This window comes from Pempheris klunzingeri, chromosome 10, assembly GCF_042242105.1.
Source record: "Pempheris klunzingeri isolate RE-2024b chromosome 10, fPemKlu1.hap1, whole genome shotgun sequence".
Taxonomy (NCBI): Eukaryota; Metazoa; Chordata; class Actinopteri; order Acropomatiformes; family Pempheridae; genus Pempheris; species Pempheris klunzingeri.
In genome coordinates, this window is record NC_092021.1 from 27,743,157 (window position 1) to 27,811,033 (window position 67,877).

Here is a 67,877-nt window from a genome sequence, read left to right on the forward strand (position 1 = left end):
CTCGGCCTCCTCATCCTCTCAGATGTTCTCTTGTGTTCCAGATGAGGAAGAGGTTGGTGTCCGTCAGAGACAAGCCGTCCTTCGTTCTCAGCCTACCGAGGAAGACGGTCAGGCGGGTCGGACTGAGTCCGCAGAGATGTCCCGGCCGCCCCCCCGGACCGTTCACTGTCTGCCAGGCCGACATCAAACAGTACGACTTCCACAGCTCAGAGGACGAGGACGGACCCCCCCCACCACTGGTAAGCATGTCTGCAGTCTGAGAAGGACTGATGTGGAATGACGTGATCTGATGTGGACTGACGTGATCTGATGTGGACTGATGTGGACTGACGTGATCTGATGTGGACTGATGTGGACTGACGTGATCTGATGTGGACTGACGTGATCTGATGTGGACTGACGTGATCTGATGTGGACTGACGTGATCTGATGTGGACTGACGTGATCTGATGTGGACTGATGTGGACTGACATGATCTGATGTGGACTGATGTGGACTGACGTGATCTGATGTGGACTGACGTGATCTGATGTGGACTGACGTGATCTGATGTGGACTGACGTGATCTGATGTGGACTGACGTGATCTGATGTGGACTGACGTGATCTGATGTGGACTGATGTGGACTGACATGATCTGATGTGGACTGATGTGGACTGACGTGATCTGATGTGGACTGACGTGATCTGATGTGGACTGACGTGATCTGATGTGGACTGACGTGGAATGACGTGATCTGATGTGGACTGACGTGATCTGATGTGGACTGATGTGGACTGACGTGATCTGATGTGGACTGATGTGGACTGACGTGATCTGATGTGGACTGACGTGATCTGATGTGGACTGACGTGGACTGACGTGATCTGATGTGGACTGACGTGATCTGATGTGGACTGATGTGGACTGACGTGATCTAATGTGGACTGATGTGGACTGACGTGATCTGATGTGGACTGACGTGATCTAATGTGGACTGATGTGGACTGACGTGATCTGATGTGGACTGACGTGATCGGATGTGGACTGACGTGATCTAATGTGGACTGATGTGGACTGACGTGATCTGATGTGGACTGACGTGATCTGATGTGGACTGACGTGATCTGATGTGGACTGACGTGATCGGATGTGGACTGACGTGATCTGATGTGGACTGACGTGATCTGATGTGGACTGACGTGATCTGATGTGGACTGATGTGGACTGACGTGATCTAATGTGGACTGATGTGGACTGACGTGATCTAATGTGGACTGACGTGATCTGATGTGGACTGACGTGATCTGATGTGGACTGATGTGGACTGACGTGATCTAATGTGGACTGATGTGGACTGACGTGATCTGATGTGATCTGATGTGGACTGACGTGATCTGATGTGGACTGACGTGATCTGATGTGGACTGATGTGATCTGATGCGGACTGACGTGACCTAATGTGGACTGATGTCGTCCAATGTGGACTGATGTGGTCTGATGTGGTCTCTCTGATCCTGCGTTTGTCTGTGTCCCCTCAGTTTCCTCCGTCGTCCCCTGATGAAGAAATTCATCCTGATGGAGTTTTTGTCTTCAGGAGGAAACCTGGATGTCAATATCTGTCTGTGAGTCCTCCTCAGACCTGGACCTGGTTTATGGACCTGGACCTGAACCATGCCTCCTGGTAGCTGATTGGACTGTCCTAACGACCCGCCATTAACAGGTGTGTTTGTTTTTGCAGCCTGGAGCGCAGCAGACGGGTGGAGTCAATCGTCTGGAGCCTCAGCGTCACTTCCTGACTGAACTGACTCTGCCTCCTCATTGGACGGGGGTCAGCCGCCGCAGGATAGGACGAGGGGGCAGGTAAGCACCAGAAGCAGAACGTAGAGAACACTGATCGTACACGGAGACCATGGAGAACACTGATCGTACACGGAGACCATGGAGAACACTGATCGTACACGGAGACCATGGAGAACACTGATCGTACACGGAGACCATGGAGAACACTGATCGTACACGGGGAACGCAGAAAACTATTCAATTCAATTCATTTTATTTGTATAGCCCAATATCACAACAGAGTCTCACAGTGCTTTACAAAGTTCACTGAAATAAACAAGTGTAAGCGAACAAACAATCTAATAAAGAGTCCAGCAGTTGATGAGGCCATTGGATCGGTCCGATGGATCGGTCCGGTGGATCGGTCCGATGGATTGGTCCGATGGATCGGACCGAAGCCAGTGAAGAGAAGCCAGTACAGGAGAAAGATGGTCTCTTCTCTTAGTTCTGGTCAGAACAGGAGCAGCAGCGTTCTGGACCAGCTGGAGAGTCTTTAAGGACTTATTGGGGCAGCCTGATAATAAGGAACAGAAATAATCCAACCTGGAAGTGACTCATGTGTGGACTAGTGTTTCTGCATCATCTCCAGACAGGATGGACCTGGTTTTAACAACATTAGTAGATGGAAGGCAGTTCTAGAAATCTGTTTAATGTGGAGTTAAAGGACAAATCCTGATCAATAAGACTCCCAGATTCCTCCCAGTGGAGCTGGAGGCCACAGTGATGCTGTCCAGAGCAGTTATGTTGGTAGAAAAGGTGTTTAGAGCAGAATAACTTCAGTTTAGTCTGAGTTTAGCAGCAGAAAGTTGATGCTCATCCAGGACTTTATGTCCAAAAACACTGATCATACACGGAGAACGTAGAGAACACTGATTATACACGGAGAATGTAGAGAACACTGATTATACACGAGGGTCTGACTGTCCCCCATGTCTCTCTCATCAGGTTCCTTCTAGACCGAGCCTCCTTGGGTCTGGATCCAGTTCTGAAGCAGCTAGACTCGTTATCACATCCTGTCTGCAGGACCTGGACCAGCACCTGGACCTGGACTCACCCCCCCAGTGACCCAGTAATACTGGATCAGAAGGTCCCCCCACCCTCAGGAACCAGCTGCCCCTCCCTGACTGAAATCCTGAACAGCATCCAGGCGCTGAGGAGATTCTACTACAGACCCAGACCGGTTCAGTGCCAGAGGGAGGGGGGCAGACGGCCCCCAGGGTCCTCTGTGGAGGACAGCAGACCTACCTGTCGTCTGTCACATGACCATGACTCTGGATCAGGTGAGTTCTGATCCAGTCTGATCTGGTCCTGATCCGGTCTGATTTGGTCCTGACGTTGTCATCATCACTGCTGTTTTTTTTCATCACACTTCACCTCTGTCCAGTCACAGTCCGCTAGAGTCCACTAGAATCCAGAGGAGTCCAGTAGAGTCCACTAGAATCCAGTAGAATCCAGCGGAGTCCAGAGGAGTCCAAAGGAATCCAGTAGAATCCACTAGAATCCAGTAGAGTCCAGTAGAGTCCACTAGAATCCGGTAGAGTCCTGTAGAGTCGAGCGGAGTCCAGAGGAGTCCAGCGTGCTATGCTTTCCTGCAGGGGGAGTCAGTGACTGAACAGCCCCCCCACCGCCATACATGACGTTAGCGTGTTGTCTGTGTGCCAGCAGGGGGCATCACAGAGGAGCAGTACCACAGTCACCAGCAGCAGCTGGTCCAGATGCTGCAGAGCAACAGGAGCACACTCAGAGGCCACGCTGCACAGGTAACATACATGTGCTGTATAACATGTATCATAGATAACAGACTCAGACAGACTGACCCCTCATGTGTTTAAGTCAACATACACTAACATACAACAGGTAAACACACAAAACATCAACACACAGCAGACAAATAACACACACACACACACACACACACACACACACAGTCTTTGTGTTTAGAAATAATTTTCATATTCCTGTTAGAGCTGTAGCTGCTGTCTGTCTCTCTGTCTCTCTCTCTCTCTGTCTGTCTCTCCCACCTGACATGGACCCTGACAGAAAGCCGCCCACATCTGAGCCTGGTTCTGTTCAAGGTTCCTCCCGTTAAAGGGGAGTTCTTCCTCCACTGGGTTCTAATCTAATCTCTGAGCTGCTCTGTGGGGATTCTTGAATCCTTCCTGTTGAATTCCTGAATGTTTGTTCTCTGAATGAGAACAGTTCTGACCCTAACCCTGGAGCTGGAGAGATGAAGACTGACTGACTGATAAATCTGATCTGTGATGTGTTCTAGTTGGTATTTGGATCGGTTGTTTGTGTCTGTGCTGTCTACATCTCTGAGTAACAACCTGCTCTCTCACGATGTCTCTCGATGTCTCTCGATGTCTCCTGGTTTCTCCTGGTCTGGTCCATAGTCCATGAGATCCAGTGAGTCCAGTTCGAAGACTCTGGACTCGGCCAGCGCTCAGTTTGCAGCCTCAGCAGTGATCAGCGCTCCTCCTCATGGACTCATCGACCGTGAGAGCAAATCCTACAAGACCAGAGGAGTCCACCATCCGTCAGGTGAGCCCCCTTCCTGACAGAGCCCCCACCTGTCAGAGCCCCTTCCTGACAGAGCCCCCACCTGTCAGAGCCCCCACCTGTCAGAGCCCCTTCCTGTCAGAGCCCCCACCTGACAGAGCCCCCACCTGACAGAGCCCCCACCTGTCAGAGCCCCCACCTGTCAGAGCCCCCACCTGTCAGAGCCCCTTCCTGTCAGAGCCCCTTCCTGTCAGAGCCCCCACCTGTCAGAGCCCCTTCCTGACAGAGCCCCCACCTGTCAGAGCCCCTTCCTGACAGAGCCCCCACCTGTCAGAGCCCCTTCCTGTCAGAGCCCCCACCTGACAGAGCCCCCACCTGACAGAGCCCCCACCTGTCAGAGCCCCCACCTGTCAGAGCCCCCACCTGTCAGAGCCCCCACCTGTCAGAGCCCCTTCCTGTCAGAGCCCCCACCTGTCAGAGCCCCTTCCTGTCAGAGCCCCCACCTGTCAGAGCCCCTTCCTGTCAGAGCCCCTTCCTGTCAGAGCCCCCACCTGTCAGAGCCCCCACCTGCAGCAGCACAGTCGAGGTTTTTACTGATCATTGTCCAAGAACGTCATTGTTCCATAAGTCTGACGGTTCAATAACCTTCACATGATGATAATGAAAACCTTCATTGATACAGAATGTGATGAAAATGCTTCCTCCTCCTCTTCTTCCTCTTCCTCCTCCTCCTCTTCTTCCTCTTCCTCTTCTTCTTCCTCCTCCTCTTCTTCCTCTTCCTCTTCTTCTTCCTCCTCCTCTTCTTCCTCTTCTTCCTCCTCCTCTTCTTCCTCTTCCTCTTCCTCTTCCTCTTCCTCTTCCTCTTCCTCTTCCTCTTCTTCTTCCTCCTCCTCCTCCTCCTCAGGTCCCTCCAGGCCTCCGTACTCCTCCTTGCCACTCAACAGGTCAGGGCTTTCAGATTGGGGGGCACTGTCCTCCTCCCCCCCTCAGTCCCTCCCCAACCAGAGAGGCCAGGTGGGAGCCATTGCCCCCGCCCACCCCCACACTGCTCAACCCTCCGCGCCCCCAATGTCTGCCCTAAAGCTCGCCACCATCGCCGCCAGCCTCGATCGAGTGCCCAAAGTCTCCACTGCCAGGTAGACACCCCCCCACACACCTGTCCAGGTAGCTACCCCACACACATACCTTTACAGGTAACCCCCCACACACACACACACACACCCCCACACACCTGTCCAGGTAACATAACCTGCTCCAGGACTGGCTGAAGATGACCTGATTACCGTTTTGGAGCATTGCAGGAAGTGATGTCATGATGATGTCACCGCTGATGGTTACCTGTGGTTTTCCGACAGAGACGCTCATGAGGCGGAGAGACGTGTGAACGGGCTGTCAGAGACGGTGCTGCCCATGGAGGTCACATGACATCCCATCATGCCGTGCTCCTCGTCTGTGTGACCAGTGAATGTGACACGCCGTGACCTCCTGAGGGCGGCGGTGGCAGAACATTTTCTTCATCTTCTTCTTCTTCTTGTACAGTTCGTCTTTGATGAAAAATAATTTGTTTCATCATTTTAGTTTCTGAAGCATCATCATCATCATCATGTGACTGCAGAATCAATGCTGATTGGTTAACAATAAGCCAGTATCTTTGCTCTGATTGGTTATTTATTGCTCTTTGTTTACGTTTTGTATTTCTTTGAGTCTGTTTTTGTTCCCAAAGATGAAGAATTGATTCAGTATGTGGACTGAAATCTGTTTCTGTGACCTGGAACCTTTTTAAATGTCTGTTAAAGAATCTGCTGACGGTCGTCTGATCATTTAGAAACCTCAACATGAAAATATGCATTCATAGATCTACCACAGATCTACCACAGATCTACTACAGATAATAATAATAATAATAATAATACATTTTATTTATAGGCGCCTTTCAAGGCACTCAAGGACACCGTACAACACAGTTAAAAACAAACAGTGAAAAAGCAAGTTAAAAAGTCAAAAAATTAAAAAAACCAAGGGGTGGGAGATCTGCAGAGTGATGTTACAGTGAGTAGGCTTGTTTAAACAGGTGGGTTTTGAGGTGAGATTTGAAGATGGTCAAAGTATTGATGTTCCTGATGTCTGGTGGGAGGGAGTTCCAGAGGCGGGGGGCAGAGCGGCTGAAGGCTCTGGACCCCATGGTGGTCATACGGGCAGGAGGGATCGTGAGGTTGATGGAGGATGATGATCTGAGAGTCCGGCTGGGTGATCTACTAGAGATCTACCACACATCTACCACAGAGCTACTACAGATCTACAACAGAGCTACCACAGAGCTACCACAGATCTACAACAGAGCTACCACAGAGCTACCACAGATCTACCACAGAGCTACTACAGATCTACCACAGATCTACTACAGAGCTACTACAGATCTACCACAGAGCTACTACAGAGCTACGGCAGATCTACTACAGATCTACCACAGATCTACCACAGATCTACTACAGAGCTACCACAGATCTACTACAGATCTACTACAGATCTACCACAGATCTACTACAGAGCTACCACAGATCTACTACAGATCTACTACAGATCTACCACAGATCTACTACAGAGCTACAGCAGATCTACCACAGATCTACTACAGATCTACCACAGATCTACCACAGATCTACTACAGATCTACTACAGAGCTACCACAGATCTACCACAGATCTACTACAGATCTACTACAGAGCTACGGCAGATCTACTACAGATCTACCACAGAGCTACCACAGATCTACCACAGATCTACTACAGATCTACCACAGATCTACCACAGATCTACTACAGAGCTACCACAGATCTACCACAGATCTACTACAGATCTACCACAGATCTACCACAGATCTACTACAGAGCTACGGCAGATCTACTACAGATCTACTACAGAGCTACCACAGATCTACTACAGATCTACAGATCAGATGTGTTACAGTGTGTTTGAGGTGAGATGCTGAGGCGTCAGACGGACGGTGGAATATTTTTTTTACTTTGTTCACTTTTCAGTCTGGTGATAATAAAAACTGGCTTCCAGTCAAATCTAGAATAGAGTTTAAAATCCTTCTCCTCACCTCCAAAGCTCTTAATGTTCAGGCTCCATCATCTCTTAAAGAGCTCATAGTACCGTACTACCCCACTAGAGCACTGTGCTCCCAGACTGCAGGTCTACTGGTGGTTCCTAAAGTCCTCTAAGGTAGTGATGGAGCCAGAGCTTTCAGCTATCAGGCTCCTCTTCCAGTTCATGGCAGGCTCAGGCCTTGGACCAGCCTCTAGTTATGCTGCTATAGGCTCAGACTGCCACTGTTCCTGTGGATCCTGGTCCTGGTTCTCCTGCTGTGGTTCTCTGGTTCCTGTGGATCCTGGTCCTGGTGCTGTGGTTCTCTGGTTCCTGTGGATCCTGGTCCTGGTCCTGGTCCTGGTCCTGGTGCTGTGGTTCTCAGGTTCCTGTGGATCCTGGTCCTGGTTCTCCTGCTGTGGTTCTCTGGTTCCTGTGGTTCCTGGTCTTGGTCCTGGTGCTGTGGCTCTCAGGTTCCTGGGGATCCTGGTCCTGGTTCTCCTGCTGTGGTTCTCTGGTTCCTGTGGGTCCTGGTCCTGGTTCTCCTGCTGTGGTTCTCTGGTTCCTGTGGATCCTGGTCCTGGTTCTCCTGCTGTGGTTCTCAGGTTCCTGTGGATCCTGGTCCTGGTTCTCCTGCTTCAGATCATCAGCCACAGACACTTTGTACTGATATTAGTCCTGTTATTATTATTCACAGATGAACTGTTGTCATGTTTTTACCTGCTACCATATTGATCAGTGTCAGTCATATTGATCAGTATTAGTCATACACCCCCCCCAACACAGACCCTGACAGAAAGCCCCCCCCCCCCCCCCCCCCCCCCCCCCCCTCTGAGCCTGGTTCTGTTCCAGGTTGCTTCCTGTTAAAGGGGAGTTCTTCTTGCTCATGTTTGGATTCTTGAATCTTTGGCCTCTGAATCAAAGAGTTTGTTCTGAGTGCTCTTTCTGGAAACAGTCTGAGGAAACACTTATGAATTGGCGTGATATAAATACTGATTGATTGATTGATTGATTGATTGATTGAAATCATCATGAAGCCTTTTTTCTAAACAGGCAGACTGATCATATACATATATATATATATATATATATATATATATGTATATATATATACACACACACTACTCACTAAAAGTCAGGGATGTTCAGCTTTCAGGTGAAATCTCAGGATGAACCTAAAATGCATTCTAACCTTTCCAGGTGAACTTAATGTGACCTTCTCTAAACCTTTGAATGCACATGTCCAACTGTTCAGTGTCTCAGTACTTTCTGCACCAGCTGCTGTTCTCTAACAAGAAGCTTAACAGCAACATTCACCACAGGTTTGATCCATGAATCCACCAATACATTTCCTGCTTCAGTTAGAATTGGTATTTAAACAGTCCTCCTCATCCTGCTGTTCACATTCTGACATCATGAGACCAAGACGACACCTAACAGTTGATCAGCAGCACCTCAACACTGGAGGCTTCAAACAGGAAGTCCTCAGACGGAGGTGTTCACTGAGCTTAGAGGGTCACAGAGTGTCATCAGGAGGTTGGAACAGTGATACAGAGACTGGAAGAGTCACAGAAAGGAGAGGAGTGGACGTCCTTTGGCCACGTCCCAATTTATTGAGACACTGAACATGTTTTGTTGTGGTTTACCCACCACTGTTGGTAGATTTTCTTTTGATAAATAGTTTAAGGTGAGGCTGATGAGTCAGGCTCCATGTTGGGGAGGGAAAAACTAGCAGAGCCATTTTCAGAGGGGTCCGTTGACCTCTGAGCTCCAGATCCTCAGAGTGTAGAGTAACAAAGTTAGTGGAGGTCTATAGTGTGTGTGTGTGTTAGTTAGTCAGTGTGTCAGTGTGTAGTGGAGGTCTATAGTGTGTGTGTGTTAGTTAGTCAGTGTGTCAGTGTGTAGTGGAGGTCTATAGTGTGTGTGTGTTAGTTAGTCAGTGTGTCAGTGTGTAGTGGAGGTCTATAGTGTGTGTGTGTTAGTTAGTCAGTGTGTCAGTGTGTAGTGGAGGTCTATAGTGTGTGTGTGCTAGTTAGTCAGTGTGTCAGTGTGTAGTGGAGGTCTATGGTGTGTGTGTGTGCTAGTTAGTCAGTGTGTTAGTGTGTAGTGGAGGTCTATAGTGTGTGTGTGTTAGTTAGTCAGTGTGTAGTGGAGGTCTATAGTGTGTGTGTGCTAGTTAGTCAGTGTGTCAGTGTGTAGTGGAGGTCTATAGTGTGTGTGTGCTAGTTAGTCAGTGTGTCAGTGTGTAGTGGAGGTCTATAGTGTGTGTGTGTGTGTGCTAGTTAGTCAGTGTGTCAGTGTGTAGTGGAGGTCTATAGTGTTCCTGTTGTTCTGGATCAACATGTTCTCTGTCTTTCTTTAGTCTCCTCTGATGAACAACATGTCTGAAGTCTTTTCTCACTCATTCTGCTTTAGTGACTTCTGGAACCTTCTAGCTGAGGTTGGACACATTTTAGGGACATGTCTTCTCTTCTTCCTCCTTCTGTACTTTACAAAGTACTACTACAGAGTAGTACTACAAAGTACTACAGCTGATTCGGTCTGTGGGTTCAGCTGAATCTAAAACCTCACACAGGAGAAAAACTTTTATTTTGAAAGGGTGGAGTTTCCCCTCACCTCCACTGGGAGGATGGACTCCATGTCCCAGAGTTCCCTGCGGTTCGGTGGTCCAAGGTGGACCCGTGTGAGGTGGGAGTGTTCAGTCAGTCAGCATCCTGAGACGCACTGAGACCAGGACCAGGTTCCAGGAGCCGCTCTGTCCTCTGTCCGCTGGGAGACGACTGATTCCGGGCGGACCTCACTGCCAGCTGCCGCCTCTCCATTCCGGTGCTCCCGTCCGTCGCTGGTCTTTGTCCCTCAGTGAGTCCGGGCGGTGTCGGTGATGGTGGACGCGGCGGAGTGCGGGGTGAAAGTGATGTGTCGCTTCAGGCCGCTGAACGACGCGGAGCGGAGCCGCGGAGACAAATTCATCCCCAAATTCAACGGAGAGGACACGGTGGTGCTGGCGGTGAGTCCCCGACACACAGACCGACGGCGCCGCTAAACACGGCGCTCCTCCCGGCACACCCTCCGTCTGTCCGTCCGTAACAATGGAAAGACAGCGGAGACCGGATCAGTCCGGATCATCTCAGAGATGATGGTCTCACGGTCCGCTATTCATTGATCCATCTGTTCATTCACTCATTTATTCACTCATTTATTCATTTATTCACTCATTCACTCACTAATTTATTCATTTATTCACTCACTCATTCATTCACTCATTTATTCACTCATTCACTCATTTATTCACTCATTTATTCATTTATTCACTCATTCATTCATTTATTCACTCACTCATTCATTTATTCACTCATTTATTCATTTATTCACTCATTCATTTATTCACTCATTCATTCATTTATTCACTCACTCATTCATTTATTCACTCATTTATTCATTTATTCACTCATTTATTCACTCATTTATTCATTTATTCACTCACTCATTCATTTATTCACTCATTTATTCATTTATTCACTCATTTATTCACTCATTCACTCATTTATTCACTCATTTATTCATTTATTCACTCATTCACTCACTAATTTATTCATTTATTCACTCACTCATTCATTCACTCATTTATTCACTCATTCACTCATTTATTCACTCATTTATTCATTTATTCACTCATTCATTCATTTATTCACTCACTCATTCATTTATTCACTCACTTATTCATTTATTCACTCATTTATTCACTCATTCATTCATTCACTCACTCATTCATTTATTCACTCATTTATTCATTTATTCACTAATTTATTCATTTATTCACTCACTCATTCATTCACTCATTTATTCACTCATTCATTCATTTATTCACTCACTCCCTGTTGGTCCAGACGGAGGTCTTTGTTACTAATCAGCTTCTGTCAGTTTCTTCTTCATCACATTCATCAGCTGATGAGTGAGTGAGTTTCCACTTGGTTTCCATGGAGACCAACAGTGTGAAAACACCTGATTGGACTGTTGGACGGGGTCAGGGTTCAGGTTCGGGTCAGCACACATCAGTCCGCCAGACACGGGACTGTCACCATGGAGACGGTGTCGCGTGTCAAACCAAACTAATGATGATGATGAAGATGAAGATGTGTGGAACCTTTTACAGCAGAGAAACGACATCAGGACATGAAATGAGCTAGAAAGAGAAAAACAGAATGCTTTGGCAGCAGAAAACATTTAAGGGGCCGGAGTTTCTTTTTAGGAACTACGTGTTTCAGGAAGAGATGAAGCTGAAAACATCTGGTAAGGTGCTGAAGTGGAACCTGAAGTGGAACCTGAAGTGGAACCTGAAGTGGAACCTGCGTAGCGTCGGCCTCTTTGAACTGTTGAGCCGCAGGAGGCTACAGAGTCCAAGAGGTCTGAACCACGACAGACTGTTCTCTTCTCTGTCAGATGGAGCTTTAAGACTCCTAAAGCTCACTTGAAGTGAAGCCACTAAAAGCAGCTGAAGTGGAAGCAGTTGAAGCAGCTGAAGTGGAAGCAGCTGAAGTGAAAGCAGCTGAAATGGAAGCAGCTGAAATGGAAGCAGCTGAAGTGGAAGCAGCTGAAATGGAAGCAGCTGAAGTGGAAGCAGCTGAAGTGGAATCAGCTGAAATGGAAGCAGCTGAAGTGGAAGCAGCTGAAGTGAAAGCAGCTGAAGTGGAAGCAGCTGAAATGGAAGCAGTGAAAGCAGCTCAAGTGGAAGCAGTGAAAGCAGCTCAAGTGGAAGCAGTGAAAGCAGCTGAAGTGAAAGCAGCTGAAATGGAAGCAGTGAAAGCAGCTGAAGTGAAAGCAGCTGAAATGGAAGCAGTGAAAGCAGCTGAAGTGAAAGCAGCTGAAACGGAAGCAGTGAAAGCAGCTGAAGTGAAAGCAGCTGAAACGGAAGCAGTGAAAGCAGCTGAAGTGAAAGCAGCTGAAACGGAAGCAGTGAAAGCAGCTGAAGTGGAAGCAGTGCAGGATGCAGAGAGTTCATGTCACCGGAAGGTTAAACGTGTTTAACAGGATGAAGGTGAGGATGATGAAGAAGAGTGGTGATGAACACACTCCAGTTTGTCCTCAAACACAAACGTTGTCTCCGTCCTGACTCGGTCACGTGACTCGGTCCCAGTTTCTAGGTCAAATCTAACGAGGAGAGTTCAGTGAGTCTGTGATAATGAGACGCTCTGTGCTGCAAAGCCTTATGGGAAATAGTAGAGACCAGAGTGTGTGTGTGTATAATCATCTTTCTCTCCTCTGATTTGTTCCGTCTTCTCCCAGTGGGATGCGGTTACCATGACGACAGACATCAGAAACCAGCAGACAATGTTCCTTCACTCTTTTTCTCTTTTCAGACATGAGCTGATCAAAGCGATCAGTTTCAGATAATCAATAATAAAGCTATTGATAATTATAGAGCCCTGACTCCAGCAGGTTCTCAGGTGATCTGTGGCTTCTTGACAAGAACTGAAGTGAAGTAAATCTGAATTGCCGGCGTATGAGATGGAGGGGAGACTGGCCCTGGTCTTGGTCTTAGTCCTGGTCTTAGTTTTGGTCTTAGTCCTGGTCCTGGTCTTAGTCTTGGTCCTGGTCTTGGTCCTGGTCTTGGTCCTGGTCTTGGTCTTGGTCTTAGTCCTGGTTCTGGTCCTGGTCTTAGTCCTGGTCTTGGTCCTGGTCCTGGTCCTGGTCTTGGTCCTGGTCTTAGTCCTGGTCTTGGTCTTAGTCCTGGTCTCAGTCCTGGTCTTAGTCCTGGTTCTGGTCTTAGTCCTGGTCTTAGTCCTGGTCTTGGTCTTGGTCCTGGTCTTAGTCTTAGTCCTGGTCTTAGTTTTTATCTTAGTCCTGGTCCTGGTCTTGGTCCTGGTCTTAGTCCTGGTCCTGGTCTTAGTCTTGGTCCTGGTCTTGGTCCTGGTTTTGGTCCTGGTCTTGGTCTTGGTCTTAGTCCTGGTTCTGGTCCTGGTCTTAGTCCTGGTCTTGGTCCTGGTCCTGGTCCTGGTCCTGGTCTTGGTCCTGGTCCTGGTCTTAGTCCTGGTCTTGGTCTTAGTCCTGGTCTCAGTCCTGGTCTTAGTCCTGGTTCTGGTCTTAGTCCTGGTCTTAGTCCTGGTCTTGGTCTTGGTCCTGGTCTTAGTCTTAGTCCTGGTCTTAGTTTTTATCTTAGTCCTGGTCCTGGTCTTGGTCCTGGTCTTAGTCCTGGTCTCAGTCCTGGTCTTAGTCCTGGTCTTGGTCCTGGACCTGGACCTGGTCTTGGTCCTGGTCTTAGTCCTGGTCTTGATCTTAGTCCTGGTCCTGGACTTGATCCTTGTCTTGGTCCTGGTCCTGGTCTTGGTCCTGGTCTTAGTCCTGGTCTTGATCTTAGTCCTGGTCCTGGACTTGATCCTTGTCCTGGTCCTGGTTCTGGTTCTGGTCTTGGTCCTGATCTTGGTCCTGGTCTTGGTCCTGGTCTTAGTCCTGGTTCTGGTCCTGGTTTTAGTCCTGGTCTTGGTCTTGGTCCTGGTCTTAGTCTTAGTCCTGGTCTTAGTTTTGATCTTAGTCCTGGTCCTGGTCTTGGTCCTGGTCTTAGTCCTGGTCTTGGTCCTGGACCTGGTCTTGGTCCTGGTCTTAGTCCTGGTCTTGATCTTAGTCCTGGTCCTGGACTTGATCCTTGTCTTGGTCCTGGTCCTGGTTCTGGTTCTGGTTCTGGTCTTGGTCCTGATCTTGGTCCTGGTCTTGATCCTGGTCTTGGTCCTGGTCTTAGTCCTGGTTCTGGTTCTGGTTCTGGTCTTGGTCCTGATCTTGGTCCTGATCTTGATCCTGGTCTTGGTCCTGATCTTGGTCCTGATCTTGATCCTGGTCTTGGTCCTAGTCTTAGTCTTTAGAATAGAAGAATAGAAGAATAGAAAAATATAAATATAGGTGAAAAAGAACATTTTTTTAGAAACAGCACAACACAGTAAACGAACATTCCTGTTTCACATTCTTTGGTTGTATTTTTTAGTGTTGATTGTACTGTTCAGGGTTTGGCTGTATTATTATTATTATTATTATTCAGGGCAATGACAGCTCTGGGGTAGAAACTGTTCTTTAGTCTGTTGGTGCTAGACTTTATTGCCCTGAGACGCCTCCCTGAGGGAAGGAGTTGGAAGAGGTGGTGTCCGGGGTGTGAGGAGTCCCTGATGATGATGCGGGCTCTCCTGAGGCAGCGGGTGCTGTAGATCTCCTCCATAGATGGAAGAGGGCAGCCAGTCAGTCTCTGGGCGGTGACCCTCTGGAGCTGCTTCCTCTCTGCCGCAGTGCAGCTGGAGAACCACAGCGAGATGCCGTGGCTCAGCACCGACTCCACCGAGCGGCGGTAGAAGGACACCAAGAGCTCAGTTCTTAAGTTGTTCTTCCTGAGAATCCTCAGGAAGTAGAGTCTCTGCTGTGCCTTCTTCAGAATCGCTGTGGAGTTTGCAGTCCAGGTCAGGTCTTCACCGATGTAGGTGCCCAGGAACCTGAAGTCCGGCACCATCTCCACCCTGTCCCCGTTTATTGTGATGGGCTGAATGTCCGGTTTACACCTCCTGAAGTCGACAATCAGTTCCTTTGACTCGGAGGTGTTCAGAATGAGGTTGTTGGTGGTGCACCAGACTGACAGTCGCTCCACCTCCACCCTATACGCTGTCTCGTCTCCTCCAGAGATGAGACCCACCATATGTTATCAGACTGGATGAGTTGCACAGACCTCTACTTTAATCAGCTGCACCACCAGAACCAGAAGCAACACCGGAACCAGCATCAATCAGGACCAGTTACCAGCTGTATCCAGTCTGTTTAGTTTATTGATCAGCTGAAGCTTTTCTCCATTTCTGATTCAGTTTCTGAACAAAGTGAATCTCGTTGGTTTGTGGATAAACGGAAGTTTGGAAAATAAGAGAATAGAAATCAAATCTTAAATGAAAAGAGTAAATAAAATGAAGTGATCAATAATGAAAAGACTAGAGAAAATAAACGGAGTGATGAAGAAAGAGGTAAAAATATAAAGGGTAAAAATAAGAGTCCTGATGTGCTCGTCTGTGTGACGCTGATAAAACCATCAGACTGTCCTCAGATCAGCTAAATGTCAGCACGGTAGAAACGGCAGCAGAAACACCTGATGTGATGCTACTGCCACTGCATCACTGCACACTGTCGGCAACAAATAAACCAAATCTGCAGGTTCCAGTTTAGAGAACTATTATCGATATAAATGTGGGTTTTAAAGTCTCCTCCTGTTTGAGAAGCTTTAGAAAACAACAGTCCGCGGAGGGAATCTCCGCCTTCATGTCGTCACTTTGACTGTGATGAACTATTGTTTGAACATTCGTATTCGCTAAAGGGAAAGCAGATGCAGATATGACAAATATTATATACAGTCATGGAAAAAATTATTAGACCACCCTTGTTTTCTTAAATTTCTTGTTCATTTTAATGCCTGGTACCACTAAAGGTACATTTGTTTGGACAAATATAATGATAACAAAAATAGCTCATAAGAGTTTAATTTAAGAACTGATATCTAGCCATTTTCCATGGTTTTCTTGATAATAACCAAAATCACTTAAGTTCTTACATCAATAGCTATCGCAGTGTACTGCCAAAAACAGTGCTTTTAGGCATTCCATGTTTTCTTTTCTGTCTGTTAGTCACATGATACACACAGGAGTTAGTACTTGATTGCATAACCATTGTTTTTGATGACTGCAGCCATGCGTCTTGGCATGCTCTCCACCAGCTTCTGACATTATTCTGCTGTCACAGCAGCCCATTCCTGTTGCAAAAATTCAAACAAATTTGCTTTGTTTTTGGGCTTGTGGTTCCATTTTGAGTTTGATGATGTTCCAAAGGTTTTCAATTGGATTTAGATCTGGTGATTGAGCAGGCCAAGGCATGGTTCGAATGTTCTGGTTCTCCATCCAGGCTTTAACTGACCTTGCCGTGTGGCAAGGGGCATCGTCTTGTTGGAAAATCCAGTCATTCGAGGCAGGAAAGAGTTTACCAGCTGATGGAAGAAGACTGTTTTCAAGAGTAGCCCTGTACGTGACCTGGTTCATTCGGCCTTCACACAATTGCATTTGCCCTGTTCCACCCATACTGAAACAACCCCAGATCATCACGATCCACCCCCATGTTTTACTGTAGGGGCAAGACAGTCTGGTTTATAGGCTTCTCCAGGCCCACTCCAGCCAACTTTTTCCAAGTTGGCTGGAGTGGGCATCAACTCAGCATTGGATTCATCACTGAAGAGAACCTTAGCCCAATCATCAACAGTCCAATCCTTGTGATCCCTAGCAAAGAGTAACCGGGCCTTCCTCTGCCTTTTGTTGATGAAGGGCTTCTTCGGTGCCCTGTGTGACTTCAGACCAGCTTCAAGAAGTCGGTTTTGAACTGTCCTTGCTGAACAAGTCACATTTCTCGACAGTGCCCACTCATTTTTAAGGTCCCTAGAGGTCTGACGACGATTCCTGACACAGGAACGGATGAGTGCACGGTCCTCTCGTGCGGTAGAAAGACGTTTCCTGCCTCGACCAGCTAGCAATTTGGTAGTACCATGTTCGGCTTGCTTTTTCTTGGTGTAATGAACGGCTGTCTTGGAGATCTTCAGTTTTTTGGCTACCTGTCTCTCACTCATGCCAATTTCCAGCAGTGCCAAGATGGCTGCCTTTGTGGCTTCACATAATTCTTTTGTTTTAGGCATTATGTGAGAGCTGACAACTTCTGAGTTGTGCTACGGCTTGAATGTAAGCAGGAAACCACTCTAGGCCTTTGCACGTGCAGTGCTGCTTATGACATGAAATGGCCTCTTATATACCCTGGGAATACAATTAAGCTTAAGCATGTCAAATAGGACATAAAGTATTATGGAATCAGCTGCATTTTTTGTCGTGTTCACTGTATTCTTCAGGTAATATACCTTTAGTGGTACCAGGCATTAAAATGAACAAGAAATTGAAGAAAACAAGGGTGGTCTAATAATTTTTTCCATGACTGTGTTTATAATAACGTTTCACTGAGAGGAAACAATGAGTTTAATCAGAGGGAGACTGATATTTACAACCTCAAAGCCACTTGGATGGAGGCTGAAAACAGAATTTTATTTTGACGACGTATTTCCTGTGTTTCAGGGGAAGCCGTACGTGTTTGACAAAGTCCTTCCTCCAAACACCGAACAGGTTCAGGTGTACGACACCTGTGCCAGACAGATTGTTAAAGGTCAGTCCGCCTCGTTAGTAACTCTCCTTTCCCTTAAAGACCCCGACATGTTTGTAGTTTATCAGCCATGTTTATTGTTTGTCTGCCATGTTTATGTTTGTCTGTCATGTTTATTGTTAGTCTGCCATGTTTATATTTGTCTGTCATGTTTATGTTTGTCTGCCATGTTTATGTTTGTCTGTCATGTTTATGTTTGTCTGCCATGTTTATGTTTGTCTGTCATGTTTATTGTTAGTCTGCCATGTTTATATTTGTCTGTCATGTTTATGTTTGTCTGTCATGTTTATGTTTGTCTGCCATGTTTATGTTTGTCTGTCATGTTTATTGTTTGTCTGCCATGTTTATGTTTGTCTGTCATGTTTATGTTTGTCTGCCATGTTTATGTTTGTCTGTCATGTTTATGTTTGTCTGCCATGTTTGTTTGTCTGTCATGTTTATTGTTTGTCTGTCATGTTTGTACTTTATCAGCCATGTTTATTGTTTGTCTGTCATGTTTATGTTTGTCTGCCATGTTTATTGTTTGTCTGCCATGTTTGTACTTTATCAGCCATGTTTATTGTTTGTCTGTCATGTTTGTACTTTATCAGCCATGTTTATTGTTTGTCTGTCATGTTTATGTTTGTCTGCCATGTTTATTGTTTGTCTGCCATGTTTGTACTTTATCAGCCATGTTTATATTTGTCTGTCATGTTTATGTTTGTCTGCCATGTTTGTTGTTTGTCTGTCATGTTTATGTTTGTCTGCCATGTTTGTTGTTTGTCTGTCATGTTTATGACAGACAAAGCAACCAGAATAATAACAGCAGCTTCAGCACTGATAACAGGAATATGACTAATAATTAGCATTATGGTAACATTGACAAACATGGCAATAGTTAATAATGTATGTTGTACGTATGATGTCTTTTGTGGTAGTTGTATTTGTTATGATTGTTGTATGTATTTAATGTTTTGTTGTACATATGTATCATGTTTGTTATGTTCTGTGTTTCAGATGTGTTGGGAGGATATAATGGCACCATCTTTGCGTACGGTCAGACGTCATCAGGAAAGACTCACACCATGGAGGTCAGTGTGATTCACTGCTGCACTTTATATGTTCATGCTAAAATATGTCAGTATAACACACTTAGATATCAACAGAAATTCGTTTCCTATTGGTGATAAAATACACGTCGTAATCCAAAGATCATTCACACGTGTTGCATGACATTTTTTATGTTTTATGTTTTTTCTGTATTTCTTTTTATGTTTCTTGTATTTCTATGTATTTTTATTGCTTTTGAGTTTTTTGTATTTCCTTGAATTGAAGTTTTGATTATTTGTGATGCTTCAGGGGAACCTTCATGACCCGACACTGATGGGAATCATCCCGCGTATTTCCAGAGACATCTTCGACCACATCTACGCCATGGACGAGAATCTGGAGTTTCACATCAAGGTGATGATATCATCAGCTGATTTGGTCAAATGTAGTTTTATTTTTTTACATCGCGACAGCTTTTGGGTCGTCTATATTATTCCCACATTGTTTTCTGGTCAGTTCCAGTCTGTTTCTGCTGCTTTCATCTCAGATCAGGAAAGCTGGGACCATAAGAAGGAAATGAATAAATATGACCATAAATAAGTGAAAGAACATACATTTGATAAATAAAGTAAGTTCATGTGTGCTGGTCAGCACGTCAGAGAATCAGCCTTTTGGTTTAACAGTGAAACAGAAACAGAGTCAAAACGCTTTATAAACACAGAAGAATTTAGTCAAAAACCAGAGAAACAGAAATATAAAACATGATTAAATATTCTGATTGTAGTTTCTTTTTCTACGTCAGCTGTAAGACACCAACTCATACACACACATGAAACAATCCAAACATGGACCTGTTGGATCCTAGGGCCTCTGTAGCTTCTCCTTTATTTCACAGAGCTTTGGTCTGAAGAGTTAAATCTGATCTGTGGTCAGACGTCCTGCAGAGACTCAGCATCAGAAACCAGTGAGGCGTTCACTGACCCACCTGCTCTCCATATGTTCACTGGGCTCCGGCTGCTCTGCTCTCACAGATAGCATCATACACACAGTCAAAATGATTCAACTCCCACTGCAAATCAGGTGTTTTGGCAAAATTTACAAACTTCCAGCTGAGTTCAGTAAACAACTCAAACAAGAACAATTGAAATAGCTCGACACAGCTGATATTGCAGGTGGTTTCTCCAAATTCAACACAAAATGTCACTTTTAATGACAAATGCAGTCTCAAAAATATTCACCCCCTTCTTGATAAGTATCTTTAGTTGTTAGCATTTGTAAATCAGGTGTTGTCTCAAGCACACCTGATGCAACTAATCAAGGGCCTCATTAGTTGCATCAGGTGTTCTTGAGATCAAATACCTGGACTGGCAGGGGGGGTTTGTTCAGTGATGTTTGGTTGCATGTTAGAAGTATAACTCAAGAGAATTGTCCAAAAAAGTTAAGAGAGGAGCTCATTGCCTTGGACAAACAAGGAAAATGATACAAAAAGACACCAAAGGCACTGAATGTTTCTACAGATGCTGCTGGAAGAGCAGAAAGAGGAAGTTATCAACAGCTGCCCCAAGATTTCTGAGGAGGCAGGAGGACAAAAACCCTCCAGTGACTGCAAAGACTTGCAGCAAGACTTGGTGGCAGCAGGCTCTGAGGTTTCAGTTTCTACAGTAAGACGCATACTAAACACTGAAGGCCTCCATGACTGAACTCCAAGACATTCACCACTACTGACCCAAAAGCACAAGACAAGTCGAAACCGTATAATTAAGCCACAGAAGTTTTGGGATTCTGTTCTGATGAAACCAAACGGGACCTTTTCAGGTCTGTGGATCAGCGGTTTGTCTGGAGGAGGAAGGATGAGATGGACGCTGAAGAACACCCTGCCTACAGTGAAGCATGGCGGGGGCTCAGTGATGCTCTGGGGCTGCTTTGCTCCTTCTGGCTCCGGAAACCTGCAGCGTTTGGAGGACAACATGGATTCATCAAGTGTCAGGAAATCCAGGAGAAAACATCAGGCCGTCTGTGAGGAAGCTGAAGCTTGGAGGTCATTGGAGCTTCCAACAGGACAATGATTCCAAACAGTCCACCAAGGCTTCAGAGGAAGTCCAGGAAGATACCAGAGTGGCTGTCACAGTTGCCTGACTTGAATCCCACAGAAAATCTCTGGTGGGATTTGAAGAAGGTGGTTGCTGCACACAAACCCAAGAACATCAGAGAGCTGGAGGCTGTTGTCCATGAGGAATGGGCTCAGATTCCTCAGGAACGCTGTCAGAACCTGATGTCTGGCTGCATCATGTTTGCAGCAGGTCATAACAGCAAAGGGTGCTCTGCTAAGTACTGAAGATACTGCAGTCGTCATTAAAATTGGCAGATAGTGTTGAATTTGGAGAAAACACCTGTGATATTAGCTGTGTTGAGCTATTTCAATTGTTCTTGTTTGAGTTGTTCATTGAACTCAGCTGGAAGTTTGTAAATTTTGCCAAAACGCCTGATCTGCAATGGGGGTTTAATCATTTTGAGTGCACCAGTTCATCATACGTAACATGACATACATCAGCTGTTTTTCTTTACTGACATCAGTATGAATACCACGACACACTAAGTAACATCACGTGTTATAGTTATATATCTTACTGTGAAACATTTTACAGCCTGTGGACTGATTTAAAAACAACTCCCTAATTAGTTTGACTCCCTAACTTTGCATTTATGAATATCAAATTTAGCGAATAAAAGATGAAGAAAACACAATGGAGAATTCATTTTTTAATTATTGACATCGTCCAGGATGCCAGATAGTGTTTTCAAAATTATATGAAATGTCGTCCATGTAGCTATTGCATGAGATCCTGTGGCTGACATGTAATCACGTTGTGATGGTTGAATTTAAATGTTTAAAATTAAATGTTTTACACATGAAGTCATTCGTATGATCTCATCTGTGAGGGACAATGTGTGTCATGTTATGGTGATGTGTTCGTTTTATCTACCGATATCTCAGTGTGTATTACTGGATATTGTGATGAAATGTGTGTGTCCTCTGCAGGTGTCTTATTTTGAAATCTACCTAGATAAGATCAGAGACCTTCTGGACGGTGAGAATAATGTGAACATTATACTGAACATCATAACCTGTTGGTGCTGATGAGGAACCAGCTGACAGCCATCGTTCATGTGTTTCAGTGTCCAAGACAAACCTGGCCGTCCACGAGGACAAAAACAGGGTTCCCTTTGTCAAGGTATCAGCGCCACAACATGCCAGCACGACCTGCTGTCAGTACTGATATTACAGTGCTGCTACAGTAATGATACTCACTCTAGTACTACAGTATCAGTACTGTTGATGTGTGTTTCCTGTCAGGGCTGTACAGAGCGGTTTGTTTCCAGTCCCGATGAGGTGATGGACGTCATCGATGAGGGAAAAGCAAACAGACATGTTGCCGTCACCAGTGAGTCTCCACTAATACTACTACTACTACTACTACTATTAGGTCTACTAATATTACTGCCCCCACCCCCGATAACGTTTACGTGGAACACGAAACAGTCGCTGCCCAGACAGTTGATACAGATCACAAAACAGACAGACACACAGCAGCAGTACGACACTGATGACGATGATGATGATGATGATGATCTGGTCTTTATCATCACATTAAAAGTTCCGCATCCTGAACCATCATCATCCATCAACTTGAACTGAGTTTAATCACGTCCCCAGACGGTCCAGAGTTCTACAGTCTGTTTGCTTGGAGACCGTCCACCTACCAGGAGCTAGATCCTGGATCTTGGATCCTGGATCCTGGAGCCAGACCTGATCCAAAAATGTGGATCAGGTCTTTATAGAGGCATGGATCAGGTCTCTGTAAATGACCCCATGACCTTTCCGGTAGTGCCACCACCAGGATATGTTGAGCTCCACTGCAGTTCAGACTCAGGATGCTGTCATGCTGCTGCAGCCTGTAGGCGGCACTCCCTCTGCTCTCTCTGGTATGACTGAGTTTGTAGTTGCCATGTTTGTAGTCTGAGTATTACTAAGTGTCTCCCTCTGGTTCTTCCTGCAGACATGAACGAGCACAGCTCCCGCAGTCACAGCATCTTTCTGATCAACATCAAGCAGGAGAACATGGAGACGGAGACTAAACTGTCCGGGAAACTGTACCTGGTTGACCTGGCGGGCAGCGAGAAGGTCGATCCGCTCCACCACACTCACGTCATGATTCACCACTTCACAACACTCATTTAGTTTGGTTTTAGCTTCTGTCACAGCAGTGAGGAACAACACTGAGTAATGCCCAGGTCATGCTCAGATAACACTTAGGTAACGTATAGGTATCATCCAGGTGACGTTTAGGTAATGTTTAGGTAACGTCCAGGTAAAATGTAGGTAATGTTCAGGTAACTATATTAACCATTTTAATATTTCTGTTCATTAAACGTTTAGTCATTACACAGTGACTGCCTGCTTATTTGATTGTTACTGATTTGATGATAATTTCCTCGTTCAGCTGGAGGTTGATTTGATGGAACGAATGTTGTGATGTTGTTGTTCAGGTGAGTAAAACGGGAGCCGAAGGTTCTGTGTTGGACGAAGCTAAGAACATCAACAAGTCTCTTTCTGCTCTTGGCAACGTCATAGCTGCTCTGAGTGAAGGAACAGTGAGTACCTTGCATAGCATTAGCTACCATGGCATTAGCTAGCATAGCATTAGCTAGCTGACCCTGTCTTGTGTAAACCTGAATTATTCACAGTTCAGGAATCCAAACTTTTGCTCGTTAACAGATGAATCCAGCCTGTTGAGAGCTGCAGCAGTCAGACATTGTGGGCTTGGGGTATGTGAGATCTTTTGTCGTCTGCCAACAGAAAACCCACGTCCCCTACAGGGACAGTAAGATGACTCGCATCCTGCAAGACTCTCTGGGAGGAAACTGTCGAACCACCATCATCATCTGCTGCTCTCCGTCTGTCTACAATGAGGCCGAGACCAAGTCCACCCTCATGTTCGGACAGAGGTACCGCAGGATGGTAGTCCAGATTTAGTCCAGATGGAGTCTGATTTATTCCAGATTTAGTCCGGATGGAGTAGGATGAAGGTGGCAGGTAAGGAAAGAATGTCTGTGTTAGCAGAACACCATCAGCTCAGCTGTGTGGCTACACAGTAAACCTTTCATTAAATTAAACAACAAAATGAAAACCAATACATTCACAGGGTCAGACCTCAGCTCAGCCATGTGCGCAGGAATGTTATGCTCCATGTGCTCAGTCAGAGTTTGGTAGCGGTACTCAGAGGGAGCAGAAAGACATCCCTCTGCTGGTGAATCAGTCGATGAGCCAGACTGGAGCACGCATGGTGGCTCTGAGGTCACAGCTGGTCTTTGTCCTCATTGTGTCTTGGTTGCTCCTCTGCTGTCTGCTAGTTAGCCACTCGGTGCTACCTGGCTGCTGTGCTCCTGTTTAACTGGAGGATCTGCAGGCAGACTCTGATTAACTGCTGAATAAACTTGGTTCAGTCAGGACTTTGTGTCGCTGCCAGGAGGAAGGTGTTCTGCTTCATACAGGATGCTGAGGAGCTGAGGGCCTCCTCATCCTCAGCCAGGAGTAGATCCAGGACAGAAGAGGGAGACCAACAGGGGGGCTCTGCTGTCATTGACCTGAGATTGTCAGGGTTATGTGACACACATTGACCAATGGCGGCCTGAAAGCTGGGTCCAGGGGTGTGTTTAGTACATAGGTGTGAACACCTAAGGACTCTGGGAAACTGAGTTCAGAGAGGAAGTCCCTGTAGGCCTTGTAACATGTAGTCCACCATTTTGGTGGAGCCCAACAACGTTTATGATGTAATATTCTGCAGACCAGGAAGTCCATCATTCATCCATCCCTCCATCAGTTCTCTGGGTCTTTGTGAACATTCTGTCCTCTCATTGTTCTTGTGTAGAGCTAAAACCATAAAGAACACGGTGTCGGTGAACCTGGAGCTGACGGCAGAAGAGTGGAAGAAGAAGTATGACAAAGAGAAAGAGAAGAATAGGAGTCTGAACATCATGATACAGAAGCTGGAGAATGAGCTGAAGCGCTGGAGGAAAGGTAAACCAAAATTTCCGAGGATGTTCCCACATTTCCCTGCATTTGAATACTCAGCTCTGATTGGACAGTGTCACACGATGAAGTAGTGAATGTCCCATGTGTTTGTACTCGTTTCCATGACCTGATATCTTGTTCAAGTTCAGTCATGTTGAGAGGAGATGAAGATGAACATGGCCTTTTGCACTGCTGCTAGCTGCTAATGGCTGCTGCTAACAGATGGGATGCTAACAGATGAGCTGCTAATGGCTGCTGCTAACAGATCCTCTCAACTGGCTGTCGATCCCAAGCTCAGGGAAAATGTATGATGTTTAGCCTTTCTTGGCTTGCTCAGGTGAGTCTGTACCTGTGGAGGAGCAGCTAAGCAGCAGAAACAAGAAAAGCAGCAATGAGACAACAGCAGTGATTGACAGCTTGGCCCCGCCCCCTGTCCATGTGTCAGACGAGGAAAAAACACAATACGAGACGCTCATCACCGACCTGTACCATCAGCTGGATGACAAGGTGGGTCTTACCTGTACCGTTACCTGGGTTACAAAGATGGTCATTAAAAATTTGCTGACTCATGTTTTAGGACGACGAGATCAACCACCACAGTCAGATGGCTGAGAAGCTGAGTCAGCAGCTGATGGATCAGGATGAGGTTAGTCTCACCCTACCTGTATGACCTCTGCATGACCCCAGTGCGACCGCTGACCTGTATCTTATTCATACTCTGTCCATACAGCTGTTGACGGCGAGCCGACAGGACTACGAGCGTCTTCAGGAGGAGCTGTCCAGGCTGCAGAGGGACAGCGACTCTGCCAAAGAGGAAGTGAAGGAGGTGCTGCAGGCACTGGAGGAGCTCGCCGTCAACTACGATCACAAGAGCCAAGAGGTGGAGAACAAGAACCGCTGCAATGAACAGCTGAATGAAGAGCTGGCACACAAAACTGTGAGTTCACATGGAGACACGGGACAGAACACAAGGACACAAGGGTTAGGACACAAGGATGGTACTATGGTAGGATAGTAGAAAGGTGGGATGTTGGGATATCAGTTTGTCTCCTCTGTGTATGGGTTGTAAAAATCACCCTCACTCATTCCTGTCTGGTGTTTCCAGGCGAATCTGGAGGTGGTCCAGAGGGACTTGTCCACCCTGCAGGACATCAGCTCTCATCATAAGAAGAGGTCAACAGAAATCCTCGGTCTGCTGCTCAGAGAGCTCAGCGAAATCGGCAGCATCCTCGGGACCACTGACCTCAAAGCTGTGAGACGCTTCTTCTTCTTCATGTGTCCTTCGCCATCCCACAACACGGAAGCTCCTGTCACATGTCAGCCTGTGTTATTTACAGGATGCAGTGTCCCCTGAATATTGACAGGATGCAGTGTCCCCTGAATACTGACAGGATGCAGTGTTCCCTGAATACTGACAGGATGCAGTGTCCCCTGAATACTGACAGGATGCAGTGTCTCCTGAGTATAATCTGGGTACAGTGTCCCCTGAATATTGAATGAATCCTGCTGATTCATGGTCTCTGGATCGACTGATCCGATCGTAGCTCTGAAAGTCTTTGTCAGGGGACACCGTCCTCACTGCTGCTGCATCCGTCTCCGTCGGCTGTCGGCTGTGATGCAGCAACAATCAGGTTTAAATCCTCAGTCAGAGAAACATCTTGTGGCTAATTGAATTCATTTCCGTGGAACCACTAATTATGGATTACAGACAGACAGCAGGACATCGGACTGATGTGGTGTCACAATGTTGTCTCTCTGTCCCTTCAGATGACCGAGACGAGCGGCGTCATGGAGGACGAGTTCACCACAGCTCGCCTCTACATCAGTAAGATGAAGTCGGAGGTCAAATCTCTGGTGAACCGCAGCAAACAGCTGGAGGTGAACCTGACAGAGAATGTGAGCAGGATGGGGGCCAGCGAGAAGGAGCTCAACAGCTGTCAGCTGCTCATCTCCCAGGTAACACGTTCAGGTGGACACTCACCTTACTGGAAGGCTGGAGTCAGGGACTGTAATGTATAATGTTTGTATGTTTCTAATGGATGATATGCACAGTTTGGTCTAAGGGGTTAAAAACTGTTTATATCTAAACACATTAACACACATTTTGTGGGTCTAAAACCACAATCCTCATCATTGGATTGATAACTGATCACACTGTTGTGGGACACAGATTTAGAATTTGGAGTAGCTTCCTCTACCAGAGGACGTCATCATGTGACGTCCTTCCAGAATAAAGCTTCAGAAAACAGAGGCTGCAGAACCTCATAGAGAATCTGTCTGTTTTTAAGGTTCCTTCAGTCTCTCAGTGATCCACTGAGAGCTGTCTGAACATCCAGGGGTTCATCCTCTGCAGACAGGAGCTGCTGTCTGAACATCCAGGGGTTCGTCCTCTGCAGACAGGAGCAGCTGTCTGAACATCCAGGGGTTCATCTTCTGCAGACAGGAGCTGCTGTCTGAACATCCAGGGGTTCGTCCTCTGCAGACAGGAGCAGCTGTCTGAACATCCAGGGGTTCATCTTCTGCAGACAGGAGCTGCTGTCTGAACATCCAGGGGTTCGTCCTCTGCAGACAGGAGCAGCTGTCTGAACATCCAGGGGTTCATCTTCTGCAGACAGGAGCTGCTGTCTGAACATCCAGGGATTCATCCTCTGCAGACAGGCACCCCCCAAACAAGCACCCGGAGGCCTTCTGCGTGGTTGCAGGGGACTTGAACCACTTAAGGCTGACGGACATTCTGCCCAGGTTTTACCTGCATGTCACCTTACCGACATGGAGACAACACGCCGGACTACGTACACACAAACATGCGCAGTGTGACCAGAGCCAACCCCAGACAACACCAGGGATGCACACAGCCCAAGGGGCCCTCTGTCTGGTGCCCTCAACAAGTTCTACAACCCCCCTCAGCACCAGACTCACCCCATCACCAGGTGAAGCGCCCCTCAGCGGACCTTAGCAGACATGAGGAGGATCCTACAGAGGATCAACCCCCTCAAAGCTGCAGACCCCGACAACACTCCAGGCGGGTACTGAGGGACTTTGCTCACCAGCTGTCTGAGGTGCTGACGGACATCTACAACATCTCACTCTCACAGGCAGCTGTTCCAACCTGCCTTCAGACCGCCACCATCATCTCCACCCTCAAGAGCTCCACGGTGACGGGCCTGAATGATCGTCCGGTAGCCCTGGAGAGCAACAACTCTTATGTCCGCCTGCTCTTCTTAGACCCTGGTGCAGAAACTATCAGCACTTGGAATGAGCCCCTCCCTTGGAAACTGGGTCCTGGACTTCCTAACCAACAGGCCACAGACCGTCAGAATCTTCACCTCACCGAGGACCTCACCTGGAGCCGCAGCACTTCCCGCCTGGTCAGGAAGGCCCCCCAGCGCCTGTGCTTCCTGAGGAGGCAGAGGCGCCGGAGCTCCGTCCTGACCTCCTTCTACAGATGTGTGGTGGAGAACGTCCTCTGCTCTGCTGCAGAGAGGAAGGCTCTGCACAGACCTGCCCCCCACCACAGACACCTACACCAGCAGAAACAGGAGGAGGGCTCCACCCACCCTCAGGCAGGAGGCTGTGGAGCATCTGGAGCAGGACCAGCAGATGTCCTGGTGGTTTATTTTCTAATCTTCTTTCTAGTTTCTCGCTCATAACCATCTTCTGCCATCTCATGTGAAGATGTGTGCTGGTGTGACAATGAAGATCCTTGAATCTAGAACACGACGGAACCTCTGAACTGAACGGAACCTCGGATAATAATTAGTCCCGAGTGTCTCATGAAGCGTCTTGTGTGTATTTGATGTTCAGCTCCAAGCAAAGATCGTGTCTCTGACGGACGATCTGCAGAAGGTGGAGCAGAAGAAGAGGAAACTGGAGGAAGGTCACGACTCTCTGATGGAGGAGGTCGCCAAACTCCAGGCTCAAGGTCAGAGGAAAACACTGCTCTCTGATTGGCCAGCAGCTGTTGGTCACAATGAAGCCCAGCTCAACAGATTTCCCTCTCCCTCCCTCTGTCTCTCTCTCTGTCTCTCTCTCTGTCTCTCTCTCCCTCTCCCTCCCTGTCTCTCTCCCCCCCTCTCTCTGTCTCTCTCTCCCTCTCCCTCCCTGTCTCTCTCCCCCCCTCTCTCTGTCTCTCTCTCCCTCTCCCTCCCTGTCTCTCTCCCTCTCTCTGTCTCTCTCTCCCTCTCCCTCCCTCTCTCTTTCCCTCCCTGTCTCTCTCCCTCTCTCTGTCTCTCTCTCCCTCTCCCTCCCTCTCTCTTTCCCTCCCTGTCTCTCTCCCCCCCCCTCTCTCTCGCTCTCTCCCTCTCCCTCCCTCTCTCTTTCCCTCCCTGTCTCTCTCTCCCTCTCCCTCCCTCTCTCTTTCCCTCCCTGTCTCTCTCCCTCTCTCTGTCTCTCTCTCCCTCTCCCTCCCTCTCTCTTTCCCTCCCTGTCTCTCTCCCCCCCCTCTCTGTCTCTCTCTCCCTCTCCCTCCCTCTCTCTTTCCCTCCCTGTCTCTCTCCCTCTCTCTGTCTCTCTCTCCCTCTCCCTCCCTCTCTCTTTCCCTCCCTGTCTCTCTCCCCCCCCTCTCTCTCTCGCTCTCTCCCTCTCCCTCCCTCTCTCTTTCCCTCCCTGTCTCTCTCTCCCTCTCCCTCCCTCTCTCTTTCCCTCCGTCTCTCTCTCCCTCTCCCTCCCTCTCTCTTTCCCTCCCTGTCTCTCTCTCCCTCTCCCTCCCTCTCTCTTTCCCTCCCTGTCTCTCTCTCCCTCTCCCTCCCTCTCTCTTTCCCTCCCTGTCTCTCTCCCTCTCTCTGTCTCTCTCTCCCTCTCCCTCCCTCTCTCTTTCCCTCCCCGTCTCTCTCCCCCCCTCTCTCTGTCTCTCTCTCCCTCTCCCTCCCTCTCTCTTTCCCTCCCCGTCTCTCTCCCCCCCTCTCTCTGTCTCTCTCCCTCTCCCTCCCCCTCCCTCTCTCTTTCCCCCCCCCTCTCTCTCTCTGTCTCTCTGTCTCTCTCCCCCCCTCTCTGTCTCTCTCTCCCTCTCCCTCCCTCTCTCTTTCCCTCCCTGTCTCTCTCTCCCCCCTCTCTGTCTCTCTCTCCCTCTCCCTCCCTCTCTCTTTCCCTCCCTGTCTCTCCCCCCCCCTCTCTGTCTCTCTCTCCCTCTCCCTCCCTCTCTCTTTCCCTCCCTGTCTCTCTCCCCCCCTCTCTGTCTCTCTCTCCCTCTCCCTCCCTCTCTCTTTCCCTCTCTCTCTGTCTCTCTCCCCCCCCTCTGTCTCTCTCTCCCTCTCCCTCCCTCTCTCTTTCCCTCCCTGTCTCTCTCCCCCCCTCTCTGTCTCTCTCTCCCTCTCCCTCCCTCTCTCTTTCCCTCCCTGTCTCTCTCTCTCCCTCTCCCTCCCTCTCTCTTTCCCTCCCTGTCTCTCTCTCTCTCCCTCCCTCTCTCTTTCCCTCCCTGTCTCTCTCCCCCCCTCTCTCTGTCTCTCTCTCCCTCTCTCTTTCCCTCTCTCTCTCTCTCTCTCTCTGTCTCTCTCTCCCTCTCCCTCCCTCTCTTTCCCTCTCTCTCTCTCTGTCTCTCTGTCCCCCCCCCCCCCCCTCTGTCTCTCTCTGTCTCTCTCTCCCTCTCCCCCCCTCTCTCTGTCTGTCTGTCTCCCTCCCTCTCTCTCTCCCTCCCTCCCTCTCTCTGTCTCAGGTCAGATGCAGGAGGTGATGGTGATGGACAAAGAGAAGGAGCACATGAGCAGACTGAAGGATGCTGTAGAGATGAAGGTATGAATCATCCCATCATCAGAGCCTGAGCATGATCAACCGTCTTCAGCTCTGTGACACCTGAAGTAGAACCTGACAGGATGCAGTGTCCCCTGATGTTGCTCTGTATTTTTCTCATTGTAAACTCATCCCATAAAAATACTGCTTCCACAAGCAATGTGGATTCATCCGCCACTGAAAATAGTCCCCAACAAACAAACACACTATGTCCTCCTGTTTGATAAAAACTGTAGGTAAATGAAGTGTTCCCCCAGTAGGTAAATGAAGTGTTCCCCCTGTAGGTAAATGAAGTGTTCCCTCTGTAGGTAAATGAAGTGTTCCCCCAGTAGGTAAATGAAGTGTTCCATCTGTAGGTAAATGAAGTGTTCCATCTGTAGGTAAATGAAGTGTTCCCTCTGTAGGTAAATGAAGTGTTCCCTCTGTAGGTAAATGAAGTGTTCCCCCAGTAGGTAAATGAAGTGTTCCATCTGTAGGTAAATGAAGTGTTCCATCTGTAGGTAAATGAAGTGTTCCATCTGTAGGTAAATGAAGTGTTCCCTCTGTAGGTAAATGAAGTGTTCCCCCAGTAGGTAAATGAAGTGTTCCATCTGTAGGTAAATGAAGTGTTCCATCTGTAGGTAAATGAAGTGTTCCCTCTGTAGGTAAATGAAGTGTTCCCTCTGTAGGTAAATGAAGTGTTCCCCCAGTAGGTAAATGAAGTGTTCCATCTGTAGGTAAATGAAGTGTTCCATCTGTAGGTAAATGAAGTGTTCCATCTGTAGGTAAATGAAGTGTTCCCTCTGTAGGTAAATGAAGTGTTCCATCTGTAGGTAAATGAAGTGTTCCCTCTGTAGGTAAATGAAGTGTTCCCCCAGTAGGTAAATGAAGTGTTCCATCTGTAGGTAAATGAAGTGTTCCATCTGTAGGTAAATGAAGTGTTCCCTCTGTAGGTAAATGAAGTGTTCCCTCTGTAGGTAAATGAAGTGTTCCCTCAGTAGGTAAATGAAGTGTTCCATCTGTAGGTAAATGAAGTGTTCCATCTGTAGGTAAATGAAGTGTTCCCTCTGTAGGTAAATGAAGTGTTCCCTCTGTAGGTAAATGAAGTGTTCCCTCAGTAGGTAAATGAAGTGTTCCCCCTGTAGGTAAATGAAGTGTTCCCCCTGTAGGTAAATGAAGTGTTCCCTCTGTAGGTAAATGAAGTGTTCCCTCTGTAGGTAAATGAAGTGTTCCCCCAGTAGGTAAATGAAGTGTTCCCCCTGTAGGTAAATGAAGTGTTCCCCCTGTAGGTAAATGAAGTGTTCCATCTGTAGGTAAATGAAGTGTTCCCCCTGTAGGTAAATGAAGTGTTCCCTCTGTAGGTAAATGAAGTGTTCCATCTGTAGGTAAATGAAGTGTTCCCCCAGTAGGTAAATGAAGTGTTCCCCCAGTAGGTAAATGAAGTGTTCCATCTGTAGGTAAATGAAGTGTTCCCCCTGTAGGTAATTGAAGTGTGCCTGCTGTCTGTTCCATAGAGAACTCTGGAGGAACAGGTGGAGAACCACAGAGAGGTTCATCACAAGCAGCTGAGTCGTCTCCGAGATGAGATCGAGCAGAAGCAGAGAGATGTCGACCAACTCAAAGAGTATGTTATTGATTATTGATTCCAATAGCTGACAGTGACTGATCATCACTATCGATTGATAAGTAATCAGTATCTTTTCATTCATTAAACAGAAGTGTGTATGTGTTCATTTTGGCAGTTTGTTTTTCATAAGAATGACAGTTTTAGTCAGATTTTAATGAATAAACCAGAACGAAATATGTTTTAGTTGACTTTTATTTGTATGGGTTGTTAGCATGTTGGGGCTCCTGTACAGAGGTGGTGGCAGTTATGGCCCATGAATTAATGTGCTGTTTGAATAAATGTGTTGCTTTAGTGTGAACTGCGCTCTGCAGCTGGAGAACAGGAAGCTTGAGTCGGACTTTGACAAACTGAGAGCTGAAGATCAGAACAAAGACCAGAAACTCCAGACGCTGCTGTAAGTTTGTCCGTTTGTGCTCACCGTAGACGTAACAGGCATCTCTGCTACCTTTACTGAAACATCCTCACATTTCCCACAGGTAAAAGAAGTTTTGTTTTTTTACTCATATGTTGCAAACAAGTTTGCATTCAAAAGAAACAGTGGAAACTAGAAAGGAAGATGATTTATCTCTAAAAGTCCTGACCAAGGCATTGCAGTGGATTTATGGACAAAAGAGAAATATCTGACTTTCATCATGCTTTCCACATGGTTTGGAGCTTTGACTGGAGCTCCTTTAATGATGTCTAACCCTTCTTCTGCAGTGGTTTAATGGCACTGACTGGAGATTCAGCTCCACCTGCTGGTTATCTCCACCAACCAATCAGCTCCTAATATTCACTCAACAGGACACACATTCATTATTAAACTGGGTTTTATCAGTCTCTCTTCATTGTCATAGTATGAAAATAACTAGAAGAGTTCATTTAGTAGAGTGCAAATCTCTGCCAGGCGACATCTGGTAATACCTAACCCTACCTAACCCTAACTTAACCTAACCCCAATTTAACCTAACCCTAATTTAACCTAACCATAATCTGAACAATTACGTAATCCTAACTCTGACCATGACCTATGACCGCTTAACAAGACATGTATTTAACTTTTTCATTTCACTCTTTTCTGTTCCATCCTTTAGTGTCCTGTGTGTTTCTAATTGTAGACTTGACCTGAAACACAAGCTTGTAAAATTATTTTAATAAAGTAAAAAAATGGTGGTGAGGGCAACAGAAACAGGGATTTAGTCACGTGGTATTGTTCAGCAGACAGGCTGAAATGTGCTCAAAAGATATCAGCCTGATCGCTTCAGAGGACGACAGAGAAACGTCTGGATCAGCCGGAGAAACACACTAATTTTAATCCCTGAATACCGTTGGATGATCTGCTGCAGATCACACTGGATCACTCCACACTATCTGTGCTCTGTTAATCAAACCGTCATTCATCCACAACCCAGCAGCAGGGCTGAGTGTTTTTTGTGAAAGCATTTCAAAACATGTTTTGGTTTGCATTAAGGTTATCCGCACGTGTTGTTTCCGGTTGGTTTTATTAATCAGTCATCTGATGCGTTGAGACCCCCCCCCCCTACAAGCACTTCACAGTAATAATGACAGCATCATCAGTGTTTTCTTCAGTCCAGACTGTGTTTGTGTGATTCAGGTCCCTGAATGAGAAGAGAGAACAAGCCAAAGAGGACCTGAAGGGTCTGGAGGAGACTGTGGTCTGTGCTTTCTTCTCTTATTCTCACCGTTATCTGCAGCACTGACACATCTGAGCTCAGCTGAGTTATTACGTCTCATCCAACAGGCCAAAGAGCTTCAGACGCTGAACCACCTTCGCAAGGTCTTCATCCAGGACCTCGGCATGCGAGTGAAGAATGTAAGAAAAGCTTGAGACAGAAGCTGACCGATTGAGTATCATCTGTTTGATAGTTGAAATTGAATCGCTCAGAAAGCCGAGATGATAAATTGATAGACGATAAAAGAGTGAAAGTAATGTTACTCGATAAGTTTTTCATTTTAAATGTAGTTTTTTAATTCATCATGTCATCTTTCATGAGTCCAGACAAGTGAGATATTTCAGTGCAGCATATTTGATGACATTTTAACGTGGTGTGCTCAGTGGTGGATAATCCATGTGGATCCAGATCCTTCCCACTATTCTTGGGTTAGACTGAACAACAGACACAGTGTTTGCATCTCTGCAGAAAGTTCTACTTTCACTTAACTCACTGAGATTTTGCAGATGGTTTGTCTGTCCTCAGAGTATGTGAAGGATGTTTCAGCGGTGAGTCTGACTTTTAGAGTAGTCCATCACTTTTGATATTTAACATGTTTAAATTAATGAAAAAGGCTGAATTGCGATACACCTCAGGCGCGTCATTCAGACATAAGAGGTCAAATTACTCTGAGTTCACAAGCTGTAGTTCTGAGTGCTGAGGATGTAATACACAGGCGGGGTGATAATGTCAATCAGTAACAGTCTGAAGAAACATTTTCATATCAGAGGCGTCTCACATACCACCATATCACATTAGCTTCCGAACAACCATACACAGGACATCCGTGTAAATGTGTAAAAGTCCATCTTATCTGACGGATGCGTCCTCACCTGTCCAGATGTGTGGGGGGCAGTGAAATGTTCTACCTTTTAAAAGAATGGGTGTAAGCTGTTTAGGTACTTTAGTCAGCCTACGGTGGTCATCCAGTTTGGTGTTGTGTTTGTGAGAGGAAGGCGTCGGATGGACGTTAGTCTGTGTTCACTGATAAACAACCTGAACGTCAGCGTTGAGCCTTTCTCATCTCTTCATTCAACAGAGTTCAGAGAATGACTGTGACGAGGCTGGCGGCAGTCTGGCACAGAGGCAGAGGATCATCTTCTTAGAAAACAACCTGGAGCAGCTCAGCAAAGTCCACAAACAGGTCAGTGAGTCCACTGAATGGACAAGAAACTACAATACCCATGATCCTTTGCTACTGTTGCCACGGAGAAGAAGCCAGTCAGAGGCACAAATCATTAAAATCATAACGTTTCATTTTTGCAGTTGAGAACAAAACATATTACCATTGTAACATAGTTCATCCCAAGTGACCCACAATTTATAATGAATTCACTAAAGCTGCAGTTTTCTTTCCATGCTCCTCCTTCATTTTTGTATTAAAATCACTTTAACATCTTCTTCCCCAGACACCCTGACCTGACTTTAGCTTCATATCTTAGCACCAGAGTTTGCAGGTCTGTACTTGCAGGTGTCCTCTTTATGTTCATGCAGTAAATATGCTAATTTCAGTCAGGAGGTAATCGGCTTAAGAAATAAAGAATAGAAAAATACTTTTCTAATAATCATCCAGTTATAGCGCTGAAATTGACCTGGACATTTTCCACTGTATTAGTATTAGAGTTTCCAGCACAGCTCTCTCCCAGCTGTGTTCTGTTTACATTGCTTACACTAAAACTGACCATTACAACTTTCTAGCATCCGGAAAACAGGAACTTTAACCCTCTGTGTTCTTCAGCTGGTGCGGGACAATGCTGACCTTCGCTGTGAACTGCCCAAGCTGGAGAAGCGTCTGCGGGCCACAGCAGAGCGGGTGAAAGCTCTGGAAGCCGCCCTGAGAGATGCCAAGGAGTCAGCTGTAAGGGACCGCAAACGCTACCAACAGGAAGTGGACCGCATCAAAGAGGCTGTCCGGTCCAAGAACGTCTCCAGGAGAGGACACTCTGCTCAGATAGGTTAGGATTGTTGGGGGGGTTCCTCCTCTGAGGAGCAAGAATGAAATCAGGACCTTTCAGGACAATCTGCTTGTTAGATTTTGGTGCAAGTGTTTGTCCAGATGGTGGCACTGGACAAGGTACAAGAGCTGAGTTGTTCTGATCCTCTGAGGAGGAAACGGTTGATGTTTCACACTGAATCTGTCTCACCTGTCACCTGTCTCCATGTAGCCAAGCCCATCAGAGCCGGACATCAGCACCATCAGCACCCGTCCTCCTCTCCATCCGTCAGGCTGACCGTTCGAGGAGGAGGGGCAACGTCCAGTCCACGGCATCACTCCCCTCGACAGCAACCACAGCAGCAACAACCCCACCAGAGTCACAGCAAGTAAACTAAAGGTGAGTCACAACTACAGCAGCAACAGCAACCACAGCAACAACAACCACAGCAGCAACAACCGCAGCAACAGCAACCACAGCAGCAACAACCGCAGCAACAGCAACCACAGCAGCAACAACGGCAGCAACAGCAACAACCACAGCAGCAACACCAACCACAGCAGCAACAACAACCACAACAACAACCACAGCAGCAACAACAACCACAGCAGCAACAACAACAACAACCACAGCAGCAGCAACAACCACAGCAGCAACAACAACCACAACAACAACCACAGCAACAACAACCACAGCAACAACAACAACCACAGCAGCAATAGCAACCACAGCAACAACAACAACCACAGCAGCAACAACCACAGCAGCAACAGCAACCACAGCAGCAACAACCACAGCAGCAACAACCACAGCAACAACAACCACAGCAGCAACAACCACAGCAGCAACAACCACAGCAGCAACAACAACCACAACAACAACCACCACAGCAGCAGCAACAACCACAACAACAACCACAGCAGCAACAAGAGAACAGAGAGCGATGTAACGGCTGTTTGTGGTTAAATCTGTAGGGATCCTTTCCATGATGCTGTCACACACTTAGAATAACACTCTGAGCCTGTCAGTGGATCAAACAAGCTCTTTTAGTGGACCTACTGTGATCAGGTGCAGTTGTCCCAAAGGATCACGTTGCAGCCATTGCAGCCCGTTTGGTGGCTGCTGGCTGAGGTGATCTACTGGACCAGTTCCAACACTTTTACTACCTACCAGTCACTCAGACACCAGGATGAGGACACAGAGGATCATGGGTAAAATGTTGTGTCTTTTAATGTTTAGGAGTTGTGCTTTCTGATGCCTGATACATGTTTAGTATAAAGTGTTGGATCTGTGAATAACAGTCTGGTGATCAGTTTTGTTAACATCAGTCTGTGTAAATAAAGGTTTATCACTTTCTGTCTTAACAGGTAGCCGATGACTCTGAATCAGTTTCTTTTTCTGTGGATCTTTGCGGATTTCTGAACTCTCCTGCTCTCACCACTCTGCCTTTACTGGAACCAGTCTCCTCGTTTCGACCACTTTCCACCTTAACAGCCGTCAAGTGCTTTTTTTCCTCCTCTGACTGTCGTTTCTTTTCGGACAGTTCTGGTGCTCCACGTCTGGTTGTCTGACTGGACAAATTCAGTATGAGTTTAATGTGTTAAATAACCAGTTTAATGAGTATCTGGAGTTATCAGGAGCTGGATGATGATCAGCTTTTATGTAGACTAATCTTGTGTTTCTGTTTTCGTTGTTGTGGAAAACCAAAATGTTCACAAATGAATGAAAAGTTGGGAATGCTAACAGTAAGTGAGCACTGCAGGGAAAAACTAGGCCAAAGTGATGGCACAGTCAACATTTTCACTCATGGATTAAAAAAGAACTCTCTCATAGTTCAACTTAATTTGAGTCCAAGTTTAGACTAAATGTTCACTTATTTTTCACAGTATTTATGTGTTGGTGTCATGTTTGACCTTTTGTGTTCTGGTGAATGTTTCCATTGGTTTTTTAACAATTCACGCTGATTAAAGATTAAAGGATACTTTCCATGGATGTGGAAAATAAATGAAGGAACAATACAAACAACCAGGAACAACTCAGTAATGTTACACTAAAAACATTACAATAGTACAGAATAATACAGAAATAAAAAACAATGATTACACTGCCAGGAAATAAAAATGTATTCTGAAGGTAAAATGCAGAGACTTAAGACAAAATTTTGAGAGAGAAGTTGAATTTTTACCAAAAGAGTTCCAGTATTATGAGCTGTACTCGTAACTTTAAAAATACATCAAAACCTCAAAATGTCATAAAACTTTATTGTAAAATTCTGAATTTATCTGGAAATTTGACTTTTCCTCAGAGATGTTATTTTATTTATATATATATATATATATAGTTTGAATTTACAAACATGGTTAGTCTGATACTTTTGACTCATAAATTATTATTATTTTTATTCATTATCATATAAAAGTTACTGAGTAATTCTGATTTCTTGATTTTTAAGAATGACCAATGTTTTTTTCATTCCTAATGTTTTATGATTTGTTCATTATCCTGGACTGAATGTTTTTTCATGCTGACATTGATTGTGTTTTTCAATAATTGATATGTATTTTCCAGGTTTTACTTGTTTGGGAGAGTATTGATCAGCTCCGAGTGCTTCTTTCTGTGTAATGTTTCTACGGTGTCGTTGTAAACTGTTGTAACTGGAGTCATGTGAAGCATCATGAACATCCTGAGAAGCACATCAGGTTTCTGTCTTGTTATTAAAGTGTGCTGCTGGCTGTGTAACAGTGTGTGTTCACTGAATCTTCACATTTTAAAGCTCCACCATCACCTGACATGATGCAGATTAATACACCACAGTATCTCCTATATTTATGGTCTAACCCTAACCCCCCCCTACAATCTGTTTTTGGTTTGTTTTTTTAAAGATTTGTTTTTAGTTGTAGGTAAGTTGTATCAGCACACACAACATATTAATATATTATATTAAGCATGATGTAATATTAAACTTCCTCCATTCATAATAAACAGGTCAACCCACAGCTCCAAATTCAGTGTCCAGATACAGTCTGAGGCACTTTGAGGGCAGTTATTCTCTTCTCTTGTGAAGCCAGAGAAACAAACAGGCAGAACATGAGAGAACATGAACTCCACACAGGAACCCAGAATTTCTATAGGGCAACGGTTATTATTATTATGATCAAATACTGATCTATTTGTGGTAATTAAAGAAAAATCTTCTAAACACTTTGTACTGATCAGAAACCATCAGTTAGTTTTTTACTTTCCAGCCAATCCAGGTGCAGCTTCTGTTTCCTGTTAACACCTGGGGGGTCATTTGGTTCTTTTTTAGCTTTGATATGTAAATAAGAGTCTGTCAGATGGTCAGGTCCACTTCAGGACAATTTACATCCTGTCCAGGCTGAAGATTTCTCGGCTCTCAATGAGGATGAACTCCACGATCTGGTTCTGGTAGACCATGTTGACAGCCATGTTTCCTGCATCCAGCTCGGGCCACATCAACGTTGGTCCAAAAACGATGCCGATGCCTTGAGTGGACATCAAGTTCTTCCTGGAAAAGGCCAGAACTCTAAAACAAACAGCAGAAGGAGCAAAAACTGAATGGAAATGTGGGAACAAGGAGGAGTTTAGAACATCGACACTAGCTGCCAACGTCGGGCACAGCAACAACCAGGCACAGTGTGTTAGGATCCTGTTTTCTGTCTCCCCCGTTCTTTCTCCCCCGTTCTTTCTCCCCCTACCTGCCACCTGAGCAGAGGTTACTCCAGGTCACTCCGCCCACACACCTGCAATTCACACACACACCTGACACCAATCCCCAATCAAGCCACCCACTCCTTCCCTGCCTACATAAGCCCAGCCCAGATCACCACTCACTGCCAGATTGTCCGTTGCACTAGGTACACTTCAGGCTCCTTTCTCTAAGACTTCTTGTTGTTTTGCTCGTGTTTGCTCTCTGTCCTGGTTCTGGTTTTTGTCTCCCTCCCTCGTCTGCTCTCCCATGGTCTCCATCCAGATCCTGCTTCCTGTTCCACCTGGTTGTCTTCCCCGGTCCCCACCCCGCCCTGCTTCCCGCTAGCCCCTTTTCCCCGTCCTTGCTCCTATCCATTGGTGTTAATAAACCCATCTGTCTCCCAACCACCCAGTTGTTCTGTGTCTGCATTGTGGGTTCAGCTGGTCTAGTTCCGCACAACACAGTGAGCCCCATGCACCAAGACCTAATCATCCATGTCATAATAATGATGAAAGTAATTATCAAAAATATTCTAAATGATAAAAATGTTAACGTAATTTAAGTAATATAATATACAACCACAGAATTGAAGAAGATTCAATAACCAATGATTATTTAATTTTAAAATCTGGTTTCTGGAATGATCTGTCATCCTCCCTGAACAAAGTGGACAGTTAATCAATCTTTAATCAATCAGTTAACCCCATGAATCTGTCGTAGCTCTGTTTCGCTCAGACAGGTGGTGTGCTTCATGGGGAAGAGTCCGTCCAATCAGATTTACTGACACCTGTGAGGGGTGGTACACCTCTCTCTGTCTCTCTCTGCCCCCCACCAACACAGACCCCATCAGTCTGAGCTGCTCTTTGTGGAAAGTGTCTTGAAATAACACTTGTTATGTTATGAATTGGTGCGATATAAGTAAAGACTTAACCTGGTTAACTTGTCCGAACTACACAGACACAACGTATCAGTCCGTCATGACAAATAGCCCCAGGATTAAAGATGGACTCAGCTCAACACTTTATTTTGAAAATTATTCAGCAAAATCCAAACCTACATTATGGCTCTGTGTTTAGGGAAATTACCTTAAAGCTTTTAATTTATTAATTAAATTTTTTCTGCCAACTGCCCAATTACAGAATGGACCTGTGCCGGTGTGGCTCAGGTGTATGTGCAGCAGGCGTACCTGTGCAGGTGGCTGAAGAGTAGCTTCATGGTGTCCTGGTTGGGTTTGGGCAGCTCCTGGATCAGTTTCTTCACAGCCTGGACTTTGCGTTTGGATTCTTTGACCTCTGTTCAGACAAACCACAGCAGTAGACTCTGATCCCACGTTAACAAGGTCACAACAACATATTTTTCTCATTTTGAACTCATTGTACATGAAGGTTTTTTCCTGTTGTGTGGCTTCACTCACTGATGGCCTCCACAAAGGGCTGGAAAAACTTGAAGGGGAATAGCGGCTCAGGAAGCTCACGGAAAAACATCTTGAGGGCTCCGGTGACGACATGGATGTCCTCCCACAGAGCGTGGTCCAGGTCCAGATCCTCCTCTGGGGGGGACAGTACAGACAGATGTGATCATTTAATAATGTTTTAGACTATTCAAACGTACCATGTGGTACGTTCGGTCTGATTACAGTAATAGCCTTGGCTACATTTATTTAGGCATCAGGATGTAAAGAGTTTTTTTTTAAGGGTTCACAATATATAAATACTGTTAAAATGACATGTCTGGATAAAAAGTATAAAAACTGTCATAATCTTTACAGTTTAAAAGGTTAAAGGTCGGAGTTAGTTATGTACATGTGTCAGCACATGTAGTCAGCCTAAAATCTTGGTTAGCAGAGTAATATGTCAATCTTTGCATTGAGTGGACTATCCTAAAACCAACAGCCAATCAAATTAGGTTCTCAGGTAGAGGGGGTGGGGCTTAGTCCTAAACCGTGTGAGCTTGTTCACCTTCAAGTGAACTTGGAGGATCAATGAGAGCAATAATGTCCATAACTTAGTGTCTGATGACCATTTATCCTACATGTAACCAGGGTTGAAATCACTGTTTAGCCCAGTGTGTGTTTTTCCCACTTTTTTGAATGTACCATGTCACATGACACAGTCACATGACAAACTCCCAATCACTTGTCTCCGAGGCACTATATAAGCTGCCCTGACCTCATGTCCCTTTTGGTTGTGTGGGAGAGAGGCCAGGGAACAACAGCTACAGGTCAGGTTTCCAAACAATTTCATACCTTAATTCAAATATCATGTATTTTCCTGGTTTAAATCATGTTGTTTGTAACCAACCATTTAGAACCAGACCATTGCATGTGTGTTGGGACCTGTTATCTTGTGTGCCGTAAGACTGAACTGCTGAACTGGTGAGTTTTGAATTGTCAATTAAATGTGATGATGGATGATGGCCTGTTAGCATTAGCTACAATGTTAGCATATAGGCTAATGCTAACATAAGGGTCTAGTAACTTGTCGACACTTACAAGGCTGATTTTGGATATCAATGTATCATGTTAATATGCTAACATGCTAACACAAGATTGTAAATGCATGTCTGATTCTGGTGTAATTTATACTATTATATGGTGAGACATGCTATGTTAGCGTAGCATTCATTAGCTTTGTCTTTGAGTTTTCTAAATGGATTGTTTGGTCCATGCAGGCCAGGTGCCCTGTCTTGGCACCAAATCCAAGATGGCAAGCTAGGAAACAAGGCCAGGAGCCTGAAGAGAACTTGTTGCAATCAGTTTCACCTGGCAGCCTGCATACTCTCCCACCTTCTCGATCCGAGCATTTCACCACATTCATATTTCTGGATTATATGCATTTCTCCATCATTACTCCTCAAACCCAAAACCCTAACCCCAAACCCTAACCCTGCTTAAAACAAGCTGTTGCTAAAGTGCCCTGAACGGACATGTGGACTTGTTACTTAGCTGGTAAATATATTAGTGACTGAGAGGAACAGGAGATCCCCTGTGGAGGACTGAGTCCGTCCTGCTGGGGTGTTGCTGTTTCTTCTGCTCTCTGCCGGTGTCACCGTTTAACTGGTGGTGGATTAGGGTTAGGTTACCATGGCAATCTCAGGACCTTTATTTTTGATGCGGGAGTAGAGAAAATCCTCACAAGAACGTCTCTAGAAGTTAATGTAACGTTAATGCAGAAGTTACTGTGATGTAGAGTTGTGTATAAGCTTTTGGATCCAGTTTCTACATCACATTCCCAAATAACAAATGTAGGTGGCCGTGTTGATGCCTGACCACAACACTGTAAATGTTAATAAATCTCCAAATGTTGTTGGTTTGACATTGGTGATTAGTAATGTGTCCGTAGTCTGAGGTATAACATTATGTTTCTGCCCAGCTTGAACAGAGATTGCTGTGGCAAAGTGAAGTATGTTCAGATTAACCAGTGACACAAGTAACATCAGTTGTGTTTTATATTAAAGTCTTCAAACATGTATCTCAGCATGAAATTCTGCAGTATTCAGCACACTGTCCTCTGAATCGGACACCAGACTAAGTCTTGTATAGAACTGTGTTGATTAACACATTCCTCTGACTGAATGTTTCCCTTATAGTGTTATACTGTTACAGGGACTGGAACAGTTCACTAGCATAAAAGGAGCTGCATTAAGCTGGTTTGAGTCCTATTTAATAGATCAATTTCAGTTTGTACATGTTAACAATGAATCCTCTGTCCACACTAAAGTTAGACATGGAGTTCCACAGGGTTCAGTGCTTGGACCAATACTATTTACCTTATACATGCTTCCTCTGGGTAATATTATCAGGAAGCACTCCATTCATTTCCACTGTTATGCAGATGATACACAATTATACTGATCAATAAAGCCAGATGAATCCAATCAGTGGGCTAAACTCCAAGTCTGCCTTAAGGACAAAGTCCTGGATGAGCAGCAACTTTCTGCTGCTAAATTCAGATAAAACTGAAGTTATTCTGCTCGGCCCCAGACACCTCAGAGGCATCTTTTCTACCAACATAACTGCTCTGGATGGCATTACTCTGGCCTCCAGCTCCACTGGGAGGAATCTGGGAGTCTTATTTGATCAGGATTTGTCCTTCAACCCCCACATTAAACAGATTTCTAGAACTGCCTTTTTCCATCTACGTAATGTTGTTAAAACCAGGTCCATCCTGTCTGGAGATGATGCAGAAACACTAGTCCACACATTAGTCACTTCCAGGTTGGATTATTTGTGTTCCTTATCAGGCTGCCCCAATAAGTCCTTAAAGAATCTCCGGCTAGTCCAGAACGCTGCTGCTCCTGTTCTGACCAGAACTAAGAGAAGAGACCATCTTTCTCCTGTACTGGCTTCTCTTCACTGGCTTCCAGTCAAATCTAGAATAGAGTTTAAAATCCTTCTCCTCACCTCCAAAGCTCTTAATGTTCAGGCTCTATCATATCTTAAAGAGCTCATAGTACCGTAATACCCCACTAGAGCACTGTGCTCCCAGACTGCAGGCCTACTGGTGGTTCCTAAAGTCCTCTAAAGTAGTGATGGAGCCAGAGCTTTCAGCTATCAGGCTCCTCTCCTGTGGAACCTCCTTCCAGTCTGGGTTCGGGGGGCAGACACCCTCTCTACATTTCAGAGTGGACTAAAAACCTTCCTTAGTGATAAAGCCTATAGTTCAGGACTGGATCAGGTCTTGGACCAGACCCTAGTTATGCTGCTATAGGCTCAGACTGCCGGGGGACTCCCATGATGCACTGGGCTCCTCTCTCCTCCTCTTCCTCTCCATCCTGATGCTTCATGTCTCTTTAATGTCTGTTACTAACTTGGTATCTTCCCCGGAGCCTTTCTGTGCTTTTCTCATCTCTCACGTTCCTGTGGATCCTGGTCCTGGTTCTCCTGCTGTGGTTTTCTGGTTCCTGTGGATCCTGGTCCTGGTTCTCCTGCTGTGGTTCTCTGGTTCCTGTGGATCCTGGTCTTGGTTCTCCTGCTGTGGTTTTCTGGTTCCTGTGGATCCTGGTCCTGGTTCTCCTGCTGTGGTTCTCTGGTTTCTGTGGATCCTGGTCCTGGTTCTCCTGCTGTGATTCTCTGGCTTCATGAATCACTGATGCGGATCATCGGCCACTCGTCATGTTTTTCAGTGCTACCATATTGCTAATTTATTATTCACACTCCTATTGTCAGTGCTATAGCTGCTGTTAGTATGTTGGTTGCTGTTCGTGTTCTCTCTCTCTCTCTCACACTCTCTCTCTCTCTGTCCAACCTCCACCCAACACGGACCCTGACAGAAAGCCCCCCCTCTGAGCCTGAGTCTGTTCGAGGTTTCTTCCCGTTAAAGGGGAGTTCTTCCTGTCACTGTTTCCTAATATAATATCTGATGCTGCTCATGTGGGGATTCTTGTATCCTTAATTTTGAATTCCAGAATCGTTGGTCTCTCTCTAATTAAAGAGTTTGGTCTAGACCTGCTCTATATGTAAAGCGTCTTGAAATAATGCTGTTATGAATTGGCGCTATATAAATAAAGATTGATGGATGTGGGAAGGTTTCTACCATCATACAGCCTATAATCAATCAAATAAATAATGTTACTTTACACAAATATTGAAATGACAAGAACATTTAGTTAGCGACTTAGTGACATTAGCGGTGTTTTGAACAGGCATCGATACAGTCACCCACAATGCCACTGTCTATCGTCCTTGCTTTAAACTAACTCCATGTAATAGCAAACAGTTTCTCTGTAACGTTTATGTCTCTAAAGACATCGACAAATTAATGTGATGGAAAAGCAAAGTCATTGGAGTGTTTATTTCGTTATTTGACAAATGTTCTTAAAACGACGCGCCCCCGACACATCTGTTTTACGCTCAGGAATATCACCAGTTAATCCAACACCCGTTAAACCGTCACACCGGCCACCCAGGACTCAACGCCCCCCATCTGGACTGTTCCCGGGATTTGTAAGCACTGATAACTTTGCACGTGCGCTGTTATTTTAGTGAAGCAGCCTTTTTCAGCTTCTAACCTTTGTGGTAAGAATCTGATTTTATCTTGTATATTTTATTTACAGTTGTATGTATAAGGAAGTAAAAAACATTAAAGGCATAAAATGAAGATGATGCTTCTCACACTTTTTACTTTTTCAGTTATGAACCACCTTTACTGAACCTTAACTAAGAGCTGTGAGTGACAGAACCCACTAAAAAAAAACCTCGATCAGGGTTTATTTGCTATGAGCGGGCAACGTGGGAAGATCCTCCACTGTTTCTAACTCTATCTGTCCATCTCCTGGTGTCTGAATGAATGGTAGGTAGTAAAAGCGTTGGAACTGGTCCAGTAGATCACCTCAGCCAGCAACCACCAAACGGGCTGCAACGTGATCCTTTGGGACAACTGCACCTGATCACAGTAGGTCCACTAAAAGTGCTTGTTTGATCCACTGACAGGCTCAGAGTGTTATTCTAAGTGTGTGACCGCATCATGGAAAGGATCCCTACAGAGAGAGACCTGGAAGATCCTTTTGGTTTAACCACAAACAGCCGTTATATTGCTCTCTAACCCCAACCACTGCTGTTTTTGTCAATGGAGTCTGGTAGCTTTGAAGAGAGTTATACTGATTCTGCTTTGTGCCCTTTGGATGTAATTTGTAGGAGACAGTGAACATACACTTAGAGCGAGAGAAGGTGTCAAGTATCTGTTGAACCGACCTTGATCGACAATGAAGCGAAGTTTCTGGATTGTGGCCAGATTTCCACTAACTCTGTAGATGCCGTCAACTTCCAGACCTGAAAACAAACAGTCAATGAAAAATACATGACAAAAAACATGAAGTCACACCAAAGGTCCTACACATTAAATTGAGGCCTTTCTAGACCGGGAATTGGGCGCCCCTTTAAATCACCATTAATGTACATTTTTACTGTATCAATTTATGAAATGTATGTGGTGTTCATGACTTTAAAAGTGGACATTTTCTGAAAGCTCTGAGTTCTCGAGTTATGAAGTGTTGCTGATGTTTTCAGAAATGGTGGAGGTTAATTATTTGGTGTTGATGTTGAGTTAATATGTTGGAATTTTAGTCGCCTAGAGTTTTTCTTGTCTGAGAATTGATGTTCTCAGTGGCCTCACATTTCCTGCATTAACGCTACTTTACCTACTTATCTTCTGGACACCTATACCGAGGAATCTTCTGGCGTCCAGGTTCAGAGGGGTTTTATACAATGGCTTTGATGTCATCCTTTGTACTTCTCTGTTCAGACTGCTGGCCTCGCCAGCCTTCAGTTGCAGCCTTGAGATGACGCCTCAGACAGACACTAACCCACCACACATAAGGTCTAATCTCTGTTGTATTTTATCTGTCATCGGCTGCTATTGAACGTACCTCGCTTGTCAACAGCATCCAAACAAGTCTGGACAAATTTTGGCACTGTGGTTCCTTCGCGCTCACAAAGAGACAACAAATGGCAGCCGAAAACTCGATCTGAGACAAACAATATGACATTAATGATTACTGTGACAGAAGGTTTAATGACAAATCGTCAATATTACAGCAAGTTCAATGACTGTTGTAGACATGGCTATCTGCTGTGTAACACAACATGAAACACAATGAAAGTGTGTTACAATTGGACAGAGTATAAGAAGAGGATTCTTGTATAGTCTCAAACCTATTTAACGGCAAATGTAACGGGCTTAGTTTGTAGAGTAAAAGCAGAAACCTTTGATGAGGCCTTTCTCCTGCAGAGTCTTCATGGATGGACGTCTGGTTATGAACTTCTTTAGTCTGTTCTTCACTCCATTCTTGTCAGCGCTGTCGGAGGTGCTGTGTTTCAGCTTGGAGCTGCTGAACATGTCTGCAGTAAATACACAGAAACCTGAAGTCACTGAGTTTTTGTACATTTGTGTTCAACACTTCAGTCTATAAACTCTACATGTGACAAGCTGTTCTTTTATAAAGTATTTGTGTTTAGCATACAACCAAGCAGGTTACAGAGCACCATGGTCTTCCATGTGGAGGGTCTCTGCCTCCTGATGTTCTGTAATGGTCACAGTGTCCCCTGATGGACATCTGTCCAGTCTTGTCCTCCATGTTTGTCTCAGCAGCTTTTTGCTGCTTTTTTTTTGTGCGACTGAACCAAAACAGTAGTTAAAGATGCCCATTGGTGAAAATCAAGTTTTTAATCTTGTTTACATGCCCATGTGGTGTTTTTCATCTGCTACAAGACACATTAGGAGTGAAATAAGCAGCCAACACTGAACTTGTCTACTTTGACACTGCAGTGTACTAAGAAAAGTCTAAGAAATGAAGGCAGTCTTGCGGGAGCTCATGCACCACAAACCTAAAGAATCAATCTGGCTCATGGATGGGGTGATGCTTCACATATCACTATGTGCACCTGCTTCAGTGTTGTTAGCCAGTGGAGAAGCCAGGTGTAGCTACTTATAATCATTTTGCAAGATAGCTTAGTTTCACTATTTTAAAAACACTGGCAGAGACATGTATTATTTTCTGCTGCATTTTTAGAAAAGGAGTGAGCCTTCATTTCTTACCAAAGGATGCAGAAATCAGAGAGAAAAGGGTATAGTTTAGTTGGACAACTTGTAATGTCCCAGCTGAAGTGTCAGAGAAATCGAGGGTTTCCACGAGCCATTTTCAAGAACACTTCAGGAAAATAAACTCAGTGTTTGGGAAAGAGCTAGACCTTTACTTTGGCAGGATTTCTTCAATGAAGGAAGCTTGTAGTGAACGGCATGTGCTAACAATGGGACTGGGATGGGTACTCACTGATGGAGCGTCTGTGGACTGGGTTGCGCTGCTTGCCAGTGGGGGAGGCGGAGCCATATCCAGGTAGGGAGCTGTGTCTGGACAGGTACTCTGTGCTGTTTGACCTCCGCAGAGGAAAACCTCCGTCTGCTTTAGTCTGAGCAGAACAAGAGTTACAACCAGTGACAGGAAGGCTTTTATATCACTAATATCCACTATATTCACTATATAATATATGTGACTGTTTGTCAGAATCCAAACTTATACAATATCTTGTTTCATCTGACCAACTGGAAAGGACATTGTGTAAACAATGAATCCAAAAAATGGATAATGATAAAACTAAAAGCCAGTTTGAAAGGAAATGAGTTCTTACCGAAGAATCAACAGTCTTTCTGATGGCGTCATACCATTTACTGGCAGTGGAGTAACTGTCAGCCTGCAGGAGGTACTCACTTCCTGTGCTTGTTGTGATCTGAAATGCATGAAAATGACGAGTGAAGTCAGGTGCCAACAGGTTCCCAGAGGGGAAAAAGTATATGCATTCATTTAACATGAACAACTATAAATAAATTTAGGAATAAAAATGATATTCCATTTTCGCCATAACTTGATTACATCACAACAGTCAGTGAGAAAATCATTCTCTGGTCACTCTAAACTGAATGTGCATTAAGTGAAAATGTCTCAGTAGTTTTTGTCCAAAGCAACATTAAAAAAAAGAGGTTCTATCCAAGGAGAAACCTTGCGTCTGATAAAGATCCAAATGTGAAAGTGAGACATGTATGTTTGTTGCAATGGTTTAGAAAAAGAATGCATGAGTCATATTTGTCAGTTCAGCACCTAAACATGACTCTGGATTACTTGTGTGACCATTGAAGTGCTCTCGTAGGTTACCTGGAACACATTTTTCCTGCTTGACTTTTCTGTTGTCCACTCGATAACAGCTCCACAGAGCTGAGCCACATCTGTCTTACTTCCTGGTTTCTAAACAGAGAGCAGACATGAGGTCACAGGTCACCAAGAAAGATCATTAAATTAAAAGTTAAATCTAATTTAATCCTCGTTTCACCAGTGTGTATGATGGAAACAGCAGGGATGATGTGGACTACAAATATCTTTTTTGATTTTGAGCACTTTTTTGATTTTGAGCACTTTCCAACTATGTATAACAGTTTCATGCTATAATTAAAGCTGCAAGCAGCGTTGGAGGGCCCTCGCTCCGACCCGTCCCCGGACTCCGACCCTTCCACGTGAGGCAGAATGTTCATGTAGTTTGGACAGCGCGTGAAGGACTTAAACGTCACTTCCTGCGTCCCCTATGTTGTGCTAGAAAACGGCCGCTAATGACATCCTATATTCCAGTATATGTAGTGTTGACTACACTATGAAGGTCTTGAGGCTGTGCAGACTAAACATGAGAAGTGTGAAACACACTGGAGAATCTACAGTGAACTTGGAAGAACTTTCAGTGCCATGGTGAGACACTGAACTTTGACAGCTCGCCACGCCCAAACCGTTAAAGATAATATAAAGCTTTTGATAACTTTTCATCTTTAATATTTGTTCTGCCAGCTGACCAAGTATAAATCGCTGAAATTTTGACAGTTGATTCATGTTACTTTCTGTTGCCACAAGGTGGTGCTGTGACTTAGAATGAATATTGATATGTAGACGTGTTCAGGGCAAGACTCTCATCAGACATGTGAAGTTTGGTGCATATTGGATCACGTACAGTCAAGTTATTAGCAACTTCCTGTTTGATGGCGAGGCACCGAATTTTGAGAGCTTGCCACGCCCAAACCGTTAAAGATTATACAAAACCTTTGATAACTTTTCATCCTTGATATTGTTTCTACCAGCTGACCAAGTTTGAAGTCGATGGCTTCAACCCCCTCGGACTAGTTCGTTCATTTACGACCCCTAGTTCGTTCATTTACGACCCCTATTTTCCACAAATTTTGACACGCAATTCAAAACAGCCAACTTCCTATTTGGTTTAGGTCAACGCTCCAAGAGGCTTTTTTGTATATCTTGAAGAGATACATGTACCCACCAAATTTCATACATGTACATAAACCACAGTTCCAGGGCTGACTTTTGGTGGCGCTGTAGAGCCATTTTTTCACGCCCATATACGAAACCTATAAAATACGAAAATTTTCACCATGTCTGAATTTTGTGCAAATTTTCCTGACTGTTCATGCATGTTCAGGCCCCCAAATTTGCATTTGTTTAGGCACAAGGAAAATAATAATAATCCCAACAGTTTCAACTATGTTTCCGGCCCCCTGGTCAGCTCGTTTTTTTGCCAGTTCACGTATTTTTTCCAGGCCTACCTGCTCGGGGCCTATGAGGTCAGTACACCTCTTGGTTCTTGGGTACTTGCACGTTTCCTCCCTTGCACGTTTTTCCCCCATGCAGTTTCAATAGGGTCCTCGCACCGCTTGGTGCTCGGGCCCTAATTAAGCGACTCCACCTTGGAGTAGCTATGAAAAATATTAAATTAAATATTTTGTTTAAAAATGGAGGATTGTCCATAATGAGCTGATGAGGTTTGTAGCTGCTGTAGCACCCAGACACCCTTGTGTTTTTTCTCTTTAAAAACAGATAGAAGAAGCCACATTATTGTCAGTGCTATAGCTGCTGTTAGTATGTTGGTTGCTGTTTGTGTTGTCTCTCTCTCTGTCTCTCTCTCTCTGTCTCTGTCTCTCCACCCAACATGGACACTGACAGAAGCCACCCACATTGAGCCTGGGTCTGTTGGAGGTTTCTTCCTGTTAGAGGGGAGTTCTTCCTGCCACTGTTGCTCAATCTAATATCTGATGCTGCTCATGTGGGAATCCTTGAATCCTTAATGTTGAATTCATGAATCTTTGGTCTCTCCCTAATTAAAGAGTTTGGTCTAGACCTGCTCTTTATGTAAAGCGTCTTGAGATAACGCTGTTGTGAATTGGCGCTCTATAAATAAAGATTGATTGATTGATTGATTGGTTGACACAAAGGAAGTGAAGACGTAACAGAAATCGATAACAACAAAGTAGAGATACTCACATGAATTGTATTATTTAGCAAAACAGATACTTAGTTCTCTTAATAAAAGAGAGTAGAGAGACAGAAAAAGAAAAAAAACAAAGACATGAAGTATTTTCCTACCTGACTAGTTTCTTGTTGTCTCTCTTTATAAAATAGCAGCTGGTCTGAGGTAAGAACGCTCCACATCAAAGTCCAGTTCTTCCTGTGTTTCTTACCGCCGTCAGAGATTTTAGCCACATGCAGGTGTTCACCTTTTAACTCCACCTGGACACACGTTATTAGAACATAAATAGGAAATAAGCGTGAAATAATTACATGTTCACTTTAGGCAAAGTCAACCAAACTCTTTAATTATGAGAGACCCAAAAATATGTTTGAGTTTATATAACCGTCTGTACATTTGACTACTGCTGAAGACCCTCCTCTTGTCCCTACAGCCTTTTTTAGTGGCCTCTCTCTGTCATGTCTCGTCGTGTGTGTTAAGTTGTCTGTGTTCACTTGTGCCTAGTCTTGTCTCTCACTTCCTGTTTTATTTTGAAACCCTAAACTCTCCTCTCGTTTCAGGCTGTTTGACTTCCTGCCCTTGTGTGTTTTCCCGCCAGTGTGATTGTCTGCCCCGCCCTGATTGTCTCCACCTGTTCCCCATTACCTTGTGTATAAGTAGTCTGCGTCTCCCTTTGTCTTGTGCCAGATTGTCTTGTCTTGTTCGAGCGTCAAAGGTCTCTTGTGTTAGTAAACCAAGCCATAGTTTTCCATGCCATGTATATAGTACGTATCTTGTCTCAGTAAGTATCTTGTTCAATTAAAAGTTTGTTAATCTGTCTCTGAGTGTCTTGCTTCGTGCATTTGGGTCCTCCCTGTCTCTGAGCCCTGTGCTTAACACTCTCCAGTTCTTGGGCAGATAGTACCTGGCAGAGTGCCAACCTTTATATAGTGTTTATGGGACGTTATGTCATGTTAATAACAAACAGCCACATGCCTCCAGTTTATTATGAAATGGGACTGATCATTCAGCTCAGCTCTACCAGAGCAGATCTGGATGGATAAGAATGTTTGGCTCATCTGCAGCCGGCTTCTCTTATTTAAGAGAATGTGGCTGCATGAGACCCATTGGATCTGCACCATAGGCCTCATATGTCACTGGTTTTGAGACAAATAACGATTGTAGGACTCAAATAGAAATGGTGAGACATGTACTCACTAATGGTTCACAAACGCCAGCTCCTCCTCCAGGCATTAAGACATTGTGCTGAGACTGATTCCTGCGATGCCGAGAGACCTAAAAACAGAAAAAAGTAAGTCCACTGTTTGATGGAGATTCTTATTGCAAGACCACATTAATTCATGTTGCATCCACACTCAAATGGGATCATAAAGCTGAAGCTCTTCTGGTTAATAACTGTCACACAGAAGTCAACCACAGGGTGGAGCAGTTGACTACAAGTTACAACAAGGCATCCTGTATCACCTCCCTTCCTAAGATATCAAAACATTGAGAAACATTGTAAGTGAACACTGATCTCAGTGAAACTCGATCTGTAAATCTCTGCAGAGAGAACACATAGCCTTAGCAATAGGCTATTCTTGTTAATTCATCACGGTCAGTGATGAGCCGGCCTGGTATGCCATGTCGTGCAAACAGAGCCTTGCACCTCAGGATGGTGGATTGTGCTGAAAGGTCAGGGAGCGATTGACCTCCCAGAAGTGTTGAACCACCATGAGCAGGAAAAAGGCTCCTGCTCAGTATCTGTCATGGACGTGTGATATCATAGTGTCCTTATGCTGTCCATGCACATACTCATTGCTCACATAGCACTATGCAAAAGCCTTTGACTTCCCCTTGTGTGTTAGATCAGAAGAGTGTGTCACAGGCCTGCCTGTAGCAAGGCTCTTGTTCAACTAACCCCAGCTGGGCCTAGTGTGAACAATGACATTTTCTAAAAGCAGGGCACGGTCTCGCCCATGTCTTCAGTAAGTACCACAATACTTGCATTAGATGTGCCTCTCATGCTCTTTGCTAGATGATTCAAATGGCCTGTTTGTGGGCCGCCATCCTTGCCACTGACCCTTCACCACATTCAGGCTCTCCCTGGGCCGAGACCTGTCCAGTGCTTTAAATGTATTGTCCATAAACTGGCTGGCATGGCAGATCTCTGCTGTAGATGAGTCTCGCACACTCATCTGTCATACTAAGAACAAACTTCTGTCTTATGAGCTGGTCTCTCAGGTCCCCGTTTTCACATGAGGCTGCTTTTTCTCTGTCATATGACAAATGCATCAAATGTCTCCCCCATTTCTTGTTAAGACTGATTGAAACCCAGGTTGCCCTTGTAAATGTGGCGACATTCATTCCCCATCAGCCTCCTGAGCATCGCTGCTTGCACATTTGCTGCGTCGGGCTGCCAACAGGTAATCCTCAAGCTCTGCTTGAAAACTTGCCCAGTTGCTGCTCCAGTCACCACTCATCTTCATATGTTCTGCAGGTGGAATGGATGACGCCATCTCCTCCAGTTAGCTAGCTAATATTAGCAGTTACAGTAAACAAAGTAAAATGTCCTAAAGTGCGAGCCACGTTAATGAATGAGCTATGCTAAGCTCACTTTCAGGTCCAAGTCTATCAGGCAACAAGTTGCAATTTGGGGCATAAAAGACACCTGCCAGACTGTGTGCCACTACTCCTGTTTCAGATGGTTCAGATGGAGGCATACAGCTGGAGCTCTTCTGGTTACTAACTGTCATACTGAAGTCAGCCACAGGATGGAGCAGTTAACTACCAGAACCAGACATACTGTAACAGTTTTCGTTGTTCACGTACAGGTTTCTGGGGAAGATCGGATTCCTGTAGCACCATGGACTTGGACTGACTTAGGCGTTCTCCAGAGTTATGTGAGCTCTTAATGCGCATCTGCACAGCTCCTTGCACCACTGTGCTGCGCTGTGGAGGCTGAGTCAGTGGAGGCTGCTTTACGGCACTCTGGAGGTTTGTGATTCTGTGGATGAAAACACAAATGCAAGTCAATGGGAACTTTTCACAACATTTTGTTATTTTGAAAAGTCTGCTACCAACATTATTATTATGATGCTCTGACACAACAAATACCTGTACATTGTGAATGTACTGGATATTGTATGTGTACATAGACATGTTCTCACAAACCCACAGTTGTATGTTTTTGTAAACTTTAGAAGGAATGTGCATGGCTAAATCTTTGAGCTGTGTATGCATAATATTCAGTATATTCTGTCTACGTTTAGGATCTGGAAAACAACAGGCGCCAGTGTATACAAGAAATGTTCCATCTCCAATCATGACCTGTAAGAAGTGTATCAAATATGGAACATTTCTATATAAGTCACACATTGTCAATAGTTACTACTAAACTACTACTAAACAAAAGATTACTTACTGAGAAATAGTTCCATCTTTTATACATTTTATTTCATTACTTTTTTTTTGTTGAAAAGATGTGGCTGAAGATTCAAAATTGAAAGACAGAGAACTGCTTGACTTCTTATTTGAGTTCCTGTTTGCAGCTCTGATTTCTTCACCGTGGTTACACAACATTTGTCCTTCTGTCAGTCAACAACAAGGAAAACATTGCACTAAAGAGACTAGAGCAAGTTTTAATGATGTGTTGGAGTGCAGGTCCTACAATTTAAGTTGAGGCTTTTTCCAGACCTGGAATCAGAGTTTTTGGTGTCTTAGTCAATGTTGGTTCAACAGCAATGTTACACTAAGAGACACAATCTGTCTTATAACAAACTGTCCAAGAGAGACCAAACAGTGGATGACAGGACTCTTATTTTATTCCTATATGCTCACAGTCAGGCTGTATGTAAAGACTTTTACTGGATGTTCATTCATTCATTCATTCATTCATTCATATACAGTTCAGACACGCAGACACATGACTAAGAGAGTTCACATGTAAAAATACACAGGCAGAATCCAAAAACGAAGAGCATCAAGACAATAGAAAGGACATGATGGGGAATCCAGAGTAATAAGACTGGAAATTAGAAGGAGCTGATCCATTTAAATTCAGAAGGAGGATTTTGAAACCAGCTCTGGCTTGTGTCGGTAACGATACAAAGACATCACGATAGGTATCATATCATCAAAAGTGTTGAATCTGTTAAGAATTGGCTGCTGATTTTGGATGGAGTCATTAAATTGTAAAAAGTAAATTAAAAAGTAATTACAGTGCAGTAATGGGCTCTGAATGTTATGTAAGAATGTACAAAGATTTCAGTGAATAAATAAAATAAAACATGACAGCTATGTTACATACATGAATACTGTATTCTTTATATTAATGTGACACCTACAGTTCAAACAAGTCAGTCGTTGAGGTTAAGAGACTGAAAACAAATGAATGCAGCAGAAATGATCAGGTTTCAGGAAACAGGAACAAAAGCAGCAGAGATGAGGTGTCCAGTGATGTTAACTTCGAACTGCAGTAAAAACAAAAAAACCCATCTAACTTTCAGCAGATATTTGAAGCATCGCTCAGTCCCGTCAGTTTGACCGTATTAAGCATTGGACTGTGAGCTAAAACCACATGATACAACAGTGCAGCTGCTGCTGTAATACTCTGCTTAACTAGCACGATGAGAACTAAAGCTTCATTAAAAGGAAACAAGCTGAAACTCTCAATCCGGAAGTTGGAACTCCACTCTTGCATGATGTCTTATTATGACCACCTCACGTCATGTGAACAGCAGAGTGTAAACTGTTAAGTTGTTTTCCCTACCCAGAGGATGTAGCTTCAACTTCATGACATCTGTCCAAAAAACAATCAGCTAATATCAGGGGGTCTATAGGAAAAGTTCAGATCGCTTCACACATCAGTGAGTTTGGGCCTACAGACGAGTAAATCCAAACAAAGTGTCAAAGTGTCATCGCAAGTAACGATGTGGAATAACCTGCATATAGACCCCAGCACTAAAACTACAAAACTGAACCATGAAGTCAGAAATCCTGACTAACCTCATCTCATGTGACCTTACCTTGTACCCGCCATCTCTGTGTGTCACTGATCACAAAAGAAGAGACGCAGAGAGTTTAGGTTTGACTGTTAGAGGAAGTATGATTCATCACGTGGTTTCTTCAAACCAGCCGTCTCTCACACTACAACTGTTGCAACCTCCTCATTTCCTGAAGAAGAAGAAGCTAACCTCATCTCATGAGACGAGACAAAGCCACTTTGTCACTTGTGTCAATTAGTGCACAAACATCTGCAGAGACATGGAGCAACTTTGTCTCTTACACATTTGTTACAGAAACCTGCTGCTAAATGCTGGATATTGATTTCTGGATAGGTCACAGTAACAATGAATCAGATGTCTTCTTGTACTTTTGAAGTGCCTCTGGTAGTTGTCAAAAACAGAATTGCTTGTTTAAGCTCATTTTACTTTTATTTCACATATAGTCTGACTTAGTCAGTGATTCAGGTAGCAGCTTTCAAACATATATAATATCTGATGCTGCTCATGTGGGGATTCTTGAATCCTTAATGTTGAATTCCTGAATCGTTGGGTCTCTCTCTAATTAAAGAGTTTGGTCTAGACCTGCTCTTTATGTAAAGCGTCTTAAGATAACACTGTTATGAATTGGCGCTCTATAAATAAAGATTGATTGAGATAACGCTGTTATGAATTGGTGCTATATAAATAAAGATTGATAAAAAACACGCAAGCTTAAATTTTAAACTTTAAAGGATTGTGATCAAGAGCAGGATATTTTACAGTGTAAAACACCTGACATCTTTTATCAGCTGACAACTAGGTGATGGTGATACTTAGGAGTGAACAGCCCAAAACTGCTGATGCTGACACTATTCAGTTTCCAGCAATGCATTCTAAACCAGCTTTCAGCAATCCTAAAACATTTCTTCAGAAATCGCATTCTCTAGCTGTTCTTCTCATTCTTTATTCTGCAACATTCTGTAAATTTTTTGATTGGAGACAGTGTGTGTGCGCATGTGTACGTGTGATCTGAGTTGGACAGCAGTCGGTTAGATTAGGGTTAGGGTTAGGGGGAGTCAGGGTTTTGCCATAGACAATAAATGGAAAATCTCTCCCCCCATATTTTGAATCCATGTTTGTATCTACTAGATGCGAAGTTGGAATTTGGAATTCCACATTCCTAACCCACGTTTGTATCTACTAGACGGAAAGTCAGAATTGGCTTCAATTCCAACTTTTAATTCGGTTCCACATTTTCAAAAATCCTGAAGATGGTGCCATTGTATTTTTGAGTGATTCCAAGTTGTAATTTCACATTCACAGCTACATTATTGAAATCTATATTCAGTCTAAAACAACTGAAATTATTGTTTTCAATGCTAAAATCCATATTTTTATCTAAAATCACTCAAATTATTCTGTTTTCAAGCTATATTGCTCCCATCTATATTTCAGTCTAAAATCATCCTAAATATTTAGTTTTCCCTGTATTTTCATGAATGAGCTCAAATACATGCAACCAATCCCATTGTACAACAATATCTCAATTAAGTTGTTTTCAACCTATTTCCCAGGGTGCTTCAGCCAAAAAGTCTCTTTAATGAGGGCTTCCATTCTAGTTTTATTTTTATGTTGTTCAAGTTGACTTTCAGAGCTTTAGCCTGTTGCTGTGAGGAACTTGTGCTTGCTTAACTTTTCTTTTTTAAAGTTATTTTTTGGCCTTTTTGCCTTTATCATAGAGGACAGTGGAGAGAGACAGGAAATGTGGGTAGAAGAGTGGGGGAATGACATGCAGTAAATGCCCATGGGCTGGAACCGAATAACGTGACAATGCAAAGGGCTAGAGTCGCGGGGCCAAGTGTTGCTGAAAGCTTTTGAAGAGCTTTATCACATATGTCAGAACGAGGTCTGTAGCTCATTGTTTTGCAGCCGAGCCCCAAATTGCTTCAAACTCAGCAGGCCCATGGACCTCCTCACACCATATGGCTGAGCCAGGTGAAAAGGAGAAAGCTGCTCATTCTTGGTTAGGGTTAGGTGCATTGTCCTGAACCTGCTCCCAAAAGGGAGCAGAAGACGCCGCCGTCGTCCACCCACAAGATGGCAGAATTGGGGGATGGACCGAGCACCTCCTGCTCCCTTTTGGGATAGGGTTAGGGTTAGGGTTAGGGTTGGCGTCTTCCACCATATCTGACCGTCGTCCACCCCTCCTCAAATCCGGTCATGTCAATTTGGTCTTTGTTATATGTTAAATGAATTTAAATTGTTGTTATAGAATGAAATCAAATTTTATATGTATTAATTAATTAATTAATTAATTAATTAATTAATTTAATAATCAATTAAACTAATCAATTAAACCAAAATGAAATCAAATTATAATCTAATCAAATTCCAATTAGGCTAATAGGGTTAGGTGAAATGGGTTGAACCGCCTCCCTAAGGAGACGGAGGTGCACGGTCCTTCAACACGGCAAGCCTGCTGGGACGTCCTTTTTGACTTTAATTCTCCTTTTTTAGGCTTATTTCTCATTGTTTTTGTTTTAATTTGTGTCCCATTCTTAGGTTCTTTTGGTCTTTTAATTTTAAATTTTAAATTTTTAAGTCCAATTAGTTAGGCTTCTTTTTCTTAAATTAGTTAGGCTGTTTTTTATCCCATTTTGGGCTTTGTTATCCATTATTTAGGTTTTTAATTGTTTTTATTAATTATTAATTATTTATTAAGTTATTAATACTTCTATTAAATTAAATTCAAATCAAATCAAAATTAAATTAAAATAACTCCCCAAATTAACCCTGTGCCTCTTGCGCGACGTTTCGGGTTCTTTTACCCTTCTTCAGGCTAGGCACATCTTAAAAAACCCCATGAATTTAGCTCTGAGATGTTTCCACCTCAGAGATCCCCGGCCGAATGAACAACTAAAGCTGCTTCCCTATTTATAGGTTCCGCCTATTTTGGCTTTTTAGAAACTCTTTTTAGTTTATCCAATTTGGCTTTTAGTTGTTTTAACCCTATAAATGCTGCTTGTTTTTAACTATGAACTATTTTAGCCTATTTTTACTGTGTTTTTAAATATTTTAAGCCTATTTATTAATTAATTAATTGAATTTTAAATGTTAATTTAATTTTAATTTTTAAATTTTTAACTTAAGTAAATTAATTAATTAATTAAATTATATGGTTAGGGTTAGGGAAACTTAGAGGGTAAGGGTTTAAGATTAAGGGAAGGAACTTAGGGTTAGGGTTAGAAATAAAATCAAGTGGTTAGGGTTAGGGCTAGGGTCTGGGTTAGGGTTAGGTGTTAGAAAATTCTCTCGATGACTCCCCCCACCTCGTCTGACGACTTGGCAGTTGAAAATGGGGAGCCAAAGGCAGGGCACGGGCCTACGCACGTCGCAATATCTCTCTTTTCCCGTCTATTTTTCCTCAACAGGTTTGGTAAGTGTATTGGTTTCTTTCTCTTTCTCTTTTACAGGTTTTTGGTTTTCAGGTGAGTATCCTTACTTTCTTTTCTCCCTTATAGGTTTTGGTTTTCAGGTAAGTATCGTTATTCTCTTTTTCCTTTTCAGGTTTTTGTTCTTCCGGTAAGTGACGTTATTTATTTTATTTTTCTGGTAAGTAACGTTGTTTTTTGTTTAACCTTCTTTATCTAGGTTTAGGTCTTAATGTAAGTGGAGATAATTATGTCTAATCTGAAAAATTTCCTTTGTTTTACGGGTTGGTATAAACGTTTTTTTCTTTTTCCTTCTTTTCCAGTTGTGGTTTTTCCGGTGTGGATTGACGTTGTGATTTCTCCTCCGGGCTAAGGTAAGTTTTCAAGGTAAGTGATATTTAAAGTTTAAGGAAACGTTAGGATTAGGGTTAGGGTTAGGGTTAGGGTTAGGGTAAGGGGGGTAATAACCACGATCGCCGAAACGGCGATCCTCAGACTGGCCGGTAACTGAAGAAGCTTGTGAGCTAGAGAGTTGAGGTTTTTCCTACCCCCCCATTTCCATAGGCTGTCTTTCGTTTGGTGTGTCCCCCTAGTGGCTGTGACGTCGGGAAGTGGGCGTAAGTAGCGAAAAAAAGTTTGTTTTTGTTGTATCTCCGGAAGGGAAGGTCGTAGAGAGACGGGACCAAGCCTGGCGTGTTCAGAATGGCCGAATTATGGCAGGCGGAAGTGGTTTGCAAAGCGCTAGGAGGTGTGGTTTTCAAGTTATAGGCGTTTGAAAATTCCCCATAGAGTTGAGTGAGGTGAAATTTTTCAAAGTGTTTTTTTGCAAAAAGTTCCCCCAGAAAGTGTTTAGGAGCGCGTTTCAGGCCATTTGGAGTTGATTGGAGGGTGTCCTGGAGAGTGTTTTTTGGAAAAGGGTTAGGGTTAGGGTTAGGGTTAGGGTTAGGGTTAGGTAAGGGGGGTAATAACCACGATCGCCGAAACGGCGATCCTCAGACTGGCCGGTAACTGAAGAAGCTTGTGAGCTAGAGAGTTGAGGTTTTTCCTACCCCCCCATTTCCATAGGCTGTCTTTCGTTTGGTGGGTCCCCCTAGTGGCTGTGACGTCGGGAAGTGGGCGTAAGTAGCGAAAAAATGTTTGTTTTTGTTGTATCTCCGGAAGGGAAGGTCGTAGAGAGACGGGACCAAGCCTGGCGTGTTCAGAAGGGCCGAATTATGGCAGGCGGAAGTGGTTTGCAAAGCGCTAGGAGGTGTGGTTTTAAAGTTATAGGCGTTTGAAAATTCCCCATAGAGTTGAGTGAGGTGAAATTTTTCAAAGTGTTTTTTTGAAAAAAGTTCCCCCAGAAAGGGTTTAGGAGCGCGTTTCAGGCCATTTGGAGTTGATTGGAGGGTGTCCTGGAGAGTGTTTTTTGGAAAAGTGGCCGTCCAGTAGTTGGCGCTGTGGAGCTGGAATCCTAGGGTGGGGTAGCTTGGCTTAGGGGGAGCCTAGGGGTGGTTGAATGGTGTTGGTGGGACATTCCTAGGGCGAGTTATGGACAAAAGTTGCATTGACTATAGTGAGTGAAAATTTGCCCAAGTGTTTTTTGTCCCTAGGTGTTTCCAGGAAGTGCCTAGGGGTGCATTTGAGGCCATTTGGAGTGGATTGGGGGGTGTTTTGGAGTTGATTGGAGGGTTGTCTGGGGGGTGTTTTGGAGTGGATTGTAGGGTGTTTTTTGCTAGGGTTAGGGCTGCACTAAAGGGGTGTGGTTAAGGTAAGGGTTTTGTAGAGGGAGAGCTTAGACCTAGGGTTAGACTCAGGCTTAGACTCAGGCTTAGGGTTAGGCTTAGACTCAGGGTTAGGGTTAGGGTTAGGGTTAGGGTTAGGGTTAGGTAAGGGGGGTAATAACCACGATCGCCGAAACGGCGATCCTCAGACTGGCCGGTAACTGAAGAAGCTTGTGAGCTAGAGAGTTGAGGTTTTTCCTACCCCCCCATTTCCATAGGCTGTCTTTCGTTTGGTGGGTCCCCCTAGTGGCTGTGACGTCGGGAAGTGGGCGTAAGTAGCGAAAAAAAGTTTGTTTTTGTTAGGGTTAGGGTTAGGGTTAGGGTTAGGGTTAGGTTATATGATGAAAACTGATATGGGTACCCCTACCCATGAAGGGTTAGGGTTAGGGTTAGGTTTGGGTTGGGGTTGGGGTTTAGGGAGTCCAAATAGGATAGGGTGCACGGGCCTACTGATCTGCAGGATGGTGTAGTGGTGGAGGTGGCGGTCATCCACACCAGGGACCCGGGATCAATCCCCAGGCAGAGCACAGCAGGAGGAAGAGGGAGAACGGCCCACCGAGACAACCGCTAACAAAGATTATTAATGCCAAAATAATTTTGGTAATGAAATAAATGTGGGCTTAGAGTTGGGGCCGCCCGTCCAGCGGTGGCCCTTCAAATCCAAGATCATTAAGGTCCCCCTGGAATGGCGGTCTCAAGTCTGTGAATCCAAATTCACTCTGGTCTCCCCCTCCCTCCTCGGGAGCAAAGGTCCCCGTTTTCCGGGTCAAAGGTCAAAGGACCAATGATTTTGGAGTTCTTGGTGGAGGATGTTGGACCGGCCGACCCTCCCCCTGTTTGGGAGTTGTTGAAGTGTATGAGTATGTGTGTTTGTGTCAGTGTGGTGGGAGATGGGAAGGAAGGAGGATAGAGGGAGGTGAAGAATTGGTCCTGGTGGTTAGGGGAACAGAGGGGTGGGAGGAATTAGGTTTTGGGGAAGGTAGGGTTAAGGTTAGGGGAAGGGCTTGGAGGGGGGTTCAAGTGGAAAGAGGGAGGAAGGAAGATATGAGATAAAAAAAGGGGGGGGATTTGGGGTGGTGGGGGAACAGGTCCTGGTAAGGTGAGGGAGATGGAAGCAAGGTTAAGGTTAGGGAAAGGGGAAGGGGGCGGGGTTAAGGTTAGGAAAAGGGAAAGGGGGCAGGGTTAGGTTTGGGAAGAGGAATGGGAACCAGGGTTGAGGTTTGGGGTAAGGGGAAGGGGACGGGACAGGGTTAAGGTTAGGGGAAGGGGGACCAGGGTTAAGGTTGGGGAAAAGAGGGAGGGGGGCGGGGTTAAGGTTAGGGAATAGGGGAAGGAGGCATGGTTAAGGTTTGGGAAGAGGAGAAGGAAACAAGGTTAAGGTTTGGGATAGGGGGAAGGGGCAGGGTTAAGGTTAGGGAAAGGGGGAAAGGGGCGGGGTTAAGGTGAGGGAAGAGGAAAGGGAACCAGGGTTAAGGTTAGGGATAGGGGGAAGGGGCAGGGTTAAGATTAGGGAAGAGGGGAAAGGGGCAGGGTTAAGGTTAGGGAAGAGGAGAAGAAACCAGGGTTATGGTTAGGGAAGAGGGGAAGGGGAGGGGGTTAAGGTTAGGGAAAAGGGGAGGGGGGTAGGGTTATGGCTTGAGGATGGGAAATAGGTGGAGTTTTGGGGAGGGGGAAAGGGTTAAGGTTAGGGGAAGGGCTTGAAAAGGGGATCAGGTAGATGGAGGGAGGATAAGGAGGAAAGGGTATGAAGAGGGGGGGGGGGGGGGGGGGGGGGGGAAAGGAAGAGTGGGCGGGATTTAGGTGAGGAGAGAAGATGAGGAAGGGTTAAGGTAAGGGAAAAAGGGGGGAAGGGGGCGGGGTTAAGGTTAGGGAAGAGGGAAGGGGGGCGGGATTAAGTCTTAAAGAGGAAAAAAAAGGGGGAAGTTAGGGTAAGGGAAAGAGGGGGATGGTCAGTCTGTGTAGGAAAAGGAGGAAATGGAGCCACAGGTACCTGGTCCGGTGTCATCCAGTGTTGTGCGCCAGTGCTGTAAGATCCGGTTAGCTGTAGTGGAAGTCCAGTGGATGTGGTCTGCATCTGTGGTGAATTCGGTGGGGGGGATTGTGCTGAGTGTGTGGACGTGTTTGGTCATTGCGTTGTTTATTATTCTAATGTTGTTTTGTTGTCTGGATGTGAGGTGAGGTGAGTAATGTATGAGAGGAAAAAAGAGGGCGGCGTTGGGGAAGGTCAGCCTGGCCTGGCGGAACAGAGCCTTGAGCTGTTTGATGGTGGTCTGCCTAGGGTCCTGGTCCCTGTTGTAGATGCCTATGGAGATAAGGACGGTCATGGTGAAGGGATTGGGAGTGGCTTTTTCACATACCTTCAGGAAGTGATAGGCAGTGGCCTCGGGGTAACTGTCCAGTTGTGTTTCCGGTAGGCAGTTCTCCGTGATGCGACCGATGTTGGTGTCTCCGAGTATGAGTATGGGTTGTTTGGCGATGAAGTTCCAGTCCTGGATATTGCGATGTGGGCGTGTCAGATGAATCTTGGGTGGATAGGTGTTTTGGTGGGGGAGTTCCTCGTAGGGGTCCGGATGTTCTCGAATGAAGGTGGAGAGAGGGGGTGGGGAAGGAAGGTATAGTGTGGAATCATGGCTGTAGTTAAGAGAAGAAGGAGCAGGGGAGATAGTCTGAGGAGAAGGTGAAGAGTCAGCAGGGGGAGGTTGTGTATTAAAGGGAAAAGAAGAGAGAGTGGATTTGTGGGGGGGAGGAGGGAAACTGGGGTGGGGTAGATGAGCTGAGGAGGAGGGTGGATAGATTGGAGGTGGGAGAGAGGATGGAGTAGGTTTGGAGACGTGGGAGGAGGAGAGAGAGGGTGAACGTGGAGGATGGTCAGGGTCTGGACATTCCAGTGTGCTGGCCCCCGGGGCGAGGGGAGCGGACCGATCGACCCCCCCTGGTGGTAGAGTAGGGGATTCAGATTGGGTTGTGGTTGGGTTATGGTTAACCTCTGTTGACCCTTTCATCATGTATACCCCATTTAGGGATTCTGTTGGGGTCACCGGCCCGTCCCGGTCGCCCCGCGCGCCAGCAGCATCGGTCTGTTGGGATAGAGGGAGAATAGTGTCAGGAATGAAAACAGAAGTATTGGAGCGGGTGTTTAGTGTAATTGTGTCCAGAACCTGTGAAGTAATGGGTTTGCTGTGTGGTGGGAGATGTACTTGGGCTGTAGTGTGTGTAGTTGCTATGGAGTGGGTGGAAAAAGGGGGAGTTGGAGGTAGAATGGGTGAAATTATAGAGGTAGAGGTTATGGTGTGAGTGTCGTCCTTAGTGGGCAGGGGTCCCCAGGTCACCTTCCTCGTCCTCTGGGGTTGCGGAGTGGAGGTGGCTGGTTCTGTGGGATGCGGTGGCTGTTGTTGGGCTGATGTGGATTGGATGAATGAAAGAGTCTGTTGTCGAGATTTGGCAGGGCCGGTTCTTGGAGGTGTGGTACCAGGTTTGGTCTGCTGGTGGGGGGTGGGTGTCCGGGTCCTGTAGATGGGGTGGGTTATTGAGAGTAAATTACCTTCGTCTGATGGGGTCTGTTGTGTCCGTTGGTGAGCTGGAGTGGAGACTGGTGCTGGCGTAGCATGGGATGAGGGGAGATTATGTGGAGCCTGTGGTTTGGGTAATGGTGGGAAGTCCGGTTCCGGGGCTTCTGGGATGGTGGGTAGTGGATTGTCCGGTCTGCTTCTATTGTTTGGGTCCGGGTGTGGTCCACGATTGGTGGTGGTGGCGGTGGTGATGTTGGTGATGGATCTGGTCTGCTGTTGTAGAATGTGTTGGGTTTCCTTTAAGGTCTCCGCCGTCAGCCTGGGGCCGTATCGTTTGTGGGCCCAGCCGGTGGCTATCTGTAGAGCTATTGGGTTATGGGGAGTGGTGGCTAGCGTGGCTATGGCAGTGGTGTAATGTTCCTGGAGAATGGTGATTGTATTGAGCATCCACTGTGTGGTGTTTGTATGAATTTTGTTGCGTGTTTCTGTAGTGGGTGTGGATGGTTTGATGAAATCTGTTAGCCGGGTTATTTGGCGTAACATGCCTGGTGGAAAAGTGCCTGAAGTGAGTGCTGTGTCCATTATGCGTTTGTGGTGTATGGCCTGAATGAGCTTGAAGTGTAGTTTACTGGTGTGTCTGGTTTCTGGATCTGGTGGCTGGGTGAGTGTGTGTGTCTGTGTGTGGTAGTGTTGTCTGGTGGTGTGATGTCTGTTGGGTGCGTGTATGCGAGTGGCCATCAGTGGTTGTGGTGTCTGGTGAGGTGCAGGGCCATTCTCAGCCCTGCTCCTAGGCCCAGCCCCGGCCTTGTGTGTAAAAAACATTTAGGGTTAGGGTTAGGGTTAGGGTTAGGGTTAGGGTTAGGGTTAGGGTTAGGGGTTAGGGTTAGGGTTAGGGTTAGGGTTAGGGTTAGGGTTAGGGTTAGGGTTAGGGTTAGGGTTAGGGTTAGGGTTAGGGTTAGGGTTAGGGTTAGGGTTAGGGTTAGGGTTAGGGTTAGGGTTAGGGTTAGGGTTAGGGTTAGGGTTAGGGTTAGGGTTAGGGTTAGGTTTGGGTTGGGGTTGGGGTTTAGGGAGTCCAAGTAGGATAAGGTGCACGGGCCTACTGATCTGCTGGATGGTGTACTGGTGGAGGTGGCGGTCATCCACGCCAGGGACCCGGGATCAATCCCCAGGCAGAGCACAGCAGGAGGAAGAGGGAGAATGGCCCACCGAGACAAGTTTTAACAAAAATTATTAATGCCAAACTAATTTTGGTAATGAAATAAATGTGGGCTTAGAGTTGGGGTCGCCCGTCCAGCGGTGGCCCTTCAAATCCAAGATCATTAAGGCCACCCTGGAATGGCGGTCTCAAGTCTGTGAATCCAAATTCACTCTGGTCTCCCCCTCCCTCCTCGGGAGCAAAGGTCCCCGTTCTCCGGGTCAAAGGTCATAGGACCAATGATTTTGGAGTTCTTGGTGGAGCTGTATACGACTCCTGCTACTATAGTCTTATTAAGTATTCTTTATATATTCATAATTTCCTATGTCTACTTCTACTATTTCCTATCTCAATTACTATTATTAACTTTTACATCTTTATTTCTTCACATACTTAAATTTTACTTCACTTTAAACCTTAATTTTCCTTTAATTTCATTCTTTTTTATACCTATTCACCTATTTACTTACTTCTTCAAATCATCAACACCACCTTTTTTATTTTTACCCTTACATTTACATTATTTTTCTCATTTCCACTCCTTCTCCCAAACCTATCTTCTTTTCTCCTATCCCTCCTTAATCAATTAACCTTAACCTTTTCACTTTTTCTTTTAAACCTTAACTTACCACCTTTCACCTTTTTCATTTAACACTTAAATTTCCTCATCTCCATTTCCCCTTTAACCTTAAATTTCAACCTTTTCCTTTTCTTTCCCTTTAACCTTAACTTTTTCTTTTTCCCTTTAACCTTAAATTACACCCTTTTTCTTTTTTCTTTTAACCTTAACTTTCACCTTTTTCCCCTTTTCTTTTAACCTTATCTTTACCTCTTCTCACTTCCACCCTTAACCTTAAATTTCACTTTTTCCTTTTCCTTTAACCTTAACTTTCCACTTTTCACCCTTTTTTTTAATCTTATCTTTCCTCTTCCCCTTTCCCCTTTAACCTTAACTTTCAACTTTTTCCTTTTCTTTAAACCTCAACTTTCCTCTTTTCCCTTTTCCTTTAACCTTAACTTTACCTCTTCTCCTCCACCCTTTAACATTAACTTTCCTCTTTTCCTTTTCTTTTTAACCTTAACTTTCCCACCTTTTCTTTTTTCTTTAACTTAATCTTCATTCCCCAACTTATTCTAAAATTTTCTTTTTCCCTTTAACCTTAACTTTTCTTTTAATTCCCTTTTCACCTTATTCATTCTTTCTTCATCTTCTTCCCCTTTACATCCTTTTTTTTTTTTTTCCTTCCTCTATTTCTCTCAAACTTATCTTCTCTCCTCATCTTCCTTTAACCTTACCTTTCCCCCTTTTCTTTTAACCTTAACTTTCCTCTTTTCTTTTTTCTTTCAACCTAAACCTTCATTCCCCTCATTCCTAACTTTACTTTTCCCTCTTTTTCATTACTAATATACTTCCCCTTCTTCCCATTCTCCCTTACATTAACTTATACACCTATAATATTCCCTATCATACCTCACTTAACTATACTATTCCTACTATTCATATTAATCACATATTATCCAACTTATTTTTTTCAATATCATCTATATATTCTATAAATTACAATCTAATAAACAACAACATAATAAAATAATAATTCATATCTTATCTTATCTACCATACATCTCTTCCCCCCTCTTTTTCTAATTTTCCTTACTAATTCACTCTTCCCTTCAATCTATAAATCATTATTAATACTTAATTACATAATACTCATCACATTCTCATCTTCTTACATTATCCTTTCAATTCTATTAAAAACCAACAACCCTCCTATCACTTCCTATTACTTTTACCATACTAAATACTAAAATTACTCTCCTAAAATATCA

General features: G+C 44.9%; 3 protein-coding genes across 6 annotated transcripts in view; 2 read left to right on the forward strand and 1 right to left on the reverse strand.

Annotated features, from left to right (window-relative positions):
- Positions 1-6,204, forward strand: part of epc2 (enhancer of polycomb homolog 2 (Drosophila)) — a 10,389-nt gene extending 4,185 nt beyond the window's left edge. Inside the window, exons 7-14 of one of the 3 annotated variants that reach the window (XM_070838626.1) lie at positions 42-239; positions 1,521-1,604; positions 1,721-1,842; positions 2,767-3,101; positions 3,484-3,581; positions 4,215-4,362; positions 5,225-5,484; positions 5,676-6,204. In XM_070838626.1, coding sequence (XP_070694727.1) covers positions 42-239; positions 1,521-1,604; positions 1,721-1,842; positions 2,767-3,101; positions 3,484-3,581; positions 4,215-4,362; positions 5,225-5,460 — 1,221 coding nt within the window. In that variant the 3' untranslated portion in view covers positions 5,461-5,484; positions 5,676-6,204. The remainder of the gene's footprint in view (positions 1-41; positions 240-1,520; positions 1,605-1,720; positions 1,843-2,766; positions 3,102-3,483; positions 3,582-4,214; positions 4,363-5,224; positions 5,485-5,675) is intronic. The other 2 variants (XM_070838624.1, XM_070838625.1) reach the window with 2 other exon arrangements.
- A 12,406-nt stretch (positions 6,205-18,610) lies between these two features.
- On the forward strand, positions 18,611-37,137 carry LOC139208073 (kinesin heavy chain-like). The gene is made up of 24 exons (XM_070837626.1): positions 18,611-18,680; positions 18,949-19,053; positions 21,680-21,728; positions 21,817-21,872; positions 21,995-22,082; positions 22,698-22,822; positions 23,188-23,292; positions 23,498-23,646; positions 24,570-24,718; positions 25,050-25,219; positions 25,290-25,358; positions 25,443-25,649; positions 25,818-25,964; positions 26,480-26,668; positions 28,517-28,634; positions 30,363-30,439; positions 31,930-32,039; positions 32,335-32,436; positions 33,637-33,697; positions 33,784-33,855; positions 34,794-34,898; positions 35,493-35,709; positions 35,920-36,087; positions 37,056-37,137. The coding sequence occupies exons 1-23, from the start codon at positions 18,675-18,677 to the stop codon at positions 36,078-36,080; spliced, it is 2,637 nt and encodes an 878-aa protein (XP_070693727.1). The 5' UTR covers positions 18,611-18,674; the 3' UTR covers positions 36,081-36,087; positions 37,056-37,137.
- arhgap15 (Rho GTPase activating protein 15) lies at positions 36,906-56,251 on the reverse strand. Of its 2 annotated transcripts, none has more exons than XM_070837627.1 (13): positions 56,192-56,251; positions 53,997-54,171; positions 52,383-52,460; positions 51,302-51,445; positions 49,043-49,132; positions 48,522-48,620; positions 48,167-48,302; positions 47,100-47,234; positions 46,763-46,861; positions 46,089-46,166; positions 40,812-40,946; positions 40,584-40,689; positions 36,906-39,232 (listed from the first exon to the last, which is right to left on the reverse strand). In XM_070837627.1, the coding sequence occupies exons 1-13, from the start codon at positions 56,203-56,205 to the stop codon at positions 39,049-39,051; spliced, it is 1,473 nt and encodes a 490-aa protein (XP_070693728.1). In that variant the 5' UTR covers positions 56,206-56,251; the 3' UTR covers positions 36,906-39,048. The 2 variants fall into 2 exon arrangements, with proteins under 2 accessions (XP_070693728.1, XP_070693729.1); XM_070837628.1 differs by lacking the exon at positions 56,192-56,251 and adding an exon at positions 55,474-55,517.
- Positions 56,252-67,877: the final 11,626 nt, after the last annotated feature.

Coding starts and splice junctions, on each gene's coding strand:
- arhgap15 (XM_070837627.1), bottom strand. Junction 48,621..49,042: donor GCAGGAAAAATGTGTTCCAG/GTAACCTACGAG, acceptor CATGCATTTCAG/ATCACAACAAGCACAGGAAG. Junction 47,235..48,166: donor AGTCCACAGACGCTCCATCA/GTGAGTACCCAT, acceptor TATTTACTGCAG/ACATGTTCAGCAGCTCCAAG.
- LOC139208073 (XM_070837626.1), top strand. Junction 22,823..23,187: donor ACCTGGCGGGCAGCGAGAAG/GTCGATCCGCTC, acceptor GTTGTTGTTCAG/GTGAGTAAAACGGGAGCCGA. Junction 30,440..31,929: donor AGGATGCTGTAGAGATGAAG/GTATGAATCATC, acceptor TCTGTTCCATAG/AGAACTCTGGAGGAACAGGT.